This window comes from Ranitomeya imitator, chromosome 4 (assembly GCF_032444005.1).
Source record: "Ranitomeya imitator isolate aRanImi1 chromosome 4, aRanImi1.pri, whole genome shotgun sequence".
NCBI classification, from domain to species: Eukaryota; Metazoa; Chordata; class Amphibia; order Anura; family Dendrobatidae; genus Ranitomeya; species Ranitomeya imitator.
This window is the reverse complement of record NC_091285.1, coordinates 431,104,428-431,176,516: the sequence shown is the minus strand read 5'-3', so window position 1 is coordinate 431,176,516 and position 72,089 is coordinate 431,104,428. Positions and strand designations below refer to the sequence as shown.

Below are 72,089 nucleotides of genomic sequence, written 5' to 3'. Positions count from 1 at the left end.
TGGCATTTTTTAAAGATCTATGTACAGAAAAGACATTTCTGGCAATACCACCTTATTATCCAGCAGTTGGCATCCACAACACACCATCAATGCCATTCCACATGGAGAGTTTACATGGGCCCAGCACATCTGTTCTAGTGATGACACCTTCCTATGGAAAGGTGTCATCATTGGCAACAGACTTGCAGACAGGGATTATGGCAGGCACAGCAATAAATTGGCATTTAATCCTGGCAAAAGTAAATCCAGACATGATCTTCTGAATAAATTTAACAACCACCACACTGGTTCGCAACATGAATGCCATCCAGTCACTTTTTCCACACCATACAGTTCCCTGTCCAATCAGATCAGACAGATTATTTTAAAATATTTACCCATTATTAACCAGGATAATATCTTTTGGAAAATTGTGGACAGGGGCTACACCTGTGTGTGTGGTTGCTTATTAAGCAATATGCTTTCTCCCAGTTTGGTACGGTCTCTGCAGCCACCATCCTTTTAGCTACCTGCCAGGGGAGTCTACAAATATTCAGGGAGTTACTGCAATCAGTGCCGCCAACAGGAATGCCCTTACTGCTGAATGAGGCCCAGTGAGCAACAGTACAAAAGGGGCCCATAGGTCCAGGGCCCCAAGAGCTGTGCATCATCGGGCCCCAAGTGCTGTGTGCTGCGGGCCTGTGGCGCATACATCAGTGCACACATCTGTGCCAGCGCCGGGAGCTGTGCATGGCCGTCTAACCTTGACGGCTGCACAGCTCCCACTTCCTCAATGTTCTTTGCACTTCCGGGGCAGGTGTCATCGAGCATGCATCGACATGTACCGGACGCTGGAAGCAGAGCTGCGCTGCTGGGGAGCGACTGTGAGGTAAGTGTTAAGTCTTGCAGAAAAGACCCAAAAGTGGACCCTCTGGGTTTTAGCTCTAGAGCCCCCAAGGGCGAGCGAGCCCGATGGAACCACCCCCTATACAGGGAGTGTTAGGCGCAGGCCCAAGGGGGATGGAACCACAACTGCTGGAACCAAAGGGGCGGCAATGGGTAAATAAAGAGAGGGAAGAGACTAAGGTACCACGGAACAGGTAAGTATGAGCGAACGTGGGACTGATACGAGAACAACAGAGACTCAGAAGACACAGAGCAGAACCGGCGGAGACAAAGAGGTGGCACGACTAAACACAGGACACATACGGAAGAACCACGGAGAAAGTAAAGCAGGGGCACTGGGCAGACGGGACAGACCACGGGAAGGACTAAGCTGAGGGACCAGGAAGACACGAGGGAATGATAGGACTAGTAGAAGAACGGAGCCAGGGACCAAAGGATACACCAGCAGAGGCTAGCGTAAGCACAATAGATAACCAGGCGTCTTACCGGTGCAAATGCTAAGAAGAAATAGATGATGGGTGCCGCCATGATGGGGCGGAGCCAGCGGGTCACGACCTCCCAGGAGGCTTAGCGATGGGAGAAGCGCGACCGCACATGCGCGAAGCGCTGACGCGCCGCGACCCCAGGAAGAGAGACGGAGAGCAGCGAGGAAACCCATCGGAGATGCGCCGAGGGCAGGCGACGAACAGGTGAGTATCCACAGACGTGACAGTAAGCATGAAAACTTTTTTGTTTTCTTTATAAAATGAATTCAATGGGTGAAGGAGTGAGGGTAACTGCAAGTGTTGAAGTGAGGAGTGTAAGGGGGACTGCACATGATGGAGTTTGGAGGTTAAAGGAGACTGCACATGATGAAGTGGGGGGAGTGGGGCTGCACATGATGGAGTGTGGCTGCACATGATGAAGTGGGAGGTAAGGGGGACTGCACTTGATGAAGTTGGGGAAGGCTACTGCACATGATGAAGTGGGGGGTAAGGGGGACTGCATATGATGAATTACGGGGAGTTGGGCTGCACATGATGAAATGGGGGTAAGGAGCACTGCACATGATGAAGTGGGGGGGAGGGGGCTGCACATGATGAAATGACGGGATAAGTAGGACTGCACATGATGAAGTTGGGGGGAAGGGGACTGCACATGATGAAATGGGGAAGGGGACTGCACATCATGAAATGGGGAGAGGGGGCTGCACATGATGAAAATGGAGGTAAAGGGACTGCACATGATAAAGTTGGGGGAGAGGGGGCTGCACATGATGACATGGGGTAAGGGGGACTGCACATGATAAAGTGAGGGGTAAGGGGGACTGCACATGATGAAGTGGGGGGAAGGGGACTGCACATGATGAAGTGTGTCTGAGGGAAGACTGCACATGATGAAAGGAAAGGGGGATAGAGGGCCGCAAATGATGAAGGGGCACTGCAGAGTAAGTGAGGGGGTGATAGGGGACTGCAATGGATGAAGGGGACTTCAAATTAAAGTGGAGGGACTGCAAATGATGAAGTGGGGGAGGGGACAGGGAACTGTAAATGATGAATTCAGTGTGAGGGATGGGGACAGCAATTTAATTGAAGGTGGGGTGTGGGGAGAACAAATGATGAATTGAAGGTGGGGGGTGGGGAGAGCAAATGATGAACTGAAGGTGGGGATGATAATTTCATCACCTGTGTAATACTATGGAAATCTTGAAAACATGACCTGTTGGTGGCTCTCGAGGACCGGAGTTGGGGAACACTGATCTAGGGGGAGAACAATTAATGAATTTTGAGGGTGGGGAGTAAATGATGTATTGAATGTGGGTAGAGCACTCGTCACATTGACCTGCTATGCCTCCAGCAAGTGTATTGGTTGGATGGAAGCTGAAGGTGGTAAGGAATTTATGGAAAGTTACGTGTCTCAGTCACAGCAGGATGATGTTACCTCTGACAGTGACACCGTCAATTTGAATGAATGTTATTTACAGAATGGTATGGCTGATCGCAGGCAGAGGCACAGATGACTATGAATGATAATTTTTGGTCCATTTTTTTCTTTTTATTTAAAAATACAAGAATAGTCTGTCAGTATGCTTTTTTTTATTAAGCAGGCTGTTGATTCCCCATAGGTGAACATGCATTTCTTTATTGAGGTCCCTTTCATATTAGTCAGGATGTGCTTTCTTTGCTGTTACACATATCTTTTCATTGCAGTTGGGAGCTTTGTAGTATTGTGATTTGCGGCAAATCAATTGGCAGTTACACTTTATTTTGAAAAATTGTCGAAACTGGAAAATTTGAATTTAAAAAGATGTAATAATCTCTAATCAACAAACATCACACATACATAAAAGTGATTCCATAGACGAAAATTAGTAGCAGGATCAGATCACGTATGGTAAATTCCAAGATGACCAATATTTTGTCTGTATGAGATATAGAAAGCTGGGAGTCGTGTCTGTCAGTGGCGTATTTCCTTTTCCATATTGAATTAAGAATACACGTTGGACTGAGTTGAGTGTGGCCTGAAGGCTATCATTTGTGCATGGCCAACTTTAGGTCTATGCCAATTTAAAATTTAACCTCAAGCTAAAATGATACTTCATGTTGTTGACACTAATTTTTTAACAACCTAGGTCCAGCACTTTTCATAGAATTTTGCAAAACCACAGCAGATGGTTCTAGTAAGGTACACAGCAGCTCTCAATAACGTAAGTATTCCATTGGGGTACTCTGGTACGCTCAGTAAGCTTATCACCTGTACTCATATTTACCAGGGATAGTAATCTGTATGATTAGCTAGAATACATTTGCACGTACCCATTTGACCATATAGTTGTATATATTAACCCATTACTTGCCAAATTAAAATTTTTACAAGTACGGATTTTTCAGAAAAGGGCATCCCAATATTCAATTAAAAATGACAATGACATGATTTCCTATTTTGAAAACATTAATTTTACAAACACAACACAAAAAATTGGACCTACCATATATACTCGAGTATAAGCCGACCCGAGTATAAGCCGACCCCCCTAATATTGCCCCCAAAAACTGGGAAAACTTATTGACTCGAGTATAAGCCTAGGGTGGAAAATGCAGCAGCTACCGGTGAATTTCAAAAATAAAAATAGATGCTCCATACCATTCATTATGGCCCCATAGCTGTGCCATATAGTGCTCTGCACCGTTCATTCTTGCCCCATAGCTCTGCCATATAGTGCTCTGCACCGTTCATTATTGCCCCATAGCTGTGCCATATAGTGCTCTGCACCATTCATTCTTGCCCCATATATGCTCCTTATAAAGCTGTGCACCGTTCATTCTTGCCCCATATATGCTCCTTATAAAGCTGTGCACCGTTCATTCTTGCCCCATATATGCTCCTTATAAAGCTCTGCCATTGCTGCTGCTGCAATAATAAAAAAAAAAATGCCATACTCACCTTTCTTGCTTGCAGCTCCCGGCGTCCCGTCTCAGCATCTCTGCGCACTGACTGATCAGGCAGAGGGCGGCGCGCACACTATATGCGTCATCGCGCCCTCTGACCTGCACAGTCAGAGCGCAGAGACGCCGGGAAGACAGAGCGGCGCCGGGAAGATGGAGCGACGCCCGGCGTGTGGAGCGCGGACAGGTGAATATAAAATTCTCACCTAGTCCCGGCGCTCCTGACGCTGCCCCTGCCTGTCACACTGTCTCTGGGTGCCGCAGCTCTTCCTCTATCAGCGGTCACTGGCACCTCTCTGACTCAGAGGAATGAATATGTGGCTCCACCCCTATGGGAGTAGAGTCCATATTCATTTCTCTAATGAGCGGTCCCACGTGACCGCTGACAGGAAGAGCTGTGGCACCCGGAGACAGTGTGACAGGCAGGGGCAGCGTCAGGAGCGCCAGGACTAGGTAAGTATGCCTCAGCGCCCTCTCCCCCTCACCCGCCGACCCTGCCACCCACTGTGACTCGAGTATAAGCCGAGAGGGACACTTTCAACCCAAAAATTTGGGCTGAAAATCTCGGCTTATACTCGAGTATATACGGTAATTAGAAAAATTATAAAATCTTAGATGCTAGAAGCTAAAGATTAGGCGTCCCAAAAAAAGGACATTGGTAGGTAATAGGTTAAAATTGTTATTACTTCCTTAGGTCTTAGATTGAAAAGAAGTTTTGCAATTTTATACATTTCTACTCATTTTGGGGTAATTGCCGCTGAAATCCATATTTTCTATGTATTTGTCTGTGGTTTTCCTTTGCACACACTCAATACCAGAAAGTTGCGCTTGTAAAATGCTATTTAGGAAGATCTAAATTTATAATCTCTTTCACCTGCGATTAAATATTTAATTTCCCTCGTTTTGTTAGTATAATTTAGTGCATTTCTGGAATTATTTCATATTAAAGAACATCAGCATGTCACTGATCACTCTTATGCAGCTACATAATGAGCCATTCATAGTATGCACTCCTTATGTAGCTCCATAATCCTCCAATTTTACATAAAGACTCAGAATCAATGAGAAAAAATCTGGTATGTATTGCCTAACCCATGCTGTTATGCATAGTTCCCATTTGTAGTACAGACCCAAATGTAACACTTTACAGGATCAGTGCACACAGCTTTGTGTTCTCTCAGTTTAACCGCTTACTGACATAGTCAGTTTCACAACGTTGCCCTGCAAACTTTATCAGTTATAGTCAATCAGGCATTGTATGTGAACGATGCCTGTATTGCTATATATTAATATGATATCCCTGACCCCACTTAAATGTATAAATTCAATACAAGAAGAGTTTGTCATATCAAGAGATCACAGAATATTAATGAATGGTATGACCAATGGGAAAAGTTACCACTGTCATAATCTATAGAAAAGTATGTTGTAACTCTTTCTAAATTGATATACCTTAATTACTTATCTTCTCATTTGTAATATCCATTTTTTTCCGGCTTACTATTTGCTTAATTCTACAATAAAGGATTATGTCTACAAAAAGTCAGAATTTCATTATAGGGAATCTGACAACAGGTTTTTGCTATGTATTCGGAGGACAGCATGAGGTAGGGGTTAAAACACAGATTTCAACAATGTGTCGCTTATCAGAATGTGTGCTGTTTACTTACAATAAAGGTTTTATCACTAAGACATTATCATTGCTGTGGCTAGCTGCCACGTATGCACTTGTTTGACCACACCACCCGATAAGCAGCCCACTGTCTATAGACTATGTACAAAGATGGTGTGGGCTCTGCTTCATGCCAAATATAAGAATTCTGATTGTATCACAACTACTGCCTCCAGTAAACTAAGTGATACATCATTGGATTCAGGGTATATTTTCCTATTGCATCCTGCTCTTAGATGAGGTAGCAAAACCTGCTGACAGATTCCCTTTAAGTAAAGGAGGAATAAGCTAGTCAAAGAACAGTACAAAAAATCTCAACAATGTCAGCTGTGCGTAGAATACTGTGGAAGTGAGGCTCCTTTCACATGGCAATATTTTGGTAAATTGCATCAGTAGCTGTAAGCATAGATTTGGAAAGCAGCATAATGAAATAAAGTGGAAAATGTGTATCTCTGCAGTATTCCTGGTGTACAAATACGATCAGTATGTATAAACTACATAATGCTCTAAATTGTCCAAGTGTCACAAGGATGAATCTAAAATGTGACCATTCTATAACTTACGTGACTCCAACTGTTTGCTATATAATTGTCTAAGGGTCACTTCCGTCTTTCTGTCTGTCCTTCTGTCTGTCATGGATATTCAGTCGCTGATTGGTCTCGCCAGCTGCCTGTCATGGCTGCCGCGACCAATCAGCGACGGCCACAGTCTGATTAGTCCCTCCCTACTCCCCTGCAGTCAGTGCCCGGCGCCCGCTCCATACTCCCCGCAGTCACCGCTCACACAGGATTAATGCCAGCGGTAACAAACTGCGTTATGCCACGGGTAACTCACTCCGTTACCCCACTATTAACCCTGTGTGTCCCCAACTTTTTACTATTGATGCTGCCTATGCACAGGTCCTGCGCGCCTGCGCGAGAAGGACCTGCCATGACGTCACGGTCATGTGACCGCGACGTCATCACGAGTCCTGCGCTACCAACCCTGGGACGGGAAGCTGCCGAGTGCACCGCACACAGGCGACATGACTACAAGGGCTCCCTCGGAAGGTGAGTATATGTTTATTTTTTATTTTTTAACCTGTGACATACGTGGCTGGGCAATATACTACGTGGCTCTGTGCTGTATACTACGTCACTGTGCAATATACTACGTTACTGGCCAATATACTACGTGACTGGCCAATATACTACGTGGCTGGGCAATATACTACGTCGCTGTGCAATATACTATGTTACTGGCCAATATACTACGTGGCTGGGCAATAAACTACGTCACTGGGCAATATACTACGTGGCTGGGCAATATACTACGTCACTGGGCAATATACTTCGTGACTGGGCAATATACTACGTGGCTGGGCAATATACTACGTGACTGGGCAATATACTACGTGAGTGGGCAATATACTACGTGGCTGGGCAATATACTACGTCACTGGGCAATAAACTACGTGGCTGGGCAATATACTACGTCACTGGGCAATATACTACGTGGTTGGGCAATATACTATGTGGCTGGGCAATGAACTACGTCACTGGGCAATATACTACTTGGCTGGGCAATATACTACGTCACTGGGCAATATACTTCGTGACTGGGCAATATACTACGTGGCTGGGAAATATACTACGTGGCTGGGCAATATACTACGTGACTGGGCAATATACTTCGTGACTGGGCAATATACTACGTGACTGGGCAATATACTACGTGACTGGGCAATATACTACATGGGCTGTGCAATATACTACATGGGCTGGGCAATATACTACGTGACTGGGCAATATACTACGTGGTTGGGCAATATACTACGTGACTGGGCAATATACTACGTGACTGGGCAATATACTACGTGGCTGGGAAATATACTACGTGGCTGGGCAATATACTACGTGACTGGGCAATATACTTCGTGACTGGGCAATATACTACGTGACTGGGCAATATACTACGTGACTGGGCAATATACTACGTGGCTGGGCAATATACTACGTGGTTGGGCAATATACTACGTGACTGGGCAATATACTACATGGGCTGTGCAATATACTACATGGGCTGTGCAATATACTACATGGGCATGCATATTCTAGAATACCTGATGCGTTAGAATCTGGCCACCATGTAGTTTATTATATTCATCTAACGTTTACAGGTTGAATATGTTCAGCAGCAAGTTCCCATGTGTATATGATTATTCCGGGAGCATATAAATTATTTTCCTAGAGATATTGCGTTAGGATATACTGTATGCTGCAAGACAAGAAGAAGAAATACCCAACCAGAGTCAACTATGGTCAGAAATGTTCACCTAAATTACAGATACAGCACATAATACATTTAAAGATTAATTATATTAATGAATATCATCTGAAACCACAATTTTAACTCAACTTCAGGAAGAAAACTACTCTGCTTTCCCTTATTTCTTTTCTTTCCACAAAGTAAATATTACATTATGCACAAGCTGACATCACACAGTGCTAAGAGGATTGTCCATTCTTATGGTACAGATGTCTGGAAACAGTGAGCAAAGCTGATAATAGTATAAAGACCGCTGTCAAGAAATGGAGCTCAAATCCTATTCACTTCAAAGGAACATTATTTCAATGTTCCATAAAAAATGCTTATAATTTTAAATGCATGTAAAAGTGCCATGTGCTTCAAACATTGTAATTTTTTCTCATTTTCAAAAGTTTTGTTGCTTTTTTTTTACAGAGTTGAGCATGAAGATCTGTGCTGCCCAGGTCCCGCGTCCTGACTTGTCCTCTGTGGCAGCCAGACCAATTCAATTTTCACTTCTGGAACTGGCATAAAGTAAGCTTCATGTGATGTCATGAACTTGTGTGGCCTACTAAACTTTCATGTTCTAATAAAACAAAAGGTTCCCAAGATGGTGGTCTGAGAATGGCAGCCAAAGAAGTGAAGACTGCCCCATTCCTGCTGTCATGGAAGACTGGGCTGGATGCTGGACCAGAGCAGCACAAATCTTTCTGATAAAATCTGTGACAATTTGTGCATGCATCTTTTCTGCGATCCCAAAACTGCAACAAAACCACCTCAAACCAAAATACCTTGTATTAAACTTTACAATATTAAAGGGAACCTGTCAGCAGGATTGTGCACAGTAAACTACACACAGTGTCAGGTCGGCGCTGTTATACTGATGAAACTGATACCTTAGTTGGTGAAATCCGTCTTGTGGTTGTTCTTTAACCTTTATTTTCAGTTTTGAGTTAATGATATGCTCGTGCCCTGGGGCGGCCTTTGTGGGGGTCTTTATGAGGTACTGATGACTTATGACAGGTCACTGATCCCTTAGTGACCTGCCTATTTTACATACTGCATAGAATATTGTTTGAGAAAAAAAAAAATTAACATTCATCAGGCAGGTTGCTGCGCCTGCACTGTACCATGATACAATCTATAATATGCATGTATTCATTTAATTTTGTCATATAAATTTGTTGGTTAAAAAAATTCTTAATCAAAATGACTCCAACAGCCGCTCCTGTGCAGTCGCGTTATTCGGAATGCGATAGATGCTACTGCACAGGTGCCGGCGCCATTTTGCTAGAGAAACAAAAATTAGCCACATTTGCAACAGCACCTGCGCAGTAGCATTAATGGTGCCATTTATTAATATAATTTTAAAAAAATTAACAAAAAAATTATATGACAAAATCAAATGGATACATGAATATTATAGATCGTATCATGCTAAAGCGCAGGTGCCGCCTCCTGCCTGATGAGTGTTAGTTTTTTTTCAAGCAATATTATATACTGTATGATCAGGGATCAGTGATCTGTCAGAAGCCATACATATGAATATGCAAGCAGAGCATAACATGAAGACCCCACACAGGCCACCCCGGGGCACGGGCATATCATTAACTCAAAACTGAAAATGCAGATTAAACAACAACCACAGGATGGATTTCATCATGGATCGCCCCCAAGGGCTGTTGGGAACTCGGATCTGGGCCCTTCAGTTCTCAGTGGGGATGTCACGGTGGCTGACCCGGTCCATGGCCCTCGGGAGGTCCGTTGATTAAATGTGGGGGAAAGGTCTTTAAAGGGATAATGTTCGTGATGCCACCTGTGGTATTCGGTCAGGGTGACCGATGCTGCTTAGGGGTCCACTGGGGTGATGTTATGGCAGCTAGATGATATACCTTCCCACAGGTGAAGTAGGACCCCAGGGCTTCCCAGTGAGTGAATGATGGATGGTGGATGATGTAAGGCGCAGTGAATAACGAGGACACAAGGTTGCAGTCTCTTTACCTTTACTGAGGGCTTCAGCATCCACAGTCCAGGGTAGGGACCACGGGGTAGGCAGAGTCCGGCCGGTCTGAAGGCAAATCCAGAGTCCCCTTATCCAGGTGGAATTCAATAGCCTTCCTCTAGCGCCTGGACATTGTAGTACCTCCCTGCTGAGCAACTCGGTAAGGTCCTCACAACTATTGTAGATGTTAAGTCTCTTCTCTCTGTCCCCCTTACGGATTGGACAAACCTGTATGACTGGTGGCCTGAGGCTTTTTACAGGGACCCTAGAGATGCCCCGGCCCCTCAAGTTGCCACCCTGCCTCCTGGGTAAATGTTCGGGCAGCTAACATGGAATTAACTGTCCTGCCAGTCTCTGAAGTAATGGCATAGAGATCCTTACTCCCTCGGTGTTCTGGCTACCGGTAGTGCGCTTCAGAAGGAGGCAATCTGCTTCTAGCTGGTCTCCCACTGATGTTCCTCTCCTTTTGCTATGACTTCGTTGCTCACTCACTGCAACACAATTCTTTTTGTGTCCTTTCTTAGGATGCTGCCGCATGGGATGCAGGCGCAGCTCCGTGTACCCTCGTCTTCCACAGGCCGCAGTCTGGAGCTGGCTAGAACCCACTCCAACCAGCCTCTGCCAAACTCGGTGGGGACTCACTGACTATCTCCTTCTCCCTCCAGTCAGCTTCTGCCTAACTTCCTAACCAACCCACTAGTTTTACCTAAGTGTGAGGAGTGCCCTAATAGATAGAAGCATGGCTCCCCCTGGCGGCCTGGAGTGTGAAGTGTGTTTTGTGGTTGTGATACCTGGACAGAAGATCTCCTTCATTGCGCTCAGATGTAACATCACTCCCCCTGGTGGAAGAATAACATTACTCCAAGGAACCAGGACTCTGGGGCGCTGTAATCAACCCAGGTATTATTGTGATCAGTATAATGATGCCGACCTGACACTGTCTGTAGGTTACTGAGCACAATCCTGCTAACAGGTTCCCTTTAAGCCTTAGAATTAAAAGTAACATCTGACTGCATTGTTTTTGAAACAAAAATGTATTGAAAAACTCTTCCAAAAACGCATCAAAGTAATATTTCCAAAACAGCTAAAGGTATATTTGTTTGGAAAAGAATGTAACTCCAATTATAATCATACTCACTACATGTTTGATTTGTGTTTCATATGGTTTTATAACTCATTTTGTAATAACTAACATTGAGAATATTGCCATCTTTGCTCTGCCCTATTAGGGCATGTTTCCACGATGAGCTTTTGGTGAGTTTTTGATGTTGCAGAATTTCTGCACCATTTCTGAAACTATTATTTACCGTATATACTCGAGTATAAGCCGAGATTTTCAGCCCATTTTTTTGGGCTGAAAGTCCCCCTCTCGGCTTATACTCGAGTCATATACCGGGAGGTCGGCAGGGGAGGGGGAGCGGGTGCTGTGTAGTTATACTTACCTGCTCCCAGCGCGGTCCCTGCAGTCCCTGGCTTCCCCGACGCTGCAGATTCTTCCTGTACTGAGTGGTCACATGGCACCGCTCATTACAGAAATGAATAGGCAGCTCCACCTCCCATAGGGGAGGAGCCGCATATTCATTGCTGTAAATGATCGGTAACTGTGACCGCTCAATTACAGGAAGAAGCTGCAGCGCCGGGGAAGCCAGGGACTGCAGGGACCGCGCCAGGAGCAGGTAAGTATACGGGGAGCGCAGCGCTGCGCTATATTTACCTGCTCCTCGCTCCGGTGCGGCTCCGTCTGCAGTGTCCTCTAGCAGTGACGCTCAGGTTAGAGGGCGCGGTGACGTAGTCAGTGCGCGCCCTCTGCTGAGCGTCAGTGCTGGAGACGGAGCCGCATGAGGAGCAGGTAAATATTGAAAGCGCTGGCATCCTGAGCAAGAGAGGTGAGTATGTGATTTTTTTTTTTATTGCAGCACCAGCAGCATTATATATGGCACAGCTTTATAAGGAGCATCTATGGGGCCATAATCAACGGTGCAGAGCAATAAATATATGGGGCACAGCTTTATAAGGAGCATCTATGGGGCCATAATCAACGGTCCAGAGCAATATATATGGGGCACAGATTTATATGGAGCATCTATGGGGCCATAATCAATGGTGCAGAGCAATATATATGGGGCACAGCTTTATAAGGAGCATCTATTGGGCCATAATTGTCACGCACGCGCCCAGACTGGTTGGCGCGGGCATACGGGGGTGTGGCCCCACTGGACCACAGACCAAACTTCCCTGGAAGGGGCGTAACTAAGTAGCTTCCTAGGTGTTCGCTGGAGCCTCTGATGGTGAGGTCAGACTTGTGCAATAGGAAGCTACCAGGTGCCACTCCAGGGTGATGTCTGGCTGTGGCTGCTGATCCCACTAAGGAACGGAGTGGGCACGGCTGGCACTCTGGCTGACAGGCGGGCACGGCTGGACTGTCACGCATGCGCCCAGACTGGTTGGCGTGGGCATACGGGGGTGTGGCCCCACTGGACCACAGACCAAACTTCCCTGGAAGGGGCGTAACTAAGTAGCTTCCTAGGTGTTCGCTGAAGCCTCTGATGGTGAGGTCAGACTTGTGCAATAGGAAGCTACCAGGTGCCACTCCAGGGTGATGTCTGGCTGTGGCTGCTGATCCCACTAAGGAACGGAGCGGGCATGGCTGGCACTCTGGCTGACAGGCGGGCACGGCTGGGACACAGGCAGGCAGACGGGTACAACAGAGACACTGGCGGGCAGGCAGACATGGCTGGCTCTCTGGTAGGCAGGCGGGTACGGCTGGAACATAGGAAGAACCGGTAGGGACCGGTCTGCAGGCAGGTATGTGAAACAGGTTGGAACCTGTTCAGACAGGAGGACTAAGTAACAAGTAGAAGGTGGAACTAAGAGAAGAGAAGGAGAAGGCAGAGCCAAGGGCGGAGCCGCAAGAGGCGGAGCCAAGGGTGGAGATGCTGGAGGCGGAGCCAAGAGCGGAGACGCTGGAGGCGGAGCCAAGAGCGGAGACGCTGGAGGCGGAGCCAAGAGCGGAGACGCTGGAGGCGGAGCCAAGAGCGGAGACGCTGGAGGCAGAGTCAAGAGCAGAGACGCTGGAGGCGGAGCCAAGAGCGGAGACGCTGGAGGTAACGCCAAGAGCGGAGATGCTGGAGGCAGAGCCAAGAGCAGAGACGGAGCCAAGTGCAGAAACACAGGAGGCGGAGCCAGATAGAACCACAAAGAGCGGAGCCACAGAGCAAAGCCAGAGAGTGCGAAGCAAGGTCTGAGTGCAGAGCCGCAAGAGTGCGGAGTGTAAGCAGACTGAGAACACAAGGAAAGACAAAGCAGGGAAGGAAGCCACAGACAAGGAGACCGAGAAAAGACAAAGTACAGACAAGGTAATGGAACAAGACACAGGGACAAAGACACAGGGACCAGGATATTCTGCCTCCTGGAGGGCGGACTACAAGATCAAGGCAATAGCACAGAGAAAAGCCTCCAGAGAGGGAGTAACTCAGAGCAAGGCCAGGCAAACTCAGCAGCTAAACTGTTATGACCTGGTGGTCAGGACAATAATGGACCTAGTGGTTAAGAGCACACGGAATGACCTGATAGTTACTGATAATAAGGACGAGCTCTGGGACGTGGGAACTCTGCTGACCGCAATCCCTAAACCTATCAAACACACTAGAAATAGCCGTGGATTGCGCCTAACGCTCCCTATGCAACTCGGCACAGCCTAAGAAACTAGCTAGCCCTGAAGATAGAAAAATAAAGCCTACCTTGCCTCAGAGAAATTCCCCAAAGGAAAAGGCAGCCCCCCACATATAATGACTGTGAGTAAAGATGAAAATACAAACACAGAGATGAAATAGATTTAGCAAAGTGAGGCCCGACTTACTGAACAGACCGAGGATAGGGAAGGTTACATTGCGGTCAGCACAAACACCTACAAAAAGACCACGCAGAGGGCGCAAAAAGACCCTCCGCACCGACTCACGGTGCGGAGGCGCTCCCTCTGCGTCCCAGAGCTTCCAGCAAGCAAGACAACAAATTAAATAGCAAGCTGGACAGAAAAATAGCAAACCAAAGAAATACAAGCTGGAACTTAGCTTCTGATGGGAAGACAGGTCACAAGAACGATCCAGGAGTGAACTAGACCAATACTGGAACATTGACAGGTGGCCTGGAGCAAAGATCTAAGTGGAGTTAAATAGAGCAGCAGCTAACGAATTAACCTCGTCACCTGTGAAACTCAAAAACACCCACCAGAGGAAGTCCATGGACAGAACCAGCCGAAGTACCATTCATGACCACAGGAGGGAGCCCGACAACAGAATTCACAACAGTACCCCCCCTTGAGGAGGGGTCACCGAACCCTCACCAGAGCCCCCAGGCCGACCAGGATGAGCCAAATGAAAGGCACGAACCAGATCGGCAGTATGAACATCAGAGGCAAAAACCCAGGAATTATCTTCCTGACCATAACCCTTCCACTTGACCAGGTACTGGAGTTTCCGTCTCGAAACACGAGAATCCAAAATCTTCTCCACCACATACTCCAACTCCCCCTCAACTAACACCGGGGCAGGAGGATCAACGGATGGAACCACAGGCGCCACGTATCTCCGCAATAACGACCTATGGAACACATTATGGATGGCAAAAGAAGCAGGAAGGGCCAAACGAAATGACACAGGATTGATAACCTCAGAAACCTTATACAGACCAATGAAACGAGGCTTAAACTTAGGAGAGGAAACCTTCATAGGAACATAACGAGACGACAACCAAACCAAATCTCCAACACGAAGTTGGGGACCCACACAGCGCCGCCGGTTAGCGTTCTCCTGGGACAATGTCAAATTGTCCACCACATGAGTCCAAATCTGCTGCAACCTATCCACCACAGTATCCACACCAGGACAGTCTGAAGACTCAACCTGCCCTGAAGAGAAACGAGGATGGAAACCAGAATTGCAGAAAAACGGCGAAACCAAAGTAGCCGAGCTGGCCCGATTATTAAGGGCGAACTCAGCCAACGGCAAAAAGGACACCCAATCATCCTGATCAGCAGAAACAAAGCATCTCAGATATGTTTCCAAAGTCTGATTAGTTCGTTCGGTTTGGCCATTTGTCTGAGGATGGAAAGCCGAGGAAAAAGACATCCTAGCACAAAAGGATCGCCAAAACCTTGAAACAAACTGGGAACCTCTGTCAGAAACGATGTTCTCCGGGATGCCATGTAAGCGAACCACATGCTGGAAAAATAATGGCACCAAATCAGAGGAGGAAGGCAATTTAGACAAAGGTACCAAATGGACCATCTTAGAAAAGCGATCACAAACCACCCAAATGACCGACATCTTTTGAGAGACGGGGAGATCCAAAATAAAATCCATAGAAATATGCGTCCAGGGCCTCTTCGGGACCGGCAAGGGCAAAAGCAACCCACTGGCACGAGAACAGCAGGGCTTAGCCCGAGCACAAGTCCCACAGGACTGCACAAAAGAACGCACATCCCGCGACAAAGACGGCCACCAGAAGGATCTAGCCACCAAATCTCTGGTACCAAAGATTCCAGGATGCCCAGCCAACACTGAACAATGAATCTCAGAGATAACTCTACTAGTCCATCTATCAGGGACAAACAGTTTCTCCGCTGGGCAACGGTCAGGTCTATCAGCCTGAAATTTTTGCGGCACCCGCCGCAAATCAGGGGAGATGGCAGACAAAATTACCCCCTCTTTGAGAATACCCGCCGGCTCAGGAACACCCGGAGAGTCAGGCACAAAACTCCTTGACAGGGCATCAGCCTTCACATTCTTAGAGCCCGGAAGGTACGAAACCACAAAATCAAAACGGGAGAAAAATAACGACCATCGAGCCTGTCTCGGATTCAACCGTTTGGCAGACTCAAGATAAGTCAAATTCTTGTGATCTGTCAAGACCACCACGAGATGCTTGGCTCCTTCCAGCCAATGACGCCACTCCTCGAATGCCCACTTCATGGCCAACAATTCACGATTACCAACATCATAGTTACGCTCAGCAGGCGAAAACTTTCTAGAAAAGAAAGCACATGGCTTCATCACCGAGCCATCAGAACTTCTCTGCGACAAAACAGCCCCTGCTCCAGTCTCAGAAGCATCAACCTCAACCTGAAACGGAAGCAAAACATCTGGCTGGCACAACACAGGGGCAGAAGAAAAACGACGCTTCAACTCCTGAAAAGCCTCTACAGCTGCAGAAGACCAATTGACCACATCAGCACCCTTCTTGGTCAAATCAGTCAACGGTTTAGCAACAGTAGAAAAATTAGCGATGAAGCGCCGATAAAAATTATCAAAGCCCAGGAACTTTTGCAGGCTCTTCACAGATGTCAGCTGAGTCCAATCGTAAATGGCCTGGACTTTAACAGGGTCCATCTCGATAGTAGAAGGGGAAAAAATGAACCCCAAAAATGAAACCTTCTGAACTCCAAAGAGACACTTTGACCCCTTCACAAACAAGGAATTCGCTCGAAGGACCTGGAACACCATTCTGACCTGCTTCACATGAGACTGCCAATCATCCGAAAAGACCAAAATATCATCCAAATACACAATCAGGAATTTATCCAGGTATTCTCGGAAGATGTCATGCATAAAGGACTGAAATACTGATGGAGCATTGGAAAGCCCGAATGGCATAACCAGGTACTCAAAATGGCCCTCGGGCGTATTAAATGCTGTTTTCCATTCATTGCCTTGTTTAATACGCACAAGATTATACGCCCCTCGAAGATCTATCTTGGTGAACCAACTAGCCCCTTTAATACGAGCAAACAAATCAGACAGCAACGGCAAAGGATACTGAAATTTGACTGTAGTTTTATTAAGAAGGCGGTAATCAATACAAGGTCTCAAAGAACCATCCTTCTTGGCCACAAAAAAGAACCCTGCTCCCAATGGTGATGACGACGGGCGAATATGACCCTTCTCCAAGGATTCCTTTATATAACTCTGCACAGCGGCGTGTTCTGGCACAGATAAATTGAACAATCGGCCCTTAGGAAACTTACTACCAGGAATCAAATTAATTGCCCAATCGCAATCCCTATGAGGAGGTAGGGCACTGGCTTTGGGCTCATCAAATACATCCCGATAATCCGACAAAAACTCTGGAACTTCAGAAGGAGTGGAAGAAGAAATAGACAAAAATGGAACATCACCATGTACCCCCTGGCAACCCCAGCTGGACACAGACATAGATTTCCAGTCCAATACTGGATTATGAACCTGTAGCCATGGCAACCCCAAAACGACCACATCATGCTGATTATGCAACACCAGAAAGTGGATATCCTCCTGATGTGCAGGAGCCATGCACATGGTCAATTGGGTCCAATACTGAGGCTTATTCTTGGCCAAAGGCGTAGCATCAATTCCTCTCAATGGAATAGGATACTGCAAGGGCTCCAAGAAAAAACCACAGCGCCTAGCAAACTCCAAGTCCATCAAATTCAGGGCAGCGCCTCAATCCACAAATGCCATAACAGAATAGGATGACAAAGAGCAAATCAGAGTAACAGACAATAGAAATTTAGACTGTACAGTACCAATGGTGGCAGACCTAGCAAACCGCTTAGTGCGCTTAGGACAATCGGAGATAGCATGAGTGGAATCACCACAGTAAAAACATAGCCCATTCCGACGTCTGTGTTCTTGCCGTTCAGCTCTGGTCAAAGTCCTATCACATTGCATAGGCTCAGGCCCATGCTCAGATAGTACCGCCAAATGGTGCACAGCTTTACGCTCACGCAAGCGTCGATCGATCTGAATGGCCAAGGACATAGACTCATTCAGACCAGCAGGCATGGGAAACCCCACCATGACATCCTTAAGGGCTTCAGAGAGACCCTTTCTGAAGATTGCTGCCAGGGCACATTCATTCCACTGAGTGAGCACAGACCACTTTCTAAACTTGTGACAATATATCTCCGCTTCATCCTGACCCTGACACAGAGCCAGCAAGATTTTCTCTGCCTGATCCACTGAATTAGGTTCGTCATAAAGCAATCCAAGCGCCAGGAAAAACGCATCAACATCACGCAATGCCGGATCTCCTGGCGCAAGGGAAAATGCCCAGTCTTGAGGGTCACCACGTAACAAAGAAATAATGATCTTTACTTGTTGAACAGGGTCACCTGAGGAGCGAGGTTTCAAGGCAAGAAACAATTTACAATTATTTTTGAAATTCAAGAACTTAGATCTATCACCAAAAAAACAAATCAGGAATTGGAATCCTAGGCTCTGACATCGGATTCTGAACCACAAAATCTTGAATGTTTTGTATCCTTGTAGTGAGATTATCCATCCAAGAGGGCAGACCTTGAATGTCCATGTTTACACCAGTGTCCTGAACCACCCAGAGGTAAAGGGGAAAATAGAGACAAAACACACTGTAAAGAAAAAAAAATGGTCTCAGAACTTCTCTTATCCCTCTATTGAGATGCATTAGTACTTTGGGCCACCTGTACTGTTATGACCTGGTGGTCAGGACAATAATGGACCTAGTGGTTAAGAGCACACGGAATGACCTGATAGTTACTGATAATAAGGACGAGCTCTGGGACGTGGGAACTCTGCTGACCGCAATCCCTAAACCTATCAAACACACTAGAAATAGCCGTGGATTGCGCCTAACGCTCCCTATGCAACTCGGCACAGCCTAAGAAACTAGCTAGCCCTGAAGATAGAAAAATAAAGCCTACCTTGCCTCAGAGAAATTCCCCAAAGGAAAAGGCAGCCCCCCACATATAATGACTGTGAGTAAAGATGAAAATACAAACACAGAGATGAAATAGATTTAGCAAAGTGAGGCCCGACTTACTGAACAGACCGAGGATAGGAAAGGTTACTTTGCGGTCAGCACAAAAACCTACAAAAAGACCACGCAGAGGGCGCAAAAAGACCCTCCGCACCGACTCACGGTGCGGAGGCGCTCCCTCTGCGTCCCAGAGCTTCCAGCAAGCAAGACAACAAATTAAATAGCAAGCTGGACAGAAAAATAGCAAACCAAAGAAATACAAGCTGGAACTTAGCTTCTGATGGGAAGACAGGTCACAAGAACGATCCAGGAGTGAACTAGACCAATACTGGAACATTGACAGGTGGCCTGGAGCAAAGATCTAAGTGGAGTTAAATAGAGCAGCAGCTAACGAATTAACCTCGTCACCTGTGAAATTCAGAAACACCCACCAGAGGAAGTCCATGGACAGAACCAGCCGAAGTACTATTCATGACCACAGGAGGGAGCACGACAACAGAATTCACAACACTAAACACTAACTGAGCTAACACATTGCACAGGCCCAGAGCACAGGGTGGAGCTGCACTATATACAGGAGGCCTCTTGGTAATTGGTCAGGAACTAATTAGACAGATGCACCTGATTCCTATAAGTACCAGAGAGTTCAGGCGCCGGCCCCCTATACACATAGCCATGAAGCATGCACAGAGCACAGACACAGAACATGGAGCTGGCATGAAACAGAAGCCACATCATGGCCTGGAGCAGTGGGTAAGATTGTGTGAGAGATGTGAGGCCATGCTGTGATGCCAGCAGAGTTGTTACAATAATCAACGGTGCAGAGCAATATATATGGGGCACAGCTTTATAAGGAGCATCTATGGGGCAATAATGAATGGTGCAGAGCAATAGATATATGGGGCACAGCTTTCTATGGAGCATCTATGGGGTCATAATGAACGGTATGGAGCATCTATTTTTATTTTTGATATTTACCAGTAGCTGCTGCATTTCCTACCCTAGGCTTATACTCGAATCAATAAGTTTTCCCAGTTTTTTGTGGCAAAATTAGGGGGGTCGGCTTATACTCGGGTCGGCTTATACTCGAGTATATACGGTAAATTCGGTTACTTGCGTTTTTCGATGCGTTTTTAACACGTGTTTTTATCGCTTTTTTGGGTCTGTTTGCTGTGTCATGCTTTAAATAAAGCTGATTTGTGTTTGACACTTCCTCTTTTTTTGCTTTAACAAAACTTTATTGACATAATGATGCATTAAAGCCGTGAAAATGCACTAAAACCACACATGCATTTTTTACCTGTGGATTTTCTGCATCTCATGTACAGTGCCTTGCGAAAGTATTCTACTCCCTGGAACTTTTCAACCTTTTCCCACATATCATGCTTCAAACATAAAGATACCAAATGTAAATTTTTGGTGAAGAATCAAGAACAAGTGGAACACAATTGTGAAGTTGAATGAAATTTATTGATTATTTTAAATTTTGGGGGAAATTCAAAAACTAAAAAGTGGGGCGTGCAATATTATTCGGCCCCTTTAACTTAACACTTTGTTGATTACAACTGCAAGTCGCTTGTGGTATGTCTATCAGTTTTGAACATCGAGAGACTGAAATTCTTGCCCATTCTTCCTTGGCAAACAGCTCGAGCTCAGTGAGGTTTGATGGAGATCGTTTGTGAACAGCAGTTTTCAGCTCTTTCAACAGATTCTCGATTTAATTGAGGTCATCAAGAGAATGCCAAGAGTGTGCAAAGCAGTCATCAAAGCAAAAGGTGGATACTTTGAAGAACCTGGAATATAAGACATATTTTCAGTTGTTTCACACTTTTTTGTTAAGTATATAATTCCACAAGTGTTAATTCATAGTTTTGATGCCTTCAGTGTGAAGTTACAATTTTCACAGTCATGAAAATACAGAAAAATCTTTAAATGAGAAGGTGTGTCCAAACTTTTGGTCTGTACTGTATATATATATATATATATACACATATATATATATATATATATATATATATATATACTGTATATGTATGTATTCTATCTGTACATATCTATTCTATCTTTTCTATTCTTAACATGTCAGTGTGATTTTGCTCGCATGGTGCGAGTGCTGTGCAATTTTTTTCTCGCACCCATTGTCTTACATTGGCAAGTTTCGTCCGAGATACGCAGCATGCTGCAATTTTTTTCCGATTTCGGCTGAGAAAAAAATCGCAAATGAGATGTCACCCACTGAATAACATTGTCCGAGTGCAATCCGATTTTTTTATTGGATTGCACTGGTCCGTTTTTCTCGCAAGTGAGCATGAGCCCTTAGTTAGGCATAAATGGATTTTTCTGCAACATTTTAACATTCTTTTCATAAATACTAATCTGAAAATGTGTCAGATGTATCATTAAAATATGCCTTCTCCAAATGACTCTCTACTGCATTTGTTAGGAGTCGAGTTCCCGCCGCTGCACAGGGGGAATCTCGATCTGTGTCTGCTGCAGTCTCCCATTCTGCATCGGCCGCAGTGGAGCCTGCTCAGCGGAGATGTCGGTCCCAGCGTCTCATTGGATCTGATACTGTGCAAAGGGTTACTGCTGCCTCTCCAGGCTCTGCTATTGTACCCTGCACTGGTCTGCGGCGATCAGGCTTTTCTGGGACTAAGTCCTGATTTGCACAAACTGAGCATGCCCAGGGTAAGATCTCTCAGTGGAGGTCTAGGGTCACATGCTCAGGTACTGCAGCAAATTCCATTGGTCCTCCAGGAAGGTCCTGTACATGCTGCAGCTATAAAAAGTTTGCATAACCGCATGGCCATGCGCTAGTGTCAATTTCTGTATGAGCTCAGGGCCAGTGTGGTCGTGTTTGTATGCAGTCAGGGACCCGGCTGAAATAAGCCCCTAGAATGCTGGCACCTCCGGCGAGGAGTTTAGTGTGTGTGTGTATTCAGGGACCCGGCTGAAATAAGCCCCTAGAATGCTGGCACCTCCGGCGAGGAGTTTCATGTGAGTGGATTCAGGGCTGGCGTATAGCCATTAGAATTCTGTCTCCACCGGCGAGGAGCTGCGTATTTGCATTTGACTGCATGTCCACTAACTGCTCTACTAAGTAGCTGTGTTCCTCTGTGAGCTAAACAGGGCACAGCGTTCTCTTTTCTAACAGACTCTGTGAAGTAACAGAGTTTGTTTATAGTACTATATTATACCGCCATACTTAGCAGCAGGTTCTTTTCTGCACAGTGGATCCCGGGTTGCGAACGTACCTACTACTATTAATAAATATATATATTCGGTGCGTTCCGCCAACCCTAACAACATTCATGTCTATGTAATTCTTAGGTTTTGATCATAGACAATTATTAAAATGTAATAGTGGGGAATGATGATAATATAGTATTCAAAGTGTGAACCTAATCTGATGCCATTTACATGAAAGAATATATAAAATGTATTTATCTTAGCTAATTGAAGACTGGTAACTAGAGAAGACCGATTCAAAACAACTCAAACTGTGTGTCAATTTGTGTAACAGAAGATTGCATCAGCCAGGGAAGACCTACATGACCTCAGGTGCAACCGCATGCACTTCCCATAATGCAATGCAGCTATCACATCACTTGGTATAGGAGAGCCAATCATATCATAGCCTGTATAAAAGCCCAGGCAGGAAACACAGCAGCCATGTTGATGTTAGGGTAATAGTGAGATGATGTCAGAGCTTACAGGTCATCAATAGAGATAGGAAGAGAAAGCCCAATTGGACAAATACTTCAAGCAATAATGTGTTGCACAACTGCAGCAGTAAAGAAAAAAGTGTAGTAGTCTGCAAATAATACAGAGATTCAAGTGTTTGCAATTTTGTGCAATCCTTTTTGCAAAAGGGGATATTTTGTTAAAAAAAAACATGAAAATTCCCCAAAATCCAAATATTTCACAATGAATGTCTACCTCACAAAGTTGGCATGTTGCAAGCAATTATTTTTTACTCATCTCTTTTAGTGCTCAAATTTTATAGCAGTACATGCCATGTCAATACAGTGCCCTGTTGCAGATGATGGATTTTGGATATGCACCTACCTATGCATTTTTTATACATAATTTTTGGTAAGAGTGTTCAATTTTTGTTAGATACACACCTGTTTTACTAGTCCAATTTGACAATAATAATTGCCATACCTCCTGTCACATTTTGCTTTTTGTACATCTACCTAGCTAGTATTTTTTGTTAAATCCATTTGGGAAAGGGTTTAATGACTCAGTTTAAAGTGAAAAGTCCCATACTATGGCTGTATGCAAATTGCCTCTTCAGCTAAAAAGAACATGTAAACTCTATAGCGCCACCTGTTGGAAGTAGCGATCCTACAGGTCACAATCAACCCTTTAACAAGTCGTGCAATATGACTTAGGATAAAAGCCAAATCAGTATCTTAATTCGCAGACACGGTGTTTCGGGCTGTTGGCCCTCGTCAGTGCAAAGCATGAGAACTAATTTGGCTAGATGAGAGGCTCTGGACTGGGGTCTAAGGGGTAGCGTTTCTCCTTATGGAGAGTGACATACCAGCTATGGCTTGTCAAGGTAAGGAGGCTTATTACATTATTTTGCACATTAAATTTCCCTGAGGAGCTTTGCACAGCGAATAAGCCTCCATACCTTGACAAGCCAGAGCTGGTATGTCACTCTCCATACTAAGGCTGAGAATTTTGGAGCCCCTGGCAGCATCAAAATGGAGGACAATTTTATATTACAGGATGATTTATGTAAACTAGAAGCTTGGGCTGATAAATGGCAAATGAGCTTTAATGGAGATAAATGTAAGGTCATGCACTTGGGTAGAAGTAATAAGATGTATAACTATGTGCTTAATTCTAAAATTCTGGGCAAAACCATCAATGAAAAAGACCTGGGTGTATGGGTGGATGACAAACTCATATTTAGTGGCCAGTGTCAGGCAGTTGCTACAAAGGCAAATAAAATAATGGGATGCATTAAAAGAGGCATAGATGCTCATGAGGAGAACATAATTTTACCTGTATACAAGTCACTAGTTCGACCACCCTTAGAATACTGTGCACAGTTCTGGTCTCCGGTGTATAAGAAAGACATAGCTGAACTGGAGCGGGTGCAGAGAAGAGCGACCAAGGTTATTAGAGGACTGGGGGGTCTGCAATACCAAGATAGGTTATTACACTTGGGGCTATTTAGTTTGGAAAAACGAAGACTAAGGGGTGATCTTATGTTAATGTATAAATATGTGAGGGGACAGTACAAAGACCTTTCTGATGATCTTTTTAATCATAGACCTGAGACAGGGACAAGGGGGCATCCTCTACGTCTGGATGAAAAAAGGTTTAAGCATAATAACAGACGCGGATTCTTTACTGTAAGAGTAGTGAGACTATGGAACTCTCTGCCGTATGATGTTGTAATGAGTGATTCATTACTTAAATTTAAGAGGGGACTGGATGCCCTTCTTGAAAAGTATAATGTTACAGGGTATATACACTAGATTCCTTGATAGGGCGTTGATCCAGGGAACTAGTCTGATTGCTGTATGTGGAGTCGGGAAGGAATTTTTTCCCCAATGTGAAGCTTACTCTTTGCCACATGGGTTTTTTTTGCCTTCCTCTGGATCAACATGTTAGGGCATGTTAGGTTAGGCTATGGGTTGAACTAGATGGACTTAAAGTCTTCCTTCAACTTTAATAACTATGTAAAATCATCACCACCACCACCACTGGCATCAGCTGTCCAGGCAGTAATATCGGCAAATGCAGCTCTCAACTAGCCTACTTTACCTCAAACATGCATTTTAGAAAACGGAAGGCGATATGGAATACATGCCACATTACTCATCTAAGTCACATCAGAATGATATTACCTCTGCCAGCAGCACAGTCAGATTGATTCAGTCTTCTGAAAATAAAGATCTTCCTAATCTCAAATTACTAAATGGGATAATTTTTGGACTGTTTTTATTTTAAGAACGTAAATAACCTCTTCAGAGAGAAAGAGAACAGGAACACTAATATGGCACATTGGAAGTAGCAGTCCTATAAGTCAATATCAATCCTATAAAGAGCCTTGCCACATGACTTTCACTGAGAAGCCAATTCAGAAACTTCTGCAGAAGTGTAAAAAAAATAGAAAAGTCTGTTAGTCCACTGTGGGATGTTGGTTACTACCTTGTTACCATCCTTTTCTATTGTGAGGTCAAGTCCTAAGAGACATCAGAGTGTTACTCACATTTTTTTAAGGAAATTAGATGATTTGTAGTATTGTAATTTACGACAAATCGACTTGCGGTTAATCAAATTTTTATTAAAAATTTGTAGAACCTGGCAAATTTTTAAATAATCGATTATCTCCACTGGCAACCTTTTGTTGTGTTCTGCAGCTAATAACATAAAGAGGAAAAATAATGCAGAAAACAAATGAATGTGAATTATTATAGCAATGTGTAATATAATTCTATAGTTTCTATTATATATTCTAGAATGTATAATATATTAATAATATAAACCTATAAACCAATGGCAATTTTGTAAACAAAATCCTGTTATACTGTAACAATATCTGTGTTAATTTATTCATGTGTATGTAATACCATTATAACTATATATTGTCTGTTCTACACCATCTGTCCACATTTTCATGGTAACATCTGCAAGTTATATAAATGCACCGTTTACCTCTATTTATTTCACCAGTTCTGTTTCATTTGCCATTATATGTATTGTTTTAGCTGTTAAAATAGTGTGTGGAATTACAGTGCTAACTATAAAGTACAGTGGGGCAAAAAAGTATTTAGTCAGTCAGCAATAGTGCAAGTTCCACCACTTAAAAAGATGAGAGGCGTCTGTAATTTACATCATAGGTAGACCTCAACTATGGGAGACAAACTGAGAAAAAAAAATCCAGAAAATCACATTGTCTGTTTTTTTTAACATTTTATTTGCATATTATGGTGGAAAATAAGTATTTGGTCAGAAACAAAATTTCATCTCAATACTTTGTAATATATCCTTTGTTGGCAATGACAGAGGTCAAACGTTTTCTGTAAGTCTTCACAAGGTTGCCACACACTGTTGTTGGTATGTTGGCCCATTCCTCCATGCAGATCTCCTCTAGAGCAGTGATGTTTTTGGCTTTTCGCTTGGCAACACGGACTTTCAACTACCTCCAAAGGTTTTCTATAGGGTTGAGATCTGGAGACTGGCTGGGCCACTCCAGGACCTTGAAATGCTTCTTACGAAGCCACTCCTTCGTTGCCCTGGCGCTGTGCTTTGGATCATTGTCATGTTGAAAGACCCAGCCACGTTTCATCTTCAATGCCCTTGCTGATGGAAGGAGGTTTGCACTCAAAATCTCACGATACATGGCCCCATTCATTCTTTCATGTACCCGGATCAGTCGTCCTGGCCCCTTTGCAGAAAAACAGCCCCAAAGCATGATGTTTCCACCACCATGCTTTACAGTAGGTATGGTGTTTGATGGATGCAACTCAGTATTCTTTTTCCTCCAAACACGACAAGTTGTGTTTCTACCAAACAGTTCCAGTTTGGTTTCATTGGCGCTATAATAATAAATAATAATAATAATAATAATCAGACCATAGGACATTCTCCCAAAACTCCTCTGGATCATCCAAATGCTCTCTAGCAAACTTCAGACGGGCCCGGACATGTACTGGCTTAAGCAGTGGGACACGTCTGGCACTGCAGGATCTGAGTCCATGGTGGCGTAGTGTGTTACTTATGGTAGGCCTTGTTACATTGGTTCCAGCTCTCTGCAGTTCATTCACTAGGTCCCCCCGCGTGGTTCTGGGATTTTTGCTCACCGTTCTTGTGATCATTCTGACCCCACGGGGTGGGATTTTGCGTGGAGCCCCAGATCGAGGGAGATTATCAGTGGTCTTGTATGTCTTCCATTTTCTAATTATTGCTCCCACTGTTGATTTCTTCACTCCAAGCTGGTTGGCTATTGCAGATTCAGTCTTCCCAGCCTGGTGCAGGGCTACAATTTTGTTTCTGGTGTCCTTTGACAGCTCTTTGGTCTTCACCATAGTGGAGTTTGGAGTCAGACTGTTTGAGGGTGTGCACAGGTGTCTTTTTATACTGATAACAAGTTTAAACAGGTGCCATTACTACAGGTAATGAGTGGAGGAAAGAGGAGACTCTTAAAGAAGAAGTTACAGGTCTGTGAGAGCCAGAAATCTTGATTGTTTGTTTCTGACCAAATACTTATTTTCCACCATAATATGCAAATAAATTGTTAAAAAAACAGACAATGTGATTTTCTGGATTTTTTTCTCTCAGTTTATCTCCCATAGTTGAGGTCTACCTATGATGTAAATTACAGACGCCTCTCATCTTTTTAAGTGGTGGAACTTGCACTATTGCTGACTGACTAAATACTTTTTTGCCCCACTGTATATGTCACTGATGATCTAATTACATTATGAAAGATTATGCTACAACATTATTTGTTTCAATGTCACACTGCACGATTATCATTATTGCATTTAAGCTGCACGATAATCACGAACAACTGGCTAATAGAAATGCTCATTTCACGATCTTCATGTAGTGCAAACAGGCTTCTGATCCCCTGATGCAAATAGCTCATCCCTTGGGTGAAATTATTTCTTGGTTTGAGTAAAAGATCATTGTTCGCTGCAGCATATCTTCCTGTGTAAACAGGACATGCTGTTGAGAATGATGGCAGCCTAGGCGCACTGGACAATTTTTTCCTGACTATTCAGTTTGCATGTGGTGCACAGTTGGTTTGCTGTTATGAACAGGTGATTCAGAACCACAATGGACCTAGTGGTTAAGAGCACACAAAGTGACCTGATAGTTACTAACATAGGACGAGCTCTGAGACGTGGGAACTCTGCTGACCGCAATCCCTAATCCTATCATACCACACTAGAGGTAGCCGTGGATTGCGCCTAACGCTCCCTATGCAACTCGGCACAGCCTGAGAAACTAACTAGCCCTGAAGATAGAAAAATAAGCCTACCTTGCCTCAGAGAAATTCCCCAAAGGAAAAGGCAGCCCCCCACATGTAATGACTGTGAGTTAAGATGAAAATACAAACACAGAGATGAAATAGATTTTAGCAAAGTGAGGCCCGACTTACTGAATAGACCGAGGATAGGAAAGATAGCTTTGCGGTCAACACAAAAACCTACAAACAACCACGCAGAGGGGGCAAAAAGACCCTCCGCACCGACTAACGGTACGGAGGTGCTCCCTCTGCGTCTCAGAGCTTCCAGCAAGCAAGAAAAACCAATATAGCAAGCTGGACAGAAAATATAGCAAACAAAAGTAACACAAGCAGAACTTAGCTTATGCAGGGCAGACAGGCCACAAGAACGATCCAGGAGAGAGCCAGACCAAAACTGGAACATTGACTGGAGGCCAGGAACAAAGAACTAGGTGGAGTTAAATAGAGCAGCACCTAACGACTTAGCCTCGCACCTGAGGAAGGAAACTCAGAAGCCGCAGCCCCACTCACATCCACCAGCGGAAGCTCATAGACAGAACCAGCCGAAGTACCACTCATGACCACAGGAGGGAGCTTGATCACAGAATTCACAACAGTTTGCCCAAACAGGCCATTAAACAACCACCTACAGGTAAACACCTGATCACCCGATGAAGGAGCAAAATGTGTATAGTGCTGTGTAAACAGGACTGGTGCTACTGAGAACAATGGCAGCCTATGCGCACTGGACAATCTTTTCCTGACTATTCAGTTTGCATGTGGTGCACAGTTGGTTTGTCCAATCAGGCCATTAAACAACCACCTACAGGTAAACAGGCTGCTGATCACCCGATGAAGGAGCAAAATGTGTATAGTGCTGTGTAAACAGGACTGATGCTACTGAGAACAATGGCAGCCTATGGCCACTGAACCAGCTACTACAGATCATTCAGGTCGCATTGGTGCAGCAGTGTGCCTGTGTGCATAGGCAATTAAATGACCACCAATCAGCAAACAAGTCGGCAGTTGATAGGTATAAATGCAGCTTAAGGGCTTGTTCACACAATGTGTTTTTGCTGCATTTTTTTCTGCATTTTTTTCCCCCGCATGGTAAACAGTGCTTTATAGTACCAGCAAAGTAAATGAGGTTTCTAAAACCTCATGCACATCCTGCTTATTTTTTACTTGCAGATTTGAACCATCAAAGTGTTTTTTCAATTCTACAGCCTGTCAAATCTTTCAGCATTTTAGCAGCATTTTTCATTTATTCAGTTGAATGGGAAGAAAATGCAAGTAAAAAACACATCAAAACCACATTTTTTTTCATACATATTTTAACCCCTTTGCTCCAAAGCCTGTTTTCACCTTCCTGACCGGGCCAATTTTTACAATTCTGACCACTGTCACTTTATGAGGTAATAACTTAAATGGATCCCACTGAATCTGAGAGTGTTTTCTCATGACATATTGTACTTCATGATAGTGGTAAAAAAAAATTTCATACGACTTGCATATATTTGTGAAAAAAACCAGAAATTTGGTGAAAATGTACTAAATTTTCAAACTTTTAATTTGTATGCCCTTAAATCAGAGAGTCATATCACACAAAATAGTTAATAAAGCCCACTTTACTTTACAATTTTTAAAATGTAAGGAAGTTATAAGGGTTAAAAGTTGACCAGCGATTTCTCATTTTTACAACTAAATTTGCAAAACCATTTTTTAGGGACCACCTCACATTTGAAGTGACTTTGAGGGGTCTATATGACAGAAAATACCCAAAAGTGATACCATTCTAAAAACCGCACCCCTCAAGGTGCTCAAAACCACATTCGTGAAGTTTATTAACCCTTCAGGTGCTTCACAGAAATTTTTGGAATGTGGAAGGAAAAAATAAACATTTACTTTTGTTTCACAAAAAAAATTCCTTTAGACCTAATTTTTTTTTACTTTCGCAAGGAAGTATCAGGAGAAAATGGACCATAGAATTTGCTGTGCAATTTCTCCTGAGAATGCCAATACCCTTTACGTGGGGGAACTCTATTGTTGGGGCACACGGCAGGGCTTGGAAGGGAAGGAGCACCATTTCACTTTTTGAATGTAAAATTTGCTGGAATAATTAGCGGCCGCCATGTCATGTTTGAAGAACCCCTGATGTGCCTAAACAGTGGGAACCCCCACAAGTGACACCATTTTGGAAACTAGACCCCTTATGGAACTTATCTAGATGTGTATTGAGCAGCTTGAACCCACAGGTGCTTCACAGAAGTTTATAACGTAGAGTAAAGAAATAAAAAAAATCAATATTTTTCCAGATTAACCTTTTTTAGCTCCAAATTTTGCATTTTCATAAGGGTAACAATGCAATTTCTCCTGAGTATGCAGATACCCAATATGTGGAGGAAAACCACTGTTTGGGTGCATGGCAGGGCTTGGAAGGAGCGCCATTTGACTTTTTGACTGTAAAATTTACTGGAATAATTATCGGATGCCATGTCGTGTTTGGAGAACCCCTGATGTGCCTAAACAGTGGAAACCCCCCAAGTGACACCATTTTGGAAACTAGATCCCTTAGTGAAGTTATCTAGATTTGTATTGGGCACCTTGAACCCACAGGTTATAACATTAAGCCGAGAAAATAAAAAAAAAAATCACATTTTCCACGCAAAAATCTTTTTTAGCTCCAAATGTTGTATTTTCACAAGGGGAACAAGAGAAAACGGACCCCAAAACTTGTTTTGCAATTTCTCCTGAGTACACCGATACACCATATGTGGTCAAAAATTACTTTTGAGGCACAGTGCAAAGCTCAGAAGAGAAGTAGTGCCACATTACAGTGCAGATTTTGCTGCACTGGTTTGAGGGTGCCATGTCACATTGGCAGAGCCCCTGAGGTGCCAGAAGAGCAGAACCCCTCATAAGTGACCCAATTTTACAAACTAAACCTCTCAATTAATTCATCTTTGTACCATTAGGCAGTGTAGACAAAAATAATTTACATTTTTACCACCAAACCACCAAAATTGTTAGCCTCAAATTTTACATTTTCATACTGGGAAAACAGTAAAAATGGCCTAAAATTTTATTTGTCTCACAATTTCTGCTGAATATAGAAATACCCCAGGAAACCTGTTGTTACAGTGATGTTGCCTTCCTTTCGAGGAGGGTGATGTCATGCCTGAAAGCAAGGAAGGTACACATACATGCAACATGTTCCGATTCCAGGCCAGAAGGGGGAGCGATGAACCCGGTTTCAGAGGAGCTTCCCCAGGTATATATATTCTGGCTTGGAGGAGTTAGTTAGTTGGTCCAGGGGGACCAAGGCAGTTGGTAGCAGACAGAGAGGAGAGAGAGAAGGAGAGAGCTGGGGCCATGCAGCCACGTGTGGTGCTGCAGCTCCAGGACAGAGAAGAGAAGCAGACGGGTTGCATGGATAGCAAGTGCCGGAGGGGAGAAGCACAAGAACACTAAGGAGATGGAGGGGAGTTGCAATTGGTCTCCCTCCCAGCCCGTCAATTAGGACATGCATCCGTAAATTAGGTGGTCTCTCATCACTACAGACAGCGGCATCAGAGGGGTTAAATGCCTGCGATCAGTGCTATCACGAGTCGTTGGCGTTGCTGGGATCGATCAGCTCTCAAGCAGAGCACTGAGCGTGCGTCACGCATATGATGCACCGTACCTGTACTGCGGTTTGCGGGAATGCAGCTCTCGTAAAGCAGTACATGTATGGTGCATGTCGGGAAGGGGTTAAGCAGCGTATTCCTTGCCAACACTCAGGGTTTTGGTGCAGAAAAATATATTGCAAATACTTAATGTGTGCACATACTCTTAGGCCATGTTCATACTATCAGTATTTGGTCAGTAGTTCACATCAGTATGTGTAAGCCAAAACCAAGAGTAAATGATAAATCTAGAAGTGGTGATGTGTTTCTATTATACTTTTCCTCTGATTGTTCCTCTCCTGATTATGATTTACAAATCCTGATGTAAAATGCTGACCAAGAACTGAACGTAGCATTAAAGTGAGTTTACAATATTACCTTATCATAGAGAATGAATTGAGTAATACATTAAATCAGGTATAAACATCTTTAGTTACAGGATGCCCTATTGTTTAGGAAAGTTGAATTAGTTGCAAATAGGTTTAAAGAAGCTCTCATGGCAGTTTTCATAAATACTTAGATGTACTATGAAAAAATTATGTTAGCTCAATGTTTATTAGAATTCACCATTCCTCTACTATACAGAAATGTATTGGAATAAGTGGATGTCCCATATTACAGGTCTAGTTTCAGTACTGAGTGGACTGTGTCAATCACACATTTCAGGGATGAATAATAAAAAAATAGCACAACACAGATTTCTAGTATTTGAAAAATAGACATGTCAGGGAAGTTGGCAAGTTCTGCGGACGTGGTTTGCCAACCTCTAGGTAAGCTTATTTATTACAGCCTGTAAACTTGATCAGATGTGCGCAGGGAGGATTTGATGCAGATGAAATTCTGAAGTTCAAAATTCCCATAGTATAAAAAAAAATGTCTTTTAGAAAGTAGTACAAAACCATATTCTAAACCACTGAACCACAATAATTACCGTATCTCACAACCTAAAAGACTTACATTTGTTCAACAGCAGGAGTGAAACTTTAGAATAAAAGTGAAAATTGACAAATATTAAATTACAGCAGTGTATCAAAACTACGGCTTTCTAAAACAAACATCATCAGGGTTTTGCATACATGATATATACGGGTGGTGGATAACTGATTCTTTAAATAAATGTGCTGAAATGTAAAACTGATAATTCTCAGATACAGGTTGACCAACATTAAATGTTTAATTCAAAAACATCCAGCATGCTCTAAAATTAGAATATAAAGTATAGTGTTCTTCACGAGTCCCTGACAATGTTGCTTTGGTCACTAGACGTTCTTCGTACAACCTGCTTTAGCTGTAATGATATGTGACCGCTGCAGCCAATTACTGGCTGCACTGGTGATGCTGTGGACCACCTCTGCAGGCAGTGATTAGCTGCAGCTGTGACATGCCTGCCCAGCTAAAAGTGGAGTTTCGGAGTAAGCACAGCATTGTGCGAGAAACGCAATGTGGAGTATAGTTTTTTTCTTTTGAGCGCATGCTGGATGGTTTTTTGAAAAAAAGAAATTCAGATGGAGAAGCTCATTAATAATTTTTTTTTAATGTTGAGTTGAGTATAACAAATTGCAATTGTCAGTGATATTTATCTTAGAAACACAATTTCTAGTATTTATAATTATTAATATCAATATTGTTAGAATCCCACACATGATTCTATGTGCACACTGGTTTACGGCTCTGCTGGCACTGTAGGGGTTACGCTATGTTTTCATGCATCCGTCGCAGTTCACCAGCTGCGCCTGTTGCATGATATCCTATTTCTTTCACACATATTACGTATTAACTTCCACCTGCGCACTATAAGCAAAGTGCCACCAAGGCCAGTGGAAATGGTTAAATTCTGCAAACACGTGCGTTACTCCTCACAAGCCTGCTGCCCCCTCCCAGAGAACCTTATATAAAGTGACTGAGGGTAGAGAAGAGAGATCAGAGCACACATCCCTCAGACTCGCACAGCCCCACACTAGGCACAGCACAGACATGTCTGCAGTTCCTCTCACTAGGATCCTGCCCATCGGGTTCCTTGCTCACCTACTTCTCTTCTCTTTCGTCTCACTCACTGTCTGCGTGGAGTTCACCGAAGAAACCGGCAAACTAGGCAAAATCAACGTACTTCAGAGAGGAGGCAACCAGTGGGCAATCGGTAAGGAGAACTTTTACACTTTGCACTCACGAAACGGCCAACGCTAGGTTATAGGGTTAGTACCAGGTACCCCGGCACCATGCAAGACATTGGTCTTACCATTTATTTACTCTTCTCAACAGCTAATATCAAAGAGAAGTAAAATTAATATTATCTTGGCACTGAAGCTAAACCCTAAATGTAAAGACAGGCAAATGACTTGACAACAAGGACCCTTGCAATGGCCACGATGACCTTTACAATGGCCGTTTAAGAATATGGTGCCATATCCAGACAGTGACATGTATCATACATGAAAAGAGTCATCTTGGCGTGTACTCATAGGGACGGATTGCCACTTACGATTTCAGAGGGGAAGTATTCAGTGGCATCAAATGGTCCTAATAACACATAGCTAAAAGGTCAACGTCTTCCGAAAGAGTCAGCGACATGTTTCACGGGGTGATAATGCAGTAACGACATAATATGGAGTAATACTATTACTGAAGAAAAGTGATGAAGAAAAGGAAATCATGATGTAAAGGAAATGTAAGATGAACTATATGCTTGATTGGTAGTAATCTGTGATACATAAAGTCATACTACATGATTTATGAGGACGGAACGGGTTGTATTCTTTGTAATCCTCATGCATAAATGCCCAGAATAATTGAGACGTGTGCTGCACCCTGGGGGGAGGTATAGAGGCATAGCGAGAAGCAAAGGCTTCATTTGGCAGCACCGATCCTACTGTCAACTCGGTGGCCATTGTCGGAAGACGATCATTAACGATCTGACAGTAAAGACCATCGGTAAAGATAATCAAGTCTATTGTAATAAAACTGACATTCTAATGATAGGGACAAGTATAGACTCTCTTGGCAGCTACTGATAAATACTACAGTTGTGTAGCGTGATACAATGCAGCCTGTATCTAAGCAATGTCTCAGAAACGATCATTTCCACATGGGAAAGTTTCATTATTGTACAAATGTTGGAGAACTTCTTTATTGCTCGAAGCTGGTATAACACACAGATTTCTGACCGGACTGATCCTACAGGTATTTTATTAGTTTAGAATAAATTCTTACCTGGAATATCCTAAAATATAACCTTTCTATCCCTTATAGTGTAGATATCTGTCAGATACCATTTACACGCTACAATGATTGTGCCAGACAAATTGTTACGCCCGTCAGTCTTGTGTCAGATAAGACTTCACCGAGATCAATCAGCCATTTACACATCATTTAAATTGATGCTAGTCTCTGATCAGACAGAAATTGGACAGATATCTGATCAGATGTCGTTAAATGGAAAAGTCCCCCCTTGTAATATCTATTACATCACACAGTCGGGCACAATGAAACAAAAGAAACACACTTTGTAGCTAAATCAGGCTGCCCAGTGTTAAAGGGGGATAGCCCACTGTAAACTTTTATCAGTCATTCACAGTTTAGGTAGTAAATGTATGATCGTGGGGGTCTCGTCAATAGGTTAACTAACCACGATCATGAGAAATCGGGCCCCTTGTTCCCCATGTGAATGGAGCCGTAATGCGCATGAATGATCACCGCCCCACTGGACATGTGTAGCCAGTGAATGGAGCGGTGGCCATGCGTGCCTTACTGTTTCATTCACATGAAGGACATGGGACCCTGATCGTGGCAGATTGAGTGGTCAGATCCCCATTGATCATACCACTTAAGAATCTTAAAAATCAAGTAGCTTAACCATATGTAAAGGGAATCTGCCACCAGGTTTTTGATACCTAATCTGAGAGCAGCATGACGTAGAGACGCTGCCCCTGATTCAAGTGATGTGTCACTTACTGGGCTGCTTGTTGTAGGTTTGATAAAAATCATTTTATAAGCAGATTATCACTAGAGGACTAGAAAACCTTCTACCATGTAGTCCTCCATATTCATGAGCTTTGTATAACCCCACCCCCACCACTGATTGGCAGCTTTCTGCCTATACACAGTGTACACAGACCGTTGCCAATCAATGTGTTGGAGGAGTTATACAGGGTTCAGCATTCAGAGAACTGGCAGATCTGCAGCAGATAAAACAGTAAATTTATCAAAACTGAACCAAACAGTCCAGTAAGTGACACATCACTGGATGGCGGAGCAAAACCTGGAGACAGACTCCATTTAAAGTTGTACTGATCTGGACTGCAATTACTTCCTCTCTTGAGAATGTAATGACTGAACTGCCTATTTGTTATGTAGTAAGTTGGTGAGCTATCAGTGCCTGTCTAGATTATAGCAGTGGTCCACATATTAATAGGATAGATACGTCCAAGGGGTGTAGATTCCCTTTAAAGAGGATTTGTCAGCTCTCTGTAGTAAGAAATTGTACTTCATAGAAAAAACACAGTCTTGCGATATAACTATTATCCCCAGAAAATAAGAAGAGAACCATTGGTGATATCAACTTCCTGTTTGTGGCACATTAGTATATGGGAGGGGGGAAACTTTTCAAGATGGGTGGTGACCATGGCGGTCATTTTGAAGTCAGCCACTTTGGATCCAACTTTTTTTTCCCAATGGGAAGAGGGTCATGTGACACATCAAACTTATTGAGAATTTCACAAGAAAAACAATGGTCTGCTTGGTTTTAACGTAACTTTATTCTTTCATGAGTTTATCACAAGTTTATGACCACTTTTAAAATGTGTTCAAAGTACTGCCCATTGTGTTGGATTGTCAATGCAACCCTCTTCTCCCACTCTTGACACACTGATAGCATCACCGCAGAAGAAATGCTAGCACAGGCCATTTTATTTAGGTGTATCCATATAAATGGCCCACCCTGTATTCACTAAGAGACCACCTTAGCACATAATAGGAGACGTTTGAGAGGAACAATGCAGTGCTTTAAAGGGAATCTGTCACCAGGTTTTCGTTAGCCCATCTCAGTTCATATTGTAGGGACAGAGATCTTGATTCCAGCGATTTATCACTTACTGGGCTACTTGCTGTCATTTTGATAAAATCACTGTTTTATCTGTTGCAGATCTATCAGATCTCTGAATGCTGAGCTCAGAATAACCCCACCCACAGAGTACACATTAGGCAACCAAATCAGTCTTGGGTGCGGGGTTATTGATATCTCATGAATATACTTGACTACCTGGCAGCAGGTTTTCTAGTCCTCTACTGATAATCTCTTCCTTATATAACTTTGAATTTATCATAGCTACAGTACACTTAACAGGCCAGTAAGTGATACATCACTAGCATCAGGGTCTCTACCACTACATTATCCTTCTCTCATATGGAGTAGCATAAACCTTGTGACAGATTCCCAAAATTTAACTATATGTCACTCAGCTATTGCTGAAGAAGGAATGATGGTGGTCTCAATTTTGTCATAATATTTGACTTGCCTAAGTGTTTTTCTGCTCCACCGCCAGCTCCACCTACCCTTGTTTCTGTGACACACAGCTTAGGCTTCTTTCACACTAGCGTCGGAATCTCCCCGTCGCAATGCGTCGGGGAGAGATTCCAACGCTAGCGTTTGCTGCATTGCACAATGGGTGCAGCGGATGCATTTTTCCGGCGCATCCGCTGCCCCATTGTAAGGTGCGGGGAGGTGGGGGCGGAGTTCCGGCCGCGCATGCGCGGTCGGAAAAAGCGGTCCGACGGTCCACAAAAGCACGACGCATCCGTCGCTCGACGGATGCGACGTGTGGCAATCCGTCGCAAATGCGTCGTCAATGCAAGTCTATGGGGAAAAAACGCATCCTGCAAGCACTTTTGCAGGATGCGTTTTTTCTGCAAAACGACGCATTGTGACGGATTGCAGAAAACGCTAGTGTGAAAGTAGCCTTATTGTGAACAGTTACTAAATGGAGATAGTCACTGGCAGCATGCCATGCAACTTAAAAACTCCCCTCTGACAAGAAAACATTTGCTCCCAGAGCTCTCCCCTTAAAGGGAACCTATCACCATGTTTGCCGATACAAGTTAGTGCAACTGCCTTTCAGGGCTGATCTACAGCATTCTTTAATGCTGTAGGTAAGCCCCCGATCTGACTTGCAAGAGAGGAAAAGTAACTTTTATTATACTCACCCGGGGGGTGGAGCTGTCCGGTCATGCATCATCCACATGAAGCAAACAGGAGAACGGCATCACAAGAAGATGGGAGGTGCTGGACCAGGACCTGCGATACCCATCAGACCAGACGGCCCCCAGGTGAAGTCATTTTCTTTTCTTGTAGGTCAAATCGGGGGCTTATATACAGCATTATAGACTGCTGTATATCAGCCTTGAAAGGCGGTGGCCGTAACTCGTATCAGACAAACCTGGTGACAGGTTCCCTTTAATGGTCAAGCATAGTACTGATAAATTATTAATCACACTTGTCAACAAATAATGTGAATAACTCTTCAAAATAGACAATATACCACACTACTTGATATCCTCAGTCTCAGGTTAAAGAAGAGATACTGTACATGCCTTAATTGTGCTAAAAAAAAATAGAACTTTTAAACATGCATTAAAAAACTCTCACAATAAAAATGAGCAGGATTACCCAAACGGAGTGAGCATGAATAGTGCAGAACTGACTTGTATAGATTATAAGAGGTTGTCCTTATAGTTGAATACAAGTACAAATGAAACACAAATGTTAAAGTGCCAGTGTAAACTAGAGCCGCTATCAGGATAACGCCAGATGTAGTCATGCATAATCATGGATAGGGTCAAATTAGGTTAAAGTGCTAGTGCTGATCAAAACTGAAAAAAATACTTTCACCTAATAAATAAGAGTAGTTCCAGATCACCAGGCGCATGATAATGATATTCAATTAAATTGTATGGCATATGTCTAGGGTGGGAGTAGCTGGAGGTGAAGATCACTTTTCCCCATAGCTGGCACTGGCACTTTAACATTCGTGTTTCATTTGTACTTTGTATTCGCATATGGTAGCAGTCTGTGTGAGAGTATAGGACATGGACAGTGTAAGACAGGAGACATGGTGAGCAGTATGAGTCAGAAATGGAAAACAGTTTTAACAGACTGTACAATAGATGGTGGACCAATATATAGTGAGCATGCCAGGATATCCATAAATCTCTGGGTCGCAGAAAATCTCTTAAGATGCCTTTGTTCAGTCTCTTTTTTTGGAATCATGTGACCTGAGCTCAGGATTAACCAGCTATAGTCACCACCATAAAACTGGTGTTCAATCCTATCCTGAAGCCTCATCCAGGGAAATGCTCCTACTATGTTGTCTCACTGGACTCTGGTACATTAATAAGATGGCTTTCTATGTATTTTGAGGGACAACCTGTTAATTTGAATATCATGCTTCAGATCATTATATAAATACACTGCTCAAAAAAAAGGGGAACACTTAAACAACAGAATATAACTCCAAATAAATCAAACTTCTGTGAAATCAAACTGTCCACTTAGGAAGAACACTGTTTGACAATCAATTTCACATGCTGTTGTGCAAATGGAATAGACAACAGATGGAAATTATTGGCAATTATTAAGACACCCTCAATAAAGGAGTGGTTCTGCAGGTGGGGACCACAGACCACATCTCAGTACCAATGCTTTCTGGCTGATGTTTTGGTCACCCACCCAAGTGGCTCAGGCAGTGCAGCTCATCCAAGATGGCACATCATTGCAAGCTGTCGGAAGAAGGTTTGCTGTGTCTGTCAGCATAGTGTCCAGAGGCTGGAGGCGCTACCAGGAGACAGACCAGTACACCAAGAGCTGTGGAGGGGGCCGTAGGAGGGCAACAACCCAGTAGCAGGACCACTACCTCAGCCTTTGTGCAAAGAGGAACAGGAGGAGCCCTGCAAAATGACCTCCAGTAGGCCACAAATGTGCATGTGTCTGCACAAACGGATAGAAACCAGTTCCATGAGGATGGTCAGAGTACCCAACGTCCACAGATGGGGTTGTGCTCACAGCCCAACACCGTGCAGGACGCTTGGCATTTGCCACAGAAAAGCAGGATTGGCAAATTTGCCACTGGCGCCCTGTGCTCTTCACAGATGAAAGCAGGTTCACACTGAGCACATGTGACAGACGTGACAGAGTCTGGAAATGCCATGGAGAGCGATCTGCTGCCTGCAACATCCTTCAGCATGACCGGTTTGGCAGTGTGTCAGTAATGGTGTGATATCTTTGGAGGGTCCCACAGCCCTCCATGTGCTTGCCAGAGGTAGCCTGACTGCTATTAGGTACCGAGATGAGATCCTCAGACCCCTTGTGAGACCATATGCTGGTGCGGTTGGCCCTGGGTTCCTCCTAATGCAGGACAATGCCAGACCTCATGTGGCTGGAGTGTGTCAGCAGTTCCTGCAGGATGAAGGCATTGAAGCTATGGACTGGCCCGCCCGTTCCCCAGACCTGAATCCGATTGAGCACATCTGGGACATCATGTCTCGCACCAGCCACCAACGTCACGTTGCACCACAGACTGTCCAGGAGTTGGCGGATGCTTTAGTACAGGTCTGGGAGGAGATCCCTCAGGAGACCATCCGCCACCTCATCAGCAGCATGCCCAGGCGTTGTAGGGAGGTCATAGAGGCACATGGAGGCCACACACACACACACTACTGAGCATAATTTCCTTGTCTTGAGGCATTTCCACTGAAGTTGGATTAGCCTGCAATTTGATTTTCCACTTTGATTTTGAGTATCATTCCAAATCTAGACCTCCATGGGATTTTCATTTTGATTTACATTGATAATTTTTAGGTTTTATTGTTCCCAACACATTCCACTATGTAACAAATAAAGATTTGCAACTGAAATATTTCATTCAGTGATATCTAGGATGTGGTATTTTACTGTTCCCTTTATTTTTTTGGGCAGTGTAGTTCAGACATCTATTCTCTAACTTTACCTTAACTCTTTGTATACTTTTGGACATTAAAGCAGATTAAAATAGGCTAGAACTTTTTTTAACTGGGTGGAAGGATTAGTTAAAGAAGTGCCATATTAATAAAAGTTTCGGTTGTCTGAAATATAAGTTAAGATTCCTTTAAGAAAGATTGATCAATCATTTTGGGAGTATACACTTCATACCACTACAACACGATGAATTACACACATTTACGCCATGTCTGGAGGGGTTTAAAGGGCTCGTGTTATGTTGATGATATTGTCTGATCTGTATGCAGAATGTTATGGATATATAGATTTATGGAAAAAGATTTAGTATTACTAAATGATAGGTATTCCTATTTCGTGATTGGCAGACTTGTATGGATGCACATACGTTCATACAGAGAGAGCTGTCAATCACTATTTAGTACCGCCCCCTGGACTCCTATACATAGAATGGATTTGAATAATGAAACATACAAGTTAGACTGAATGTTTTTTCACAAAACATTATAACATTATATCACCCTGCTCAGCTCCCCCTGCTCTATATCATGCTGCCCACAAAAAGGATTGCATGTAAAAAGGGGCAGATTTACATTAACATCTATTGTAAAATTACTGCATTCTTCATTTTATATTTATGGAGAGAAGAGAAAAATAATTTGAAGTGAACATGGCATTCATTGCTTTAATGGTAAGTTAGAAGTAAGGGATACAAATTTCTACCAACCTTCAGCTCAGTGGCGGACATATCATTAGTGCAACCTATGCAGTCATACATGGGCACAAGAGGTAAGGGGGCCCATTTGCAATCCTAAAGCAGGTGAAATTGAACATTATAATGAGCTATTGGATGGCAAAGGGCCACATCCTGTTTTAGCACAGGGGCCCTTTTCGGTCTGTGTCCGCCAGTGCTTCCATTATCCATGTAATGCAGGATACCGTTCAATTTTCAGTCTTAGATCATTATTTGCATCCATGCCGAAACCAATAATCCAACGATGAATAATAAGATTGTAACTAGAATAAAAGTAAGATAGATCAGAAGTAACTAATCGTCTGCAGGTGATTTGTTATTAACGCTCCCAGCAGTATGCACAACATTGAAAATTGAGTTTCATACAAGACATTATAAATGTGCTCACCTTACCTCTTAGCATTGATAAATTAAAAATGTCAAACTTTACAGCTAAAATATCATTTATAATCATTACAACTGTAATACATATATTAATCTTTCATCAAGTAAGGCCGTGCTTGAAAAGGAAGGCTCTCCACCTGAGCTAACCGCTTCATATATGCATACGAAACCGCTAACCCAAGTCAGGAGACCTAGCGGTCAGGTCCGATCTGAGCGCGATCCGTGAACACAGACCACGTGAACCTGGATTATTCTAATGTACAACTCTGGTTATGTCAGATTATTTAGTGAATTATGAACTTACAAATATTTTCCATACGCGTATTGGAAAGAAAAAAGTAGGAAAAGCTCTTGGGTCTAAATGGAGAACAGTTTCTTCATCCAAGACCCACCACAAGTCAATGCCACCAGTCAGAGCCCCGAAACTGACCATATGTTCTCTATTGGCATTTTTCGCATTCAGGTACACATCAAAACTTGCTTTTTTCTGTTTCTAGAGCTGCACCACACAGATTTAGGTACACTGCCTATTGACATGCTTAACAGTTTTCTTCTTTGTAAAAGGAAGCTGTGCACATTAATTGGCATAATAATGATTTAAAATCATTAAGTAATGATATAAAACGAAAGCAAAGTTTTTAAGGTCGTGTTTTCATGCTGCAGTCAACTTCCTAAAACTGGTCAAACATGGAGAGTTTTTTATTTTATTGCAAGCTTTTTTCTTAACAATATATAGAAAAGATCTTTTTACATGGTTTTGCATTGCAAAACCAAATACAGAATGTCTGTGTATATGTAAGATTATTCAGGAGAAAAGTTTTGTAAAATGAATCCAATAAATTGTATTATATTGTTGGGTTCTGCTGCTGTGATTATGGATCATTTCCAGACAGTTTCCCTGAACTGGACTGAATGTGACACATAAATCAGTTTACTTCATATTTGTAATCTACGTTTATAACGTTTACGGAGGTTAATCTGTTGATGTAATTAAAATGTTACAAAGGAAGGAAACAGAAAAAGAAAATAATTTTATTTTGAAATACTGTAATTTTGTACTTGGTATAATCCAAAACCAAATTACCTTCATTTTCAGAGTTCACGGGCTACCCATCTGTTAGGATGTCCTTCTGGCAGAACCATTGGGACCATTTCTCAGGCATGGTTGGATGGAGTCAAGATGGTACCGCAAATAAAATACCTCTACAATAAAATATATCATATATTTCATGTTTTCATTATCCATATTTTTCATATACTTAGGGTAATTGGTTTATATATGTATATATTTTTTATTATGACATAAGCTATATCTTATATTGTCAAGAATTTACCCTCAATCCTGGAAAATTTTCAAAAGCAATCAAAATCTATCTTGTGATGAACTCATTGCCGAGAATTTTTGATGCAATGAATCCTTGAAAAATCTCTTGCTGTTTTTATTATACAAATTGTAATATTTTGTATCCATATAATAAGTTTTACCATAGTCTTATCTTATTATATAACATTCCAGAATTGGATACCTTATTTTTTTAAATATTCAAAACTTTAATACAATTTTTTTTTAACGAATACAATTTGGTAATCGACATGGCATGGTGTTATTCCTTCTAAAGCATCCTTACCCTGTCTTGATCCTCCGTTTAGTGGCAGTTCTGCCTTTAGATGAAGATCGGAGGAATCTAAGGCAAATGTATTTCTAGAGACTCAACACCTGAGAAATAATTGAGCACCATGTGGTTGTCAGGTTTATTACTAGAAACTAGACTAAGGTCAGACCTGACTTGAATCTGGATTGGATAAACACTGACAAAAGAGAAGGTGGCAAAGTAGCAGACAAGTCATGTAATTCATCAGAACATCATATTAATTAGCTACATTACATCAATAATGTAGATATTTGTGATACCAGAGAATTAATACGCGTTCCCATGAGGCTGACTGCTACGTGTTGTTTTCCCAACATTTGCAACAGAAGTGAGAAATTAGATATTTGACAAGCACAAAGCCATGTCAATGCCGCTTATTAACATCTAGCAATGTGCTAATATATTCTGCTCGTTTCCCAATCCACAACATGACCTTTCATTTTCACTTCACTTCCTTGTTTAACATCTAGCGATTTGCCGAGGATCAACGTCACTCTTCACATCCAGCCCTTCTGTACTCATAAACCATTAATGTTCCTTCTTGACGTTTTGATTTTTAATTAATTACGTTTGTCTGAATTAGTATGTAAATTACTCTTACTTAAAAATATGGTTAAAAGCTGCATCATGTTTCTCCATCTAGAGCAGCGTTTCCCAAACTCCAGTCCTCACGGACACCAACAGATCATGTTTTTAGGATTTCCTGTGGAATAATAAGGAAATCCTGAAATCATAATCTGTTGGGGTCTGTGAGGACTGGAGTTTGGGAATCACTGCTCTAGAGAAAAACAAAAAGGTTCTACCTCCAGAGGCAACACAACTTTTTTACCATGAGAATTGTGAGTTAATGGAATGGTCATCCCAGGACCTGGGTACAGGGGGAACAGTTGGCTTAAAAAAAAACTTTGATGAATTTTTAGAGAAAAAAATGACATGAGCCTCTGTGTGTTAGGCGTCGAGATCCCGCCACTGCACAGGGGGAATCTTGAGCTATGTCCTCTGCGGTCTCCCATTCTTCATCCGGCGCTGAGGATCCTGCACACCAGAGACGTTGGTCCCAGCATCTTGCTCACGATAATGCTGTGTGTCTGGTTGCTGCTGCTGTCCCAGGTCCAGCTATAGCAACCAGCATTAGTCAGCGGCGAGCAGATGCTCCTGGGACTAAGTCCAGCTTTTCTCCATCTGAGCATACCTGTGAGATGACCACTCATTAGTGGTCGGAGGTTACAGGCTCAGGTCCTCAAGCAGCTTAGATTGGGCCATCAGCAAGGTCCCGGAAGGCTGCGACTTCTCTCATGTTGTGTCTGAGTCTGGGTGATTGGAGCAATTACAGCGCCATGTAGTCCATTGCCAGCACTGAGCACGATAACCAGCATCTATTAATGGCGTTCGCCAATGCGAGGCCATGTGCAATCAGTGTGCTTAATTCCCTAGTCAGGGTGGTTAGTAGCATTCGCCAGAGCGACGCTGCGCGCACTCTGTGTGCTAAATCAATTAGTCATGAGTAGTCCAAGTATCGCAGGCACTACGCCGTGCGCTTAGTGGGTCTAGAGACTCTTGCCCCACATCCTTGGGGCTAAGTCTTGTGACCAAACACTAGCGCTAATTCAGCTGTGCCCTGTGTCAGCTAACAGGGTAACGGAATCTGTGCTCTGTGGTACTTTGGCTCTGTGAATTAACAGAGCCAGTCGCAAATACACACCGGGGGACGGCTAACCCACGTGTGTCCAGTGTGATACCGCCACTTTGTATCCGCCATTACCGAGCAGCAGGTAACATCTCTGCACGGTGGACACCGGGCTGCAAACAGCTTATTATTATCCTTATATTTATTTGATGCGTTCCGCCAGCCCTAACACTATGTAATTATATAGTGTTCTAATTCTTAATGTTAATTCCATCTGATTTCCACTTGGGGAAGGAAAAAATGTTCTTTTCATCTATAGTATATCCTATAATGTCAACTTTTTGTCAACTGTATCTGGTAATTATGTAACTATTTTTCTATATGCATATTATCATGTCTAGCACATTTCCTTTCCTTTTTTTTTATCAACAACTTACTTATGTCCATGTAAGGCTATGTGCCCGCCGTCAGGAAATAGCAGCGAAAAAATTCTTCATAACTTTAAAAAACAAGATGGATCAATATTTAATCTATAATCTGGCATTTATTGGTTGTTTCTGAGGTAACTGATAAATCACTATCAATTGTGAGCTTTCTGGCTAACATTTATTCCATATTTATGGCCAGCTAAAGACAACAGTTTTGTTTGTTTTCAGGCAAAATGATGCAATACTATGAATGATTTTAAATGCCTTGCATTGTGCAGTCCCCTGTAGATGATTCTGAAAGTGACTTTATCTTCATGCTGTGGCCAATTTTTGTCGTTACCTCTAGTGATGAGCGAGTATGCTCGATACTCGAGTTTGTCTGAGCATGCTTGGGTGGTCTCCGAGTATTTCGGCATGCTCGGAGATTTAGTTTGTGTTGACGCAGCTAAATGATTTGTGGCTGCTAGACAGCTTGAATACATGTGGGGATTCCTTGACAAACAGGCAATCCCCATATGTTTTCAAGCTGTCTAGCAGTGGCAAATCATGCAGCTGCATTGACATAAACTAAAACTCCGAGCACGTCAAAATACTCGGCGACCACCTGAGCATGCTCGGAGAAACTCGAGTAACGAGCATACTCGCTCATCACTAGTTACTTCCCCTTCTTCCAAGAGTTATGATTTTTTTTATTTTTCTTTGTAGCCATGTTTTTCAGGGACACATGTAGCTTGGAAAGACACCCATCATTTTACAATATAATATACTGGAAAACAGGGAAACAAAATCCCCAGTGCAGTTAAATAACCACCAATTCCGCCAATGTTTTGGGGGTTTTGTTTTTAAAGTCTTCATTGTGCGGTGAAAATGGCCTGTCAACATGATTTTGAAGGTCAATATAATTATGCCGAACTTTTTTTTAATTTATTTTGTTAGAGCTGCATAGAGGCTTACTTACCGTAATTCATACCATAAGGGGTGCATCTGAAGTCTAAATCAATTTTTATTGCATTTTTTTAGCACTGTGTAGCAACTAAAAAACTACAATTCTGGTGTTTTGATTAATTTTGTGTATGGCATTTACCTTACAATTTGGTTTTACAGATGGGGTGATACTAAATATACTTTATGCTTACATTTTATTTCTTTACTTTTATCTGGGAAAAGAGGAATGATTCAATATTTTTATTTTTTTAAACATTTTCTATTATTTTAAGGAAATTGAACTACAATGGTTTCATTGCTTGTATCACAATATATAGAGAACGTTACGATCTTCTATGTAGACCAGCCATAGACTCAGCTCTTGAGCTCGTGTGGAACCGATGTAGGATGTACTATTCGTGATGCAAGTAAAGTCACCAAAAATGACATTTTATGGTCCATTTAAAAAAGTTGTTCAGAGATTGTTTACTGACCTGATTACACAGACTAACTTCTAATGGGAACAGAATTATTGCTAATATGATTGTTCTGTTCCCGAGTATCATGTTATAGGTAGCACATCCTCTGGTTATGGAACAATCTGCTGCTGATACCTATGATTTGTAAGCTGGAATAAACTCTCCAATCACCCAACGAACAAGCATTTTTTTAATTGATCACCTGATTGACATCATTTGATAAGGAGTGATCTTTTTACAAACACTCGTTTTATGTTTGTCGGCTCAAATAAAGGCACCTTAATTCTCAAACTTAGTTTTCCCTTAGGTTCCTATCTGCCATGGCAATCGTTACTTGTCAATCACACTGTCAGGGGAGGTGTATGGGATGATAGGATTAAAGACACTCCCTTCTAACAGCCTATATGAAGGGGTCTCTACTAACAGCAGAATTTAGGAAATAAACTAGCAGGATTTGAATGAACTCTGATCCTTGTGGTCACAGACAGGTGTCAGCTGTCTAACACAGCCAGCACCTGGCCTATACTGAACAGGCTCAGCTACTGCATCCGCTCCAGAGATTCTATGTACATTTGTGTCAAGGATGTCCATTTTAGAAGTTCTTCTTTACTTCAAAGTGTGTGCAATGCACTTTAAGATGGATGTCTGTATTCGTTTTAGGCTGGTTATAGTAATGTATTTATGAAACAACAACAATGAATGTTACATCATTTATCTGATCAGGGCACTTCATGGGAAAGAAAAGTCTTCAGGACACGTATAGACTGAGTGAACAAGATTTGGAGGAATCGGCTGTCTTCCCTCCACGCACTATGGAAAGCATCAGAGCTGCGCTTTCACAAGAGCAACGCAGAGCACCGTCACCCATTCAACTTCTAGGACCACAGGTATAATGGACACACTATTAAGGTGTTCTCTTAAAACTACAAAAATGTTCAAGTAATTGCTTTTATAGCTGAAATTTACACAAACCTAAATTAGACATTAAATAATGCCAGTTAGTTCTCCTTCCCAATCACCGAAAGTATTAGTGTAAGTTGAGGCATGACAGAATATTTCCTACCCTGATCTGACAGCAAAGAAAATATAAATCCATAGTTTTTCCATTACAAACTCTGCATGTGTCACAATCTGCAGATTTCCCGCGAAATGCAACCAAACACATTACAGTGATGACATTGTTGTGAACATCTGCAGCATTTCTACAAAAGAATGATTTGCTGTACTTTTTTGTTACTTTCCAGCCTGCTTGATTTTAGGGTATGTGTAGACGATCAGTAAACGCTACGGGCTGGATGCTACATACTTCTGTAGCACCCAACCTCCAGCATCCAGATGTTACAACATAGTGGATGGGATTACAAGAAATACCATGCCTACAATGAGTCCAGAGACACCGGTGGCTCACCCGCAAAGATGGACATGCAGCGCGTTTTTCCAGACAGCAGCATGTTAATTTCACCCATTAAATGTATTGGACGCGGTGAATCCGCATGGTTCAGTGAACACATGTGGATTCACCTGTGTTCAATAGACGGCAGCACATTGGACGCAGCGAACATGTGCTGCGTCCAAAGAACTGCCACTTCCCGATCGTGTGTACATACCCTTAGGCTAGAAAATTTCTGCTACATGTACAAGTTTAGCGTTCTCAAAACCCCATAGACACGTATTGTTCCATCATGTTTTTTTGAGTGTTTGATAAGTTGATCTTTTCATTACTACCATTTTTTGCATTTAAGACTTAATGGATTTTTTTAAATAAATAAGATAAATAAATAACCTTTATTTTTATATAGCGCTAACATATTCCGCAGCGCTTTACAGTTTTGTACACATGATCATTGCTGTCCCCAATGGGGCTCACAATCTAAATTCCCTATCAGTATGTCTTCGGAATGTGGGAGGAAACCGGAGTGCCCGGAGGAAACCCACGCAAACACGGAGAGAGCATACAAACTCCTTGCAGATGTTGTCCTTGGTGGGATTTGAACCCAGGACTCCAGCGCTGCAAGGCTACCTGTAGTGCTAACCACTGAGCCACCTCCTAAAAATTTTTAAAAAATTTGGGAGGTGAAATCAACAAAAAAAAAAGACAGCAATAGGGGACATAGCATAGTATTAAATTGTTCTTGTCAGTGAAACCCTGATAGTTGTCATATTGTCTTACTTCTTGCAGGGACTAATAGGAGTATGATAATGGAAAACCTGGGGGGCTACGTTTGGCCCCAGCTTCCATGGAACCCATAATCGTACTGCGGTCACTACTGACCACAACATTTGAGGGGTTGAACAAGTGGGATTAAACATATTGGCAGAATTTTGAATGGTTTTTGAAAATACACATGATATATATAATTAAAGAAACCCAGGAGATTTCTCTAAAGTGAACACAATTTACCATTTCACAGTTATAGGATCTATAAGGTTATTGTAAAATCTGATCTTTTGGACCATAGGAATGTTTCACTTCGGTATTTCCCTATAGGGGGCACTATAAGTTTGTTTAATGGCTTATGCTAAATGCCCTACTGCTAAATGTGTGCTTACTACTACTATTATCTTTTGCTAATAGTCTCATTCTTACCTTTCAGCGAATACTAAGGAAACTCCTGGAGCAGTATTTTAAAATGTCCCAGAAGTAGAGAAGATATTTATTTCTTGTATATATAAAACGTATAAATATATTTGTGCCTGAGATCCCGAACTTATTTCAGACATTCCAAAAGCTATTGTTTACAAATAAAAAGAAAATACTATTGAAAATGGGAGTGTTTTCATTCAGAATCCTACATTTCATTTCTCTATGTAAAGTGATACCAAGTAGATCCTTCATGCTAAACATGTGTAGTATCCTTTGTGCCATTTTACACAGTGTTCTATCTAATCAAATCTATAAATAAAAGGCGTTCTTTGCACACAAAGTAGAACATCATTCTCTCTGTACTAATGTTTTGATGTATTTCACATCCAACCGCTGAGTAACGAAGAGGAATGTAGAGAAAACATGTAAGATAGATAGGTAGACTTTGGCATTGAAAAACTACCTGCAACATTGATTTTTTTTTTTTTTTTTTTTAACTACACTTCTATTGATTTTTGTTTTCCCGATATCATAAGCAGCAGGGTGCAGTCAATGTAGCAATTCCATATTTTTGTAAAAGGCCTTTATCATCAAAGGAAGGCCACAGGGCGATGGATTCTTTTTCATGTTTTAGTCTCTTCCTAGGACGTAAGGGTGTCAATAGCGGAGGTTTTCTAGCTGAAATAATTTCATGGTCAGCAATCAGAAACTCAGATTACAAGTAAAATGTGATTAATTCTTACAATAATAAGTTTAGATGTCACCCACACAACCAAGACTTGTACACAGGTCAGGACAGTAGTGCATGGAAGTCATTTTGCTGCCCACAGTCAGCTTTGTTGCAGAGTGTTTTCCCCCCATTTAGTAGCCACTGTTCCTGGACCACACATCCCATAAGTGTCTTCAACGTGGATCAGAAGTCAGTCTCTTTATGCATTCCTACTACAGACATAGAAGATCTCTCTGGAACTTCCAGAGAGACTAACAGCCGGTCCATGCTGAAGATGATGTATGATTCTGATAGAGAACCACGGAGAAACAAAATTCGGTAACAGCACTACTACTCCCCAGCAATATTCCCCGCCCAGCGCTGCCTTCTGCTGCTTCTCTGCAGTTCCTTTGCTTGAAGTCAAACAGCAAAGAATCAGTAAGTCAAGCACAAGACCACCAAGGGCAGAGATTAGAACAGAGTCTTGGGAAGTGCTTCCATATGACAAAAGCACTTCAGCCTCATATGCATATTGATTGAAATGCTGAATGTTCTGTAACAGGGGAATGGACTGTCTAGTTAAAAGTATGGCTGGACTTGTCCGTGTATGAATTACTTGAGTCTATAAGCAGTTGCCCTTTAAAGGAATTATACAGTATTAAAACACTTATTAAAACACTTATTATTCAAAAATACATTGAAAATGTCAAAATAAGTGTATTTGTAATTATATATATATATATATATATATATATATATATATATATATATATATTACAAATTGTGTACTGGGTCCAGGCCCCCCTCTTTACTTCTGCTCACCAGGCCCCATACAACAGTAAGGGCAGTAATGATGGCAGCCCTGATCACACAGCATCACCCTTATGTGTTCATGTAAAGCATTATCAATGCGATAGCTTAAAAAACATTGAAATACCCAAGTAGAGATGCTACCACATAGTAGTCTTCAATATATTAGCATTAATCCTTGAGGTATCTTTTAAGGGAATCTGTCAGTAGGATCAACCCTCCTGAGTCATCTACAGTGCCTTGCGAAAGTATTCGGCCCCCTGGAACTTTTCAACCTTTTCCCACATATCATGCTTCAAACATAAAGATACCAAATGTAAATTTTTGGTGAAGAATCAACAACAAGTGGAACACAATTGTGAAGTTGAACAAAATGTATTGGTTATTTTAAATTTTTGTGGAAATTCAAAAACTGAAAAGTGGGGCGTGCAATATTATTCGGCCCCTTTACTTTCAGTGCAGCAAACTCACTCCAGAAGTTTATTGTGGATCTCTGAATGATCCAATGTTGTCCTAAATGCCTAATGATGATACATATAATCCACCTGTGTGTAATCAACTCTCCGTATAAATGCACCTGCTCTGTGATAGTCTCAGGGTTCTGATTGAAGCACAGAGAGCAGCATGAAGACCAAGGAACACAACAGGCAGGTCTGTGATACTGTTCTGGAGAGGTTTAAAGCCGGATTTGGACATAGGACAACAATCAGTCATACACTGCACAAATCTGACCTTTATGGAAGAGTGGCAAGAAGAAAGCCATTTATCAGAGATATCCATAAAAAGGTTGTTTAAAGTTTGCAACAAGCCACCTGGGAGACACATCAAACATGTGGAAGAAGGTGCTCTGGTCAGATGAAACCAAAATCGAACTTTTTGGCAACAATGCCAAACGATATGTTTGGCGTAAAGGCAACACAGCTCATCACCCTGAACACACCATCGCAACTGTCAAACATGGTGGTGGCCGCATCATGGTTTGGTCCTGCTTTTCTTCAGCAGGGACAGGAACGATGGTTAACCCCTTCCCGACCTTTGACGCCACGTAGGCATCATGAAAGTCGGTGCCAATCCGACCCATGACGCCTATGTTGCGTCATGGAAAGATCGCGTCCCTGCAGATCGGGTGAAAGGGTTAACTCCAATTTCACCCGATCTGCAGGGACAGGGGGAGTGGTAGTACAGCCCATGGCTACGATCGCTCTGATTGGCTGTTGAAAGTGAAACTGCCAATCAGAGCAATTTGTAATATTTCACCTATTAAAACTGGTGAAATATTGCAATCCAGCCATGGCCGATGCTGCAATATCATTGGCCGTGGCTGGAAACACTGATGTGCCCCCACCCCACCGATCGCCCCCCCAAGCCACCGATCTGTCCTGTACACAGTGTTCCGCTCCCCTCCATCCTGTCCACTCCCCGTGCTCTTGGCCGCTCCCCCCGTGCTCCAATCCCCCTGTGCTCCGATCCACCCCCGTGCTCCGATCCACCCCCTGTGCTCCGATCCACCCCCCGTGCTTTGATCCACCCCCCCGTGCTCTGATCCACCCCCCCGTGCTCCAATCCACCCCCACGCTCCAATCCACCCCCCCATGTGCAGCACCCCAGAGATCTGGTCGTTGCAGTAACGTCGCTCTGCCACTAAGGGGAGTGATGGTACGTCTGATGGCACTAAAGGAGTTCTACTGACCAGGTATCACCAAGCACACACTACACTTCTCACATTGGTAAAACTAGGGGTCGGACAGGAAGTTAGGCAGAACGAAGCCTGGGAGAGCTCCAGGGAGGACCTGTCAGAACTGGGAAATCTGGCAGGTACATAGCGAAAGGACAGATTGTTACGGAACCGCGCCTGCACTACCTTGCAGCGGTATCCTAAGAAAGAGACAAGAAAGGAAGGATATTGGGGAACAGTGAGAAACGAGATCAGCACAAAGGAGATCCAGTAGGAGTCGTGCCCCGAGAACGGCAACATCTTACTGAGGCGCATAGCCGGTGGCCGGAGCACCGAAGAAGTAACAGTCTCCACGCATTACTTCAAACAGCGGCAGGACAGTTAATTACAGGTTGGCTGTCTACCATACAACACCTAAGAAGGACATAGGAGGCAATCGTGGGAGAGGGGCGACACTAGGGTTCCAGAATAACTCCAGGCCTACCTGTCATAAAGGTGCGTCCTAGCCATGACATACCTGGGGGACGGAGAAGAGAAAGATCTAGAACAAACGAGAACAGAAGTTGTGAGGACTATCCTGAATGCTCAGCAGGGAAGCACTACAACACACAGGCGCTAGTGGGTAGACACTGATTTCCACCTGCAAAGGGAACTCTGGGTGTGCCTTCGGACCGGCCGGTCTCAGTCAGCCCTGTTGAAAGTGCCCTGGATTGAGGATCCTGAAACCTTCAGTAAAAGGTAAAGAAACTGAACCCTGTGTCCTCGTTATTCCTCGCACTACGCACCATCACCCTTTATTGGACGCCCCTTAGCAGGGTCACGGACCGGGTCCAGCCACCGTGACAACCCCAGAACTGAGACAGAAAGGACCGGTACCAAGTAACCTGTGGCCCTGTGTCTGGGGGCGATCCAACCTGGCGTCACAACCAGGATTGTACTTAAGCCTGAAGAATCAGGTCATGTGTGCCTTGGAACTGTGATTGAACTGTGACTTATTGCAAAGACTGTGTACCGCTATTTGCCGCCAAAAATCCGCCATTGTCGCGCCGTGTGGAGCGCGAAGGGAGGAGCCATAGCTTCGTGGGTGGAGCCAGCTGGAAAAGCGCGTGGGGCAGAAGACGCGGTGAGGCACCGACCCCGGAAGGACAACCCCGACCCCGACCGATTAGCAAGGGGGAGGAACAGCCATGTCAGACCCCGGAGGAGCGGAGGCGGCGGCCACAGCTGCTGACTCGTGAGCACTTCCGGATTCCGTGGTAAGCGCAGCCACAAACCCGGTATCACCGCTAGAGGCCGCGGGGCTTACCCCTCCCACCAACCAGCCGGATAGTGCCGCCGCAACAGCAGCCATAATGCCCTTCTCTATGCCGTACCTACCAGGGGCCGCCTGGCTCCCGCGATACTTTGGAGAAGCTCATACGTAAACTGACTTTAAAGAAGGGATTTGTAGCCTGCTCAAGTTTTATCCCTTGACGGAGCCTCAGAAGATTCATATGATAATCGGCCAACTCTTTGGAGCGGCATTGAGGGAAGTAAAGTCCTGGCCCACTGCGGACAAGAAAACTGCGCAACAATTATTTGCCAAGCTTAAAGCCACCTTTGACACCCGCACCGCTACGGAAATTAAATTGACGTTCTATGGGTGCAAGCAGCGGCCGCAGGATAGCTTACGGGACTATGCCCTTAATCTGCAGGAGGCGCTGCGGGCCATCAAAGTGACCCAAGCAGCATGCAAGATGAAGATAAACTCCTGAAAGAGCGAAGGGCTCCTGTGCAGTAACCAAAGGGCCCAGCTACACTTCCTGGCCTTGCAGAATCCAGACCTGACTTTCGCGCAATTCAAAGATAAAGCTATCCAGGCGCTACCGGGGCGGCAGCCCAGCCGTGCCACACTTCCCAGGCGGCAAGCCCTCACATACCACCAGGAGGTGGCGCCGGATGCATCTGTCTCCGCTGAGGCCGATGCCCAGATCCTGGACGATGACTCCCCTGCAGGACTGCGCCTCCAGGTACAGGAACTGACCAGGAGCGTTGCTGCCCTAGCCCGGACCGTCTAGTCCCTACAGGAGGCTCCCAAGGAGAAGATCCAGCTGGCTTCCAGACCGGAGGATGTCCCCTGGCAACGACCAAGGAGGGTTCCATCGACCAGAGGCAGAGACGACAATCGTTTTCATCAGGATGGACGACCTATCTGCCGCCGCTGCCATCAGGTGGGCCATCTTGCAAGGTACTGTCAGTTAAACGAGCAACCCCTGGGGCCAAGGGCCAACCCCCAGGAGTAGAACGCCCAGGCCCGCAAAATTGGAGAGCCAAATACGTCGGGGGGCGTCCTGTTCTCCCCATCGTGATCGACAGTATCCCCATAAACACTTTGCTGGACACCGGTTCCCAGGTGACAACTATGCCCTACGTTCTTTATAGGCATTATTGGGAGGACACTGACATCACCCGTGCCCCTGATGATGATTTCACCATAATAGCTAGCAATGGTCAGCCACTGCCGCAAGTGGGATACAAAGAGGTCACTATTAAGGTGGGGCGGGTAGAATTGGAGGCCCAAGGAATTGTCATTGTTGATATTGACCGGCGTGAACGTAACCCCATGATGACCATCGGTACTAATGTCATAGAAAATTGTCTTGCAGAAGTTATTGTTTTGTTGCAGCAAGTAGCAGGCAGAGACAGCTGGTCACAGTGAACAACGTGCCTTACAGAAAGAAATCAGAGCCCTAATGCGGAGACAGCAAGTGGAGCTGACTGGTGGTGAAATTGGCCGGGTCACAGTGAGTGATTCGAACTCCATTGCAATACCCCCCAGGAGTGAAATGTTAATATGGTGTCGGGCAGCCATAGGTCTCGGGGGTAAAGACTATCAGGCCCTGGTAGAACCTGTGTATTCGGAGAATAGGCCTACCCTCCTGACAGCCAGAGGGGTGGTTGACGTCCGCAAGGGGAGGGTGCCGGTACGTGTTCTTAACTGCGGGGAGGAGGAAGTCCACCTAACTAAATATGTCACACTTGCCAAGCTGTTTACTGTTAATAATAGTCTGATACAGGCACCCGGGCCCTTGGCTCCGTCCAAGTCGGCGGAGGACAACGGCTCTGCAGAGCAATCAAAAGATTGGTTACTCCATCTCACCAGATACAGGGGGCCTACAGGGTGGTTCATGAGTATGAGCGGGTATTCAGCAAACACCCCCTTGATTTCGGGCGGGTAAAAGGGATTCAACATCACATCCCCACAGGAGATCACCCACCCGTAAAAGAAAGATACCGTCCTGTACCCCCAGCTCATTATCAGTGTGCCAAGGACATGTTGCGAGAGATGAAGGAGGCTGGGGTAGTGAGAGACAGCTGTAGCCCCTGGGCAGCTCCATTAGTCCTCATTAGAAAGAAAGATGTCACCATGAGGATGTGTGTGGATTATAGGCAATTAAACCGCATTACACATAAGGACGCATACCCCCTGCCTAGGATAGAGGAGTCCTTGGCTGCGTTAAAGTCTGCTAATTACTTCTCCACTTTAGATCTCACCAGTGGGTATTGGCAGGTTCCCGTGGCAGAAGCAGACAAAGAAAAGACAGCCTTCACGACGCCGATGGGTCTCTGCGAGTTCAACTACATGCCCTTCGGATTGTGCAACGCCCCGGGGACGTTCCAGAGGATGATGGAGTGCTGTTTGGGACACAAGAACTTTGAGACCATGCTGCTGTATCTGGACGATGTCATTGTCTTCTCTAAGACCTATGAAGACCATCTGAAGCACCTGGCTGAGGTCTTTGAAGCGCTGTCCAACTTTGGCTTAAAGGTGAAACCATCCAAATGCCATCTGCTCAAACCCAAAGTACAGTACCTGGGCCATGTGGTGAGTGCCGAAGGAGTGGCCCCAGACCCCGACAAGGTCACGGAGATCAGGGACTGGCCGCAGCCCAGTAACATTCATGAGGTCCGGCAGTTCCTCGGGTTGGTGGGTTACTACCGGAGGTTTATCAAGGACTTCACCAAGAAGGCCGCACCGTTGCAAGACCTGTTGGTGGGCCAGCCCAAGAAACCCAAGGGTAAGAATACCCCGTTGGATTGGAACGACGGACTGGAACGATCGTTCACTTGCTTAAAATCGGCATTAACGGGAGAAGAAGTACTAGCCTACCCGGAATACGACCAACCATTTGTATTGTACACGGACGCCAGCAACGTGGGGCTGGGAGCGGTGCTGTCCCAGGTCCAGGAGGGCAAGGAACGAGTAATCGCTTATGCCAGCAGGAAGCTTCGCCCCACTGAAAGGAACCCAGACAACTACAGTTCCTTTAAGCTGGAGTTCCTCGCAGTCGTTTGGGCCGTGACGGAGAGGTTCAAGCACTATCTGGCCTCAGCGAAATTCACCGTCTTCACGGATAATAATCCACTTACGCACTTGGACACAGCGAAACTCGGCGCCTTGGAGCAGCGGTGGATGGCCCGGTTGTCTAATTACGATTTTACCATCAAGTACCGGGTGGGGCACAAGAATGCGAATGCCGATGCATTGTCCCGAATGCCTCACTTACCCGAAACGGAGGAAGACCCAGAAGCAATTGAAGAAGTGGAGCTGCCCGCTTTCTATCGTCCCAAGGCAACTCAGTGTTCCCATCAGGTGGAGAACAGGCGCAGAAACAAACAGGGTGCCCCGTTGAATCCCCTGCCCCACCATGGGTGGACAGAGAACCAGGATGGTGACCCTGCGGTCCGTCGGGTGAAGGAGCTCCTGACACAGGCAGGTTTGCATCCTGGCCCGGATGATCCACCGGAGACATTACAGTTGTGGAAGGAGAGGGGCAAACTGTTTCTTCACGATGGCAAGCTGTGCCGAAGGAACATCGACCCTCGCACTCACAAATTAGTGTGGCAGATTGTGGTCCCCAGACAAGATGTGCCCATGGTCCTGGGAGCATACCACGATGGGGCAGGACACTTCGGATGGAGAAAGCTGGAGAGGCTACTCCGTGGGAGGTTCTACTGGGTCGGCATGAGGAAGGCCATCGAGAAGTGGTGTCAAGAGTGTGGCCCCTGTAGCCTACGCCGGAAGGATCGTGACAGCCAATGGGCTCTCCTGCAGCCTATCATCACCAAACGGCCGCTTGAGTTGGTCGCGCTGGATCACGTAAAGCTAACACCTAGCCGGTCAGGGTATATCTATGCTCTCCCCATTGTGGACCACTATTCCAGATTCCTGGTAGTCATACCAGTCAAGGATCTGACGGCTAGGACAGCTGCCAAAACCTTCCAGCAGTACTTCTGTCGACCCCATGGGTACCCAGAGAAGGTGTTGACCGATCAGGGGCCAGCATTTGAAGCGGTGGTGTTCCAGGAGTTCTGCAATTTGTACGGGTGTAAGAAGATCAGAACCACGCCGTACCATCCACAGACCAACGGGATGTGTGAAAAGATGAATCAAGTGGTGATCGACTTACTGAAAACCTTACCTGTAGAGGAGCGGAACTTGTGGCCTACAAAGTTACCAGACTTGGTGGACATGTACAACCACATTCCGGTGAATTCCACCAACTGCACCCCAGCGTACCTGATGCGAGGAAGGTCTAGCAAGTTACCCGTCGATCTGGACATGGGGGTTCTGACCCCCGAAGATATATCACCAGATGCGGATTGGGATACCGAGAGGCAACAGAGGTACCGCAAAGTACAGGAATGTGTGGAAAAGAGTCTCGCTCAGGCCAGACAGAAGCAAGAGAGGGACTACAACCAGCATGCTCCCGCGGCTCCATTGGCACCTGGTGAGCAAGTACTCAAAAAAAAGAGGAGACTACACAAGCTTGATCATCAATGGGAAGCGGAACCGTATACCATTCTCCCCTCCGACTTCGACAATACAAAGGTCTGTCTCATCAGTAAGGACGGAGGGGAGACCTCAGCGGCCATATCCAGAGACCACCTGAAAATATGCCCGGATAAGCTGAAAGATGGGGAAACAGATCCCAGGATTTCTCCGCCCGTGGAAGAAGAGAAGATGATACACACTGTTCTTGGCAATTTTCCCCAGTCCTGGACTCAAATAAATCAGGCCATTGTGGTACCTGTCCTAACGTTCCGTCAACCGAGACCGCCAGAACTAAATGTGGTGCCAGGGCAGCTGGACCCACCAGCGCAGCCGACACCACCAGAAGATGCAATGCCAACGGTCGAACCAGCGGGTCCTCCCTCTGTCATCGGTGAATGTGCCATGCCCACCACTAATAGTGGTAGCACTGAGGACGCCAGTATGCCAGTGCTGCCTACACTCACTAGAAGTGTAGCTAGAAGACAGTGCACTACACTAGCGATAGCAAGCGTAGCGGGTCCTGTCAGGCCAGTAGCAACCCCTGCCCTGCGGAGGTCCACGCGTAGCACCAAGAATCAGACTCCACTTCATTATAGACCTTGGCGATATTAACGATAGTTGTTATTTGGTTGAAAATGCTTGTGTAAATATTTGTGTTATAGGTAAAAAATGGACAATGGTGTGATGGACAGTGAATCACTCCAAAACTTTCACAGGGGCCCCTTTGTTTACCCGGGGTCCCTGCTATTCTATGGTTACACCTACCGAACTGGGAGTCAGGAACTGTGCATGACCAATCTTTTGCAATGTTCAAGCGTCCTTACCTTCCATAACGGAAAGCACTGTTATGTTTATTTGTTCATAGTATATATATAAGAATTTTTGTGTGTTTTCTATTAACATGTATTGTTGTTCTTCTTTTCCCAGTCCGGGAGTACTGGATTTAACCGGGGGGGAGTGCAGCGCCCCAGAGATCTGATCGTTGCAGTAACGTCGCTCTGCCACTAAGGGGAGTGATGGTACGTCTGATGGCACTAAAGGAGTTCTACTGACCAGGTATCACCAAGCACACACTACACTTCTCACATTGGTAAAACTAGGGGTCGGACAGGAAGTTAGGCAGAACGAAGCCTGGGAGAGCTCCAGGGAGGACCTGTCAGAACTGGGAAATCTGGCAGGTACCTAGCGAAAGGACAGATTGTTACGGAACCGCGCCTGCACTACCTTGCGGCGGTATCCTAAGAAAGACAAGAAAGGAAGGATATTGTGGAACAGTGAGAAACGAGATCAGCACAAAGGAGAGCCAGTAGGAGTCATGCCCCGAGAACGGCAATATCTTACTGAGGCGCATAGCTGGTGGCCGGAGCACCGAAGAAGTAACAGTCTCCACGCATTACTTCAAACAGCGGCAGGACAGTTAATTACAGGTTGGCTGTCTACCATACAACACCTACTGTAAGAAGGACATAGGAGGCAATCGTGGGAGAGGGGCGACACTAGGGTTCCAGAATAACTCCAGGCCTACCTGTCATAAAGGTGCGTCCTAGCCATAACATACCTGGGGGACGGAGAAGAGAAAGATCTAGAACGAACGAGAACAGAAGTTGTGAGGACTATCCTGAATGCTCAGCAGGGAAGCACTACAACACACAGGCGCTAGTGGGTAGACACTGATTTCCACCTGCAAAGGGAACTCTGGGTGTGCCTTCGGACCGGCCGGTCTCAGACAGCCCTGTTGAAAGTGCCCTGGATTGAGGATCCTGAAACCTTCAGTAAAAGGTAAAGAAACTGAACCCTGTGTCCTCGTTATTCCTCGCACTACACACCATCACCCTTTATTGGACGCCCCTTAGCAGGGTCACGGACCGGGTCCACCCACCGTGACAACCCCAGAACTGAGACAGAAAGGACCGGTACCAAGTAACCTGTGGCCCTGTGTCTGGGGGCGATCCACATGCTCCGATCCACCCCCCGTGCTCCTCCCCACCCCATCATACTTACCGAGCCTCCCGGGGTCCGTCCGTCTTCTCCATGGGCGCCGCCATCTTCCAAAATGACGGGCGCATGCGCAGTGCGCCCGCCGAATCTGCCGGCCGGCAGATTCGTTCCAATGTGCATTTTGATCACTGTGATAAAACCCATCACAGTGATCAAAATCAAAAAGATAGTAAATGACCCCCCCCTTTGTCACCCCCATAGGTAGGGACAATAATAAAATAAATATTTTTTTTTTCCACTAAGGTTAGAATTAGGGTTAGGGTTAGGGTTTCGATATGTGCAGGAAAGAGAAGGAGATCCAGCTCAACGAAATAGTGAAAAATCCATAGTTTATTTGACTTAAAATATAGTGAAAGGACAAAACATCAGCATACAAAAAAATATTATAAAACCAAGGTCAACGCGTTTCCGGTGACTAAGCACCCTTAATCATGTAGTCACCGGAAACGCGTTGACCTTGGTTTTATAATATTTTTTTGTATGCTGATGTTTTGTCCTTTCACTATATTTTAAGTGAAATAAACTATGGATTTTTCACTATTTCGTTGAGCTGGATCTCCTTCTCTTTCCTGTTCGTCTACGCCCTGACACAGCGGTTCCGTGCTCCGAGCTCTTGGGAATGTCGGTATGGTGAGCTGGATTTTGTTTTTTCGATATGTGCACACGTATTCTGGTCCTCTGCGGATTTTTCCGCTGCGGATTTGATAAATCCGCAGTGCTAAACCGCTGCGGATTTATGGCGGATTTACCGCGTTTTTTCTGCGCATTTCACTGCGGTTTTACAACTGCGATTTTCTATTGGAGCAGTTGTAAAACCGCTGCGGAATCCACAGAAAGAAGTGACATGCTGCGGAATGTAAACCGCTGCGTTTCTGTGCAGTTTTTCTGCAGCATGTGTACAGCGATTTTTTCCCCCATAGGTTTACATTGAACTGTAAACTAATGGGAAACTGCTGCGGATCCGCAGCGTTTTCCGCAGCGTGTGCACATACCTTTAGAATTAGGCTATGTGCACACGGTGCGGATTTGGCTGCGGATCCGCAGCGGATTGGCCGCGGCGGATTCGCTGCAGTGTTCCATCAGGTTTACAGTTCCATGTAAACCTATGGAAAACCAAATCCGCTGTGCCCATGGTGCGGAAAATACCGCGCGGAAACGCTGCGTTGTATTTTCCGCAGCATGTCAATTCTTTGTGCGGATTCTGCAGCGTTTTACACCTGTTCCTCAATAGGAATCCACAGGTGAAATCCGCACAAAAAACACTGGAAATCCGTGGTAAATCCGCAGGTAAAACGCAGTGCCTTTTACCCGCGGATTTTTCAAAAATGGTGCTGAAAAATCTCACACGAATCCGCAACGTGGGCACATAGCCTTAGGGTTAGGGTTGGCATTAGGGTTGTGGTTAGGGTTGTGATTAGAGTTATGGCTACAGTTGGGATTAGGGTTAGGGGTGTGGGGGGGTATTAGTGTTGGAGGTAGAATTGAGGGGTTTCCACTGTTTAGGCACATCAGGGGTCTCCAAACGCAACATGGCGCCACCATTGATTCCAGCCAATCTTGTATTCAAAAAGTCAAATGGTGCTCCCTCACTTCCGAGCCCCGACGTGCGCCCAAACAGTGTTTTACCCCCACATATTGGGTACCAGCATACTCAGGACAAACTGCGCAACAATTACTGGGGTCCAATTTCACCTGTTACCCTTGTGAAAATAAAAAATTGCTTGCTAAAACATCATTTTTCAGGAAAGAAAAATGATTTTTTATTTTCACAGCTCTGCATTGTAAACGTCTGTGAAGCACTTGGGGGTTCAAAGTGCTCACCACATATCTAGATAAGTTCCTTGGAGGGGTCTAGTTTCTAAAATGGGGTCACTTGTGGGGGGTTTCTACTGTTTAGGCACACCAGGGGCTCTGCAAACGCAACGTGACATCCGCAGACCATTCCATCAAAGTCTGCATTTCAAAAGTCACTACTTCCCTTCTGAGCCCCGATGTGTGCCCAAACAGTGGTTTACCCCCACACATGGGGTATCAGCGAACTCAGGAAAAACTGGACAACAACTTTTGGGGTCCAATTTCTCCTGTTACCCTTGGTAAAATAAAAAAATCTGGGGTAAAAAATTATTTTTGAGGAAAGAAAACGTATTTATTATTTTCACCGCTCTGCGTTATAAACTTCTGTGAAGCACTTGGGGGTTCAAAGTGCTCACCACATATCTAGATAAGTTCCTTTCAGGGTCTAGTTTCCAAAATGGGGTCACCTGTGGGGGGTTTCTACTGTTTAGCCACATCAGGGTCTCTGCAAACGCAACGTGACGCCCGCAGAGCATTCCATCAAAGTCTGCATTTCAAAACGTCACTACTTCACTTCCGAGCCCCGGCATGTGCCCAAACAGTAGTTTACCCCAACATATGGGGTATCAGCGTACTCAGGAGAAACTGGACAACAACTTTTGGGGTCAAATTTCTCCTGTTACCCTTGGGAAAATAAAAAATTGCAGGCTAAAAAATCATTTTTGAGAAAAGAAATTTTTTTTTTATTTTCATGGCTCTGCGTTATAAACTTCTGTGAAGCACTTGAGGGTTCAAAGTCCTCACCACACATCTAGATTAGTTCCTTTGGGGCTCTAGTTTCCAAAATGGGGTCATTTGTGGGGGATCTCCAATGTTTAGGCACACAGGGGCTCTCCAAATGTGACATGGTGTCCGCTAATGATTGGAGCTAATTTTCCATTTAAAAAGCCAAATGGCGTGCCTTCCCTTCCGAGCCCTGCCGTGCGCCCAAACAGTGGTTTACCCCCACATATGGGGTATCAGCGTACTCAGGACAAACTGGACAACAACATTTGGGGTCCAATTTCTCCTATTACCCTTGGCAAAATAGGAAATTCCAGGCTAAAAAATCATTTTGGAGGAAAGAAAAATTATTTTTTATTTTCATGGCTCTGCGTTCTAAACTTCTGTGAAGCACCTGGGGGTTTAAAGTGCTCAATATGCATCTAGATAAGTTCCTTTGGGGGTCTAGTTTCCAAAATGGGGTCACTTGTGGGGGAGCTCCAATGTTTAGGCACACAGGGGCTCTCAAAATGCGACATGGTGTCCGCTAACGATGGAGATAATTTTTCATTCAAAAAGTCAAATGGCGTTCCTTCCCTTCCGAGCCTTACCATGTGCCCAAACAGTGGTTTACCCCCACATGTGAGGTATCGGTGTACTCAGGAGAAATTGCCCAACAAATGTTAGGATCCATTTTATCCTACTGCCCATGTGAAAATGAAAAAATTGAGGCTAAAAGAATTTTTTGTGAAAAAAAGTACTTTTTCATTTTTACGGATCAATTTGTGAAGCACCTGGGGGTTTAAAGAGCTCACTATGCATCTAGATAAGTTCCTTTGGGCGTCTAGTTTCCAAAATGGGGTCATTTGTGGGGGAGCTCCAATTTTTAGGCACACGTGGGCTCTCCAAACGTGACATGGTGTCCGCTAAAGAGTGGAACCAATTTTTCATTCAAAAAGTCAAATGGCGCTCCTTCCCTGCCGTGCACCCAAACAGTGGTTTACCCCCACATATGAGGTATCAGCGTACTCAGGACAAATTGGACAACAACTTTCGTGGTTCAGTTTCTCCTTTTACCATTGGGAAAATAAAAAAAATTGTTGCTAAAAGATCATTTTTGTGACTAAAAAGTTAAATGTTCATTTTTTTCCTTCCATGTTGCTTCTGCTGCTGTGAAGCACCTGAAGGGTTAATAAACTTCTTGAATGTGCTTTTGTGCACCTTGAGGGGTGCAGTTTTTAGAATGGTGTCACTTTTGGGTATTTTCAGCCATATAGACCCCTCAAACTGACTTCAAATGTGAGGTGGTCCCTAAAAAATACGGTTTTCAAATTTTAACCCTTATAACTTCCTAGCAAAAAAAAATTTTGTTTCCAAAATTGTGCTGATGTAAAGTAGACATGTGGGAAATGTTATTTATTAACTATTTTGTGTCACATAACTCTCTGGTTTAACAGAATAAAAATTAAAAATGTGAAAATTGCGAAATTTTCAAAATTTTCGCCAAATTTCCGTTTTTATCACAAATAAACGCAGAATTTATTGACCTAAATTTACCACTAACATGAAGCCCAATATGTCACGAAAAAACAATCTCAGAACTGCTAGGATCCGTTGAAGCGTTCCTGAGTTATTACCTCATAAAGGGACACTGGTCAGAATTGCAAAAAACGGCCAGGTCATTAAGGTCAAAATACTGTAGGCTAGGTCATGAAGGGGTTAAAATTAATGGGAAGATGGATGGAGCCAAATACAGGACCATTCTTGAAGAAAATTTATTGGAGTCTGCAAAAGACCTGAGACTGGGACGGAGATTTGTCTTCCAACAAGACAGTGATCCCAAACATAAAGCAAAATCTACAATGGAATGGTTCACAAAAAAACGTATCCAGGTGTTAGAATGGCCAACTGAAAGTCCAGACCTCAATCCAATCGAGAATCTGTGGAAAGAGCTGAAAACTGCTGTTCACAAACGATCTCCATCAAACCTCACTGAGCTCGAGCTGTTTGCCAAGGAAGAATGGGCAAGAATTTCAGTCTCTTGATGTACAAAACTGATAGAGACATACCACAAGTGACCTGCAGCTGTAATCGCAGGAAAAGGTGGCGAAACAAACTATTAAGTTAAAGGGGCCGAATAATATTACACGCCCCACTTTTCAGTTTTTGAATTTCCACAAAAATTTTAAATAACTAATAAATTTCGTTCAACTTAATAATTGTGTTCCACTTTTTGATTCTTCACCAAAAATTTACATTTAGTATCTTTATGTTTGAAGCATGATATGTGGGAAATGGTTTAAAAGTTCCTGGGGGCCAAATACTTTTGCAAGGCACTGTATATGACCATGTAAGTCATAGAATGTGGACTAAAATAATACCTTGATATCTGCAAACTGATGTGTCATTCCAGAAAAATCTATGTTTTTCTTAACATGTAACTTAGCTGTGATCTGTGGGCCAGACACAGATCTAATGGAGAATCTGCCTCCAGGGCTTATTTTAAATGTAAAATGTAGACTTATTGGTAGTGTTGATCCAGCTGACAGATTCTCTTTAAAATGTTGCCATATACAGTGGGGCAAAAAAGTATTTAGTCAGTCAGCAATAGTGCAAGTTCCACCACTTAAAAAGATGAGAGGCGTCTGTAATTTACATCATAGGTAGACCTCAACTATGGGAGACAAACTGAGAAAAAAAAATCCAGAAAATCACATTGTCTGTTTTTTTAACAATTTATTTGCATATTATGGTGGAAAATAAGTATTTGGTCAGAAACAAAATTTCATCTCAATACTTTGTAATATATCCTTTGTTGGCAATGACAGAGGTCAAACGTTTTCTGTAAGTCTTCACAAGGTTGCCACACACTGTTGTTGGTATGTTGGCCCATTCCTCCATGCAGATCTCCTCTAGAGCAGTGATGTTTTTGGCTTTTTGCTTGGCAACACGGACTTTCAACTCCCTCCAAAGGTTTTCTATAGCGTTGAGATCTGGAGACTGGCTAGGCCACTCCAGGACCTTGAAATGCTTCTTACGAAGCCACTCCTTCGTTGCCCTGGCGGTGTGCTTTGGATCATTGTCATGTTGAAAGACCCAGCCACGTTTCATCTTCAATGCCCTTGCTGATGGAAGGAGGTTTGCACTCAAAATCTCACGATACATGGCCCCATTCATTCTTTCATGTACACGGATCAGTCGTCCTGGCCCCTTTGCAGAGAAACAGCCCCAAAGCATGATGTTTCCACCACCATGCTTTACAGTAGGTATGGTGTTTGATGGATGCAACTCAGTATTCTTTTTCCTCCAAACACGACAAGTTGTGTTTCTACCAAACAGTTCCAGTTTGGTTTCATCAGACCATAGGACATTCTCCCAAAACTCCCCTGGATCATCAAATGCTCTCTAGCAAACTTCAGATGGGCCCGGACATGTACTGGCTTAAGCAGTGGGACACGTCTGGCACTGCAGGATCTGAGTCCATGGTGGCATAGTGTGTTACTTATGGTAGGCCTTGTTAAATTGGTCCCAGCTCTCTGCAGTTCATTCACTAGGTCCCCCCGCGTGGTTCTGGGATTTTTGCTCACCGTTCTTGTGATCATTCTGACCCCACGGGGTGGGATTTTGCGTGGAGCCCCAGATCGAGGGAGATTATCAGTGGTCTTGTATGTCTTCCATTTTCTAATTATTGCTCCCACTGTTGATTTCTTCACTCCAAGCTGGTTGGATATTGCAGATTCAGTCTTCCCAGCCTGGTGCAGGGCTACAATTTTGTTTCTGGTGTCCTTTGACAGCTCTTTGGTCTTCACCATAGTGGAGTTTGGAGTCAGACTGTTTGAGGGTGTGCACAGGTGTCTTTTTATACTGATAACAAGTTTAAACAGGTGCCATTACTACAGGTAATGAGTGGAGGAAAGAGGAGACTCTTAAAGAAGAAGTTACAGGTCTGTGAGAGCCAGAAATCTTGATTGTTTGTTTCTGACCAAATACTTATTTTCCACCATAATATGCAAATAAATTGTTAAAAAAACAGACAATGTGATTTTCTGGATTTTTTTTTCTCAGTTTGTCTCCCATAGTTGAGGTCTACCTATGATGTAAATTACAGACGCCTCTCATCTTTTTAAGTGGTGGAACTTGCACTATTGCTGACTGACTAAATACTTTTTTGCCCCACTGTATATATCTATACCAGAGGCGTAGCTAGGGGCTTGGTTCAAAGGGAACATAACTTCTGAGTGGGCCCCAAATTATGTAACCCTGATTACAAATATGGTGTTGCACCATAAGGCTATGTGTCCACATTGCAGAAATGCTGCGGAAATGTCTGTAGCATTTCCGCAACTCTCTGCTGGGGTAAAACGCATATGTAATTCGCATGCACTTTCCGGCAAAACACAAGCGTTTTGCGTTTTTGCAGAATGCTTGCGTTTTCCAAGTGATTTGAAGCATCGCTTGGAAAAGTGATTAACAGGTTGGTCACACTTGTCAAGCATAGTAAAAGATAGAATGTTAAAAATAATAAAAAAATAAAAATATGGTTATTCTCACCTTCCAACGGCCCCCGATCTCCTCAGTGGCGCTCCTGGTACGTTCCATTCTCAAAGATGCTTTGCGCGAAGGACCTTTGTGACATCACGGTTGCGTGACCGCGATATCATCCCAGGTCCTTCGTGCAATGCATCTCTGGGAACGGAAGCTGCCGTGTGCACCGCTGAGAGGCGGGAGGACTCCGGGGGCCATCAGAAGGTAAGTATATCCCTATTTCTTATTTTAAATTTTTTTTACAGAAATATGGATACCAGGGCCTGAAGGAGAGTATCCTCTCCTACAGACCCTGGGTACCATCCGCACATGAAGCGCTCACTTTACGCATAGTGGGCATAGCCAGATGCGTAAATTGAGCGTTTCAATGCAATCCTATGGAGGCGGAATCGCCGTGATTCCGCAGAAATAATGAACATGCTGCGGATTTTACCACTATGCAATTCCGCAGCAGGAAAATCTACAGCATGGGCACAGCGACTGCGGAATCCCATAGAATTCCATGGGAATGCGGTTTTTAACCCATTTCTGACCTCGGACGGGATAGTACGTCCGAGGTCAGAACCCCCGCTTTGATGCGGGCTCCGGCGGTGAGCCAGCAAAAAGCCAAGACATGCCAGCTGTGGCAAAAAACGCAGCAGAAATGCATAAAAACGCAACGTGGGCACACAGCCTAATAGTGAATGTAGGAGAGGCTCAGTAGATGACAGAGAGCTTACTAAAAAAAAATCTCTATATAAACACCAATGATATTATCACCATATGGTGACATACACAGTTGTAGTAACTAGGGTTGAGCGAAACGGATCAGATAAATTCAAAAATCGCCGACTTTCGGCAAAGTCGGGTTTCATGAAACCCGACCCGATCCTAGTGTGGGATCGGCCATGAGGTCGGCGATCTTCACGCCAAAGTCGCGTTTTGTATGACGCTTTCAGCGCCATTTTTCAGCCAAAGAAAGAGGACGCAGAGTGTGGGCAGCGTGATGACATAGGTCTCGGTCCCCACCATCTTAGAGAAGGGCATGACAGTGATTGGCTTGCTTTCTGCGGCGTCACAGGGGCTATAAAGGGGTGTGCACGCTGACCGCCATCTTACTTCTGCAGATCGTAGCATAGGGAGAGGTTGCCGCAGCTGCATCAGAAGAAGGGATACAGTTAGGGAGGGAAGATTAAGCCCCGAAACTGCTTGTGCTGTAGCGATTTCCACTGTCCAACACCACCATTTGTTTGCAGTGACAGTGGAGGCTATATTTTTGTGCATCAGCTCTGTAGCTTATTAAGCTGCCTTATAAGACTCCCTGATAGCTGCATTGCTGTTTGCACGCCGCTGTGCAAACCAACTGCTTTTTAAAAGCAAAAATCCTGTTGCTCCTTTCTGCACAGTTATCTTGTTTATTTGTCCACACTTTTGTGTGCAGCAGTCCTTTTCATTGCTGCCATACTTGTCCTGAGATCTTTGTAGGGAGATTGAAATTGTACTACAGTCCTTGTATTTTTTTCATATATCTTCCAGCCACTTTCTGCCACTTAGATTGCGTTGTTATATACACTGGGCCTGAGTTTCGGGTCAGTCTCCCCCCAAAAAAGGGAGTTTCAAATTCTCACAAAGTGGATCTACTGCAGTCCTGTTAGTTTGGTGTATGTCAGCCAGCCACTTTCAGCCACTTAGATTGCGTTGTTATATACACTGGGCCTGAGTTTTGGGTCAGTCTCCCCATAAAACAGGGAGTTTCAAATTCTCACAAAGTGGATCTACTGCAGTCCTGTTAGTTTGTCGTATATCAGCCAGCCACTTTCTGCCACTTAGATAGCGTTGTTATATACACTGGGCCTAAGTAGTGGTTCAGTCTCCCCCCCCAAAAAAGGGAGATTCAAATTCTCACAAAGTGGATATACTTCTGTCCTGTTAGTTTGTCATATATCAGCCAGCCACTTTCTGCCACTTAGATTGCGGTGTTATATACACTGTGGCCTAAGTTGTGGTTCACTCTCCCAAAAAAAAGGGGAGATTCAAATTGTCACAAAGTGGATATACTTCTGTCCTGTTAGTTTGTCGTATATCAGCCAGCCACTTTCAGCCACTTACATTGTGTTGTTTTTTGCACAGGGCCTGATTTTTTGTTCAGTCTCCCAAAAAAAAGGGAGATTTAAAATCTTAACACGTTTATATACAACTTCTACCTTGTTTTACAGTACCATATAGTGGTTGTTATTTTGGTTAGATTTTCCAAAAAATGAGGAAGTCAGGTGGAAGAGGCCGTGGGCGGTGGTTGCCAGCTGGTACTGATGGTGGTGGTGGTGCATCTGGTGGTAGTGGCAAAAGCACAATAGCACCTAAGGCTGGAGGTGTTGAGCCAGCATCATCGAAGGCTCCCTTATCTGGGAGTAGGAAAACGGCTTTTAATGCCGGAGCAGCAGGAAAAAGTTTTGGCTTTTCTTGCTGACTCAGCCTCTAGCTCTTTCGCCTCCTTTTCAGAAAGTTCCAAATATAAAAGCAGCGAGTCGTCAGTGGATGCTTCCGGTCAGGAACAAGACGTTTCCTTGTGTCCTTCACGCAAACCAAAAGTGAAGGATGCGTCAGGCGACACTACAGGTTACTCCATGGAGCTCTTTACACATACCGTGCCTGGGTTAGAACGGGAAATTGTTAACTTCCCATTGCAAGATGAATCGGACATGGAGTGCACTAATGCACAGCCACAGCTAGATTATAATGCTGTTCCATTGACTCAGATCACTACATTGCCCTCGCAGTGTACTGAGCCATAATCTGACCCTGATGAGACTATGGTGCCCCGTCCCGAACACTATAGCACCTTACACGGTGACACAGAGGAAGGTGCACATGACATTGAAGAGGAGGTGATAGATGACCCAGTTGTTGACCCAGATTGGCAGCCATTGGGCGAAGAGGGTGCCGCTGCCAGTAGCTCTGAAGCGGAGGAGGATGATCCGCAGCAGCCATCTACATCGCAACAGCTGTCATCTGGCAGGCCCGTATCAGGCCAAAAACGTTTGTCAAAAACAGTTTTAGGACAGCGTGGCCATCTGGTGAAAGTAGCACAGCGTGCACTGCCTGAAAAGGTATTCCATAGTAGGAAGAGTGCAGTGTGGCAATTTTTTAACCAAGATCCGAACGATCAGTCAAAAGTTATCTGTAAGAAATGCTCAAATTCCTTTAGCAGAGGGAAGAATCTTCAAAATTTAAATACAACGTGCATGCTTAGACATTTAACCAGCATGCACTTGCAAGCCTGGACTAACTACCAAACGTCCCTACCATTGGTGCACCTGCTCAGAATGAAGGTAGTCAGCAACGCTACATTGCTTCCCTCACTGTAAGCCCACCGGTTGGACACCACCAGCAGCAAATGTGGAGGTATCCTCGCAAGGCCAAAGCAGTCAGGGAATCACAAGGTTATTGGTAGGAAACACTGTATGTAGGCCAACATCGAGAATACCATCACCAACCCTCTCTCAATCCGCCATGTCCACCACCACCACCACCGCTAGTTCCACCATATGCACCTCTCCAGTCCAGCTCACCCTACAAGAGACTCTCGTTAGGAAAAGAAAGTACTCATCCTCTCATCCGCGTACACAGGGTTTGAACCCCCACATTGCTAGACTAATCTCGTTAGAGATGATGCCCTACCGGTTGGTTGAAAGCGAAGCTTTCAAAGCCCTGATGGCCTACGCAGCGCCACGCTATGATCCCAGCCCTCCACCAGCATGTCAAAGACCGCATTGTGCATGCACTGAGGCAATCAGTCAGTAGAAAGGTGCACCTCACAACAGATGCATGGACCAGTAGGCATAGCCAGGGACGTTACGTGTCCATCATGGCACACTGGGTTAATGTGGTGGATGCAGTTCTGCCTAGCCCACGGTCTAGGAAACAGTTGGCTGTAGCCGTTCGCCACTCCTCCTCCTCCTCCAGAAGCGAAAGCTCGTCCACAGAGCGCAGTCGCACGACCACTCCATCCGCAGCTGCCAGTGTTGCACACGAGGTGTCCCATTATCGAACAGCTAGTAGTAAGCATCAGCAGGCTGTGTTAGAAATGAAGTGTTTGGGCGACAACAGACACAGCACGGAAGTACTGGCCGAGTACTTGCAGCAACGAACTCAGTCATGGCTGGGCAGTGTACATCTTGAGGCAGGCAAGGTAGTCAGTGATAACGGAAGGAATTTTATGGCTGCCATAGCCCTTTCAGAACTTAAAAACATACCTTGCCTGGCTCACACCTTGAATCTGGTGGTGCAGTGCTTCCTCAAAAATTATCCGGAGTTACCAGCCCTGCTCCTGAAGGTGCGAAGCCTTTGCTCGCACATCCGCCGGTCGCCTGTACACTTCAGCCGTATGCTGAACCATCAGCGATCGCTGAATCTTCCCCAGCACCGCCTAATAATCGACGTTGCAACAAGGTGGAACTCCACACTGCACATGGTTCAGAGGCTGTGCGAACAGAGGCGTGCTATGAT

At 44.2% G+C, this 72,089-nt stretch overlaps 1 protein-coding gene and 1 long non-coding RNA gene across 2 annotated transcripts; one reads left to right on the top strand and one right to left on the bottom strand.

Annotated features, from left to right (window-relative positions):
- Positions 1 to 20,543: 20,543 nt before the first annotated feature.
- On the bottom strand, positions 20,544 to 42,997 carry LOC138674170 (uncharacterized). Its single transcript, XR_011320514.1, has 3 exons — positions 42,887 to 42,997; positions 41,392 to 41,681; positions 20,544 to 20,832 (listed from the first exon to the last, which is right to left on the bottom strand). It is a non-coding gene; the product is annotated as an uncharacterized lncRNA (long non-coding RNA).
- On the top strand, positions 33,580 to 49,836 carry NMB (neuromedin B). The gene is made up of 3 exons (XM_069762084.1): positions 33,580 to 33,821; positions 47,636 to 47,799; positions 49,507 to 49,836. Exons 1-3 carry the CDS (start codon positions 33,659 to 33,661, stop codon positions 49,555 to 49,557), a joined length of 378 nt encoding a protein of 125 aa, XP_069618185.1. The 5' UTR covers positions 33,580 to 33,658; the 3' UTR covers positions 49,558 to 49,836.
- Positions 49,837 to 72,089: the final 22,253 nt, after the last annotated feature.

Coding starts and splice junctions, on each gene's coding strand:
- NMB (XM_069762084.1), top strand. CDS start 33,659: ATGTCTGCAGTTCCTCTCACTAGGATCCTGCCCATCGGGTTCCTTGCT. Junction 33,822..47,635: donor AGGCAACCAGTGGGCAATCG/GTAAGGAGAACT, acceptor TTATCTGATCAG/GGCACTTCATGGGAAAGAAA. Junction 47,800..49,506: donor TTCAACTTCTAGGACCACAG/GTATAATGGACA, acceptor CTTACCTTTCAG/CGAATACTAAGGAAACTCCT.